Here is a 72,089-nt window from a genome sequence, read left to right as displayed (position 1 = left end):
AATTTACTACCTACAGACTCACTAAAAAGACCAATTAGGACTCTTATGCACCAAGACTTCCACAATCAGATAGGAAAATGGGAAAACAAAGGACTTTATAGAGTTGCGGACTTCTTACATAACGGTAAAATAGTTACATTCCAACAACTGCAAGACAAATTACAGCCAGAAAAGCTACATTGGTTTTTACACTTACAGATGGCATCAGCCGTATCAAGTGCTATAACTCGCTACCCCAGACAACATCTGACTACACTAGAACGCTACTCCAGCTCAAGTATTAGACATAAAAAAACTTATTTCTCAAATATACATCTCAATACAGATGGCCAAAAACATCTCTAAGACACCATTAATGGAAAAATGGGAATCAGACACAAATAAAATCCAATCCAAAGAGGAATGGGAAGAAACCTTCTATACTGCAGGGAGGGGTCTGATCAGTGCAGACTTTAAAGAGAATTGTATTAAGACCACCTTCAGATGGTATCTCACACCAGTAATTACATCGCACTATAGCCAGAAGGGCAACAAAAATTGCTACAGAGGATGTATTGAGACGGGGACTTACATACACATGTGGTGGGAATGCCCCCAGATACAACGGATATGGTCTAGGCTATCTGCACTACTAAGTGATGTTCTGGATGAAAATATAAACTTAACAATGCCCCAAGCATTATTAAACGAACATGTTAAACCCTTTAACAAAGCCATCAACACATTTATACATACACTATGCACAGCTACTAGGATATGTGTGGCCAGATACTGGAAGATAGGGATCCCCACATGGGAAGAAATAATAGAGAAGATCAAAGCCACATAAAAGTTGTCCGAATCAGCCTCCTTTATACAAGCAACTCATGACCAATTTCTAAAGATTTGGAATTACTGGATCTTGAAGGGGTATTAAAACATTACTGATAAAGAACTAGAACACACAAATATTATAAGACACAGACATTAATTTAAAGTTACAAGAGGACATAGGACACTGACTGTTTATGAGAAACCCTTGTATGACTAGGAGGGGGGCTTCCTCCCTGGATCTACGAAAGGAGATTGATTGAGACAGGTAAGTTACAGTTAAAGTTTATGTTTTGTTTTATTGTTTAATATTTATTGTTATTATTTACAGTTGGGGAGGTAAGAGTTTTAATTTATGCATTAGAGAGCTATAGAGGTAGGGAGATGGTCGTACTGTTACAAAAACTTTTCTGCTTCTTGGATGATGTACACCCCTCTCGCTTTTGGATGCTATAATAAAATATGCAGATGCACGGACATACAGAATACTCTGGTTGAAGCTGCGCTAAAATCCTATTTTCACAATTTTGACATCACATGAACTCAAGCCTACTAGGCAAGGAACTGAAGATTTCTCTTTGAAAGGTGGGAAAGGCAAGGGATCTTACCTGAATAAATAATATGTGATGTAAGTTGTATATGTTCTGCAATAAAAAAAATAATTTCAACTATAAAGAACATTGAAATATTTACAGTAAATACACAGTAACCCTCTCAAGGCACCAAACGCCGCAGCTGCAGGATAGACCTGCTTCACTGTCACAGTAGTGTGTCTCACTCCGTCCAAAATGAGGCTGTTCTGACCCGGAGCGCATAAACAGCGGAGGATTACTCTGCTACATATAAAACTAAGTACACAAAAGGAAATGCACTACTGGTGTGGTATCCTTTTGGGTACTTAGTAACCCTTTCTGCCCTTATAGAATGTTTTTATTAATATGAATATTTTTTATCAGATAGTGTTTAGATGAGTGTAACAGTTTATTTTAATGTATTTATGCTGTGTTTGGTTTATTTTAGCCCTAACCCTTTATGCAAAGTCTGCAGCTGCGGTAATCTGACACATGTTAAATTAGATTGTGTTTGAGTGGATGGATTTACTTTTAACTTGTAATATGTGCAAATTAAAGGGGGGGGGCGATATTGCTATATCACGTGCGTGCTAACTTTAACGCGCCACTTGTAATCTAGCCCTATAAGTGGGAACAAACAAGATATAGGGGCCAATTTACTAAAGTGCGTATGGACATGATACAATGTAGCGTATCATGTCCGCCGCACATCGATAAATGCCGACAGCATACACTGTCAGCATTTATCATTGCACAAGCATTACTTGTGAACTGCTTGTGCAATGCCGCCCCCTGCAGATTCTCGGCCAATCGGTCGCTAGCAGGGGGTGTCAATCAGCCCGATTGTATAGGTTCGTGCGGATTGCAGACCGCAGCCTCAGAGGCAGCGGACAAGTTATAGAGCGGCGGTCTTGATAATTCGGCCCCAATGCATGTAAAATGTGAAGACAAAATTAAGGAAAAGGAAGTAGACAGAGAAAAGGGAAAGATAAACACACAATAAAAGAAAACGGAGGCTAATAGATGGAGAGATCTAGAACAGTTTAAAAAAAGAAAGAAGAATGGAAAAAAATATGTCTTATCAACAAAGATAGTAAAAACAGTATGAGAGACAGAGGGAAGATGAAAAATAATAAAGGGCAGATAGAACGTGAAATCAGTACGAGAAAGTGAATGTTATTTTTATACAAACTTTTATGCGTGTAACCAGTTTAAAGGGGTTAAATACTTAATCAAAGTTGTACCCCATGCCGTCCCAGATAAGGATGTAGCTAGTGAGCCTAATAAAAGCCAGTCATTAGGTGTATCCTCATCTGTAACAGATTGAAGCTATTCCAGGAGTACAGCTCTGACTGCATGTTTATGTCTTTTGAAAGAGCTAAAGACAAAATGAAATTTTCTAATTAAATAAAGCATTTCAAAATGATGCTTAAAAATCCCTTTAAGACACAATATGGAGAGGGAATGAAACAGGAAAATAATGAGGGAAAGGAAAAAGACAAACAGCTAGCTTACGAGTTTTGCGCTAAACAGTGGGCGTTATTTCACCCTCCATAGCGCTGCCATTACGAGTTACTGAAAAGCCTCCTTGTGCGTGCGATATGGTGGAGTTAAGCTCCATACCGCACAAAATCCAAGGGCTGCTTTGACGTTCTTGTGCACGCTTTCCCCCATAGACATCAATGGGTAGAGAGTGTTAGAAAAAAAACTAACACCTGAAGTGTGGAATGAAAAATATCCGTAACGCAACCCCATTGATGTCTATGGGGTAAAAAAGTTACGTTTAAACCTAACACCCTAACATAAACCCCAAGTCTAAACACCCCTAATCCGCTGCCCCCCAAAATCACAACACCTACTAACTAAAGTTATTAATCCCTAATCTGCCGCTCCCAATATTGCTGACATCTAAATAAAGTTATTAACCCCTAATCTGCCGCTCCCAACATCGCTGACACCTAAATAAAGTTATTAACCCTAATCTGCCGCTCCCGACATCCCCGACACTAATAAAAGTTTTTAACCCCTATTCCACCGCTCCCCGACGTCGCCACCACTACAATAAAGTTATTAACCCCTATTCCGCCGCTCCCCAACATAGTTGACACTATAATAAAGTTATTAACCCCTAAACCTCTGGCCTCCCACATCTCTGCAACTAAATAAACCTATTAACCCATAAACCTCCGGCCTCCCACATCTCCACCACTAAATAAACCTATTAACCCCTAAAACGCTGGCCCTTTTAAGGGCTATTGGTAGTTTATTGTAGGCTAGGGGGTGTTTTAATTTTGGGGGGGCTTTTTTATTTTTTATAGGGCTATTAGATAAGGTGTAATTGGTTTTATTTTTGATAATTTCGTTTATTATTTTTTTTAAGCTTAGTGTTTTTTATTTTTTAGAATTTTAGATTTTGTAATTTTTTTTCGTAGTGTTAGGTTTTTTTAAATTTGTAATTTAGATATTTTAATTGGTAGTATTTTTTGTTTTATTAGAATAGTTATATTTTTATTATATGTTTTTATTTCACAGGTAAGTTTTTATTTATTTAAATATAGTTATATTGTAATTTTAATTTAAAGTAAGGGGGGTGTTAGGTTTAAGGATTAATAGTTTAATTTAGTGTTTTGCGATGTGGGGATCCGGCGGTTTAGTGGTTAATAGGTTTATTTAGTGGTGGAGATGTTGGAGGCCGGAGGTTTAGGGGTTAATAGGTTTATTTAGTTGCAGAGATGTGGGAGGCCGGAGGTTTAGGGGTTCATAACTTTATTATAGTGGCGGCGATGTCGGGGATCAGCAGAATAGGGGTTAATAACTTTTATTAGTGTCGGCGATGTTGGGAGTGGCAGATTAGGGGTTAATAAATGTATTTAATAGTCGAATGTGGGTGGGCAGCAGGTTAGGGGTTAATATATTATAAATAGTGTTTGCGATGCGGGATGGTGGCGGTTTAGAGGTTAATAGGTAGTTTGTGGGTGTTAGTATATTTTGTAACACTTTAGTTATGAGTTTTGTGAAACATTTTTGTGGCGCAAAACTCATAACTACTGCTTTCAGATGGCGGTATGGATCGTGTCGGTATAGGCGGTAACGCAAGCTTTTTAGCCTCACCGTACAACCTGTAATACCGGCACTATGAAAATCCCAAGCAAAAACGTCATTTTTTGAGTGCGGAATGGACGTTGCATTACAGGCTATAATGCTTGTGGTATAGCTATACAGACACGACTCGCAATGGCCGCATTACTGCCATTACGCTGAAATTGCCATTTTTTTCAGCGTTAAAAGCCGTAACGCAAAACTCGTAATTAGGTGAAAAGAAGGTAAAAGGGCATTAAAGATGAGGAGAAAGAGGGGAGATAAATGAGAGCAGAACAAGCTATGTAGGGAATGGGGGGACAATAATGTAAACACACATAAAGAAACTTTAATATAAAATCTCAGATGCAGATGAGTTAACCACTGGCTGCGGCCTGGCACTGAGAAGGTTAAGGTAACCCTGTCATTAGGGCAATAAGGCTCATACCGCTCATGTGCAAAAAATGATCTCTCTTTCATCTTTCCTAGAGGTCTGAGGGCAGGATATCCACAGCTTTGGAAGCCGGCCAATGTAAACTATACCAGAACCACCCATACACTGTGCTGTTACCCATATTACTGATGTGTTCCCATCAGCGCCTCTCTGCACGTTGTAATTGCTCAGTGTGCCCTACGTGCACTACCTCCTCCATTCCAATTTAAAGGGACAGTTAACACTAAAATTGTTATTGTTTAAAAAGATAGATAACGCCTTTACTACCCATTCCCCAACTTTGCACAACCAACATTGTTATATTAATATACTTTAAACATTTCTGCCTGTTTCTAAGCCATTACAGACAGCTTCTAATCTCATGCTTTTTTATTTGCTTTTCACAACAGGAGACTGCTAGTTCATGTGGGCCATATAGATAACATTGTGCTCATGCCCGTTAAGCTATTTAAGAGTCAGCACAACACAGCACTAATTGGATAAAATGCAAGTCAATAGAAAATAAAAAAATGTCATGTGATCAGGGGCTGTCAGAAGATGCACAGTGTTGGTTATGCAAAACTGGGGAATGGGTAATAAAGGGATTATCTATCTTTTAAAACAATAACAATTCTGGTGTAGACTGTCCCTTTAATTGTTCTTCTACTCACTCACTCACTCACTCACTCACTATCTATTTCTTTCATTTGCTTTGCTTTGTTTCTTCACCCTTTCTTTCTGTGCATTGCATTTTCTTTCTCCCTCTTCACTCTCTTTGTGTCCATCCCCCATACACCCCCTGTTCTGATTTTTATTACCCTTTTCACCTACCATCACACTCTGTCTTTCCTCTATTTCTTCTTCCCCCTTTAGCCTTTTTTCTATCCTGCACTCCTGCCTATACTCTGTTCCAGCTTGCTGCATTCTTTTTCCATCCTGTATTTTCTTTCTGTTTTATGCACACGGTTTCTCCACCCTGCACTTTATTTCACCACCCTGGACTCCTTCTGCTTCCTGCACTATTTATTTGCTACCTGATGGCTAGATTACGAGTTTTGCGGTATGAGTGAAAAAACATTGTTAAGGCTCTTTTTCACTACCGCTGGTATTACGAGTTTTGCAGGTTTAGGGGCACCGCACACTTTTTTGGCCGTAACACAACATAACTACCGCAGCTTTACAAAAGTCCTTTTTCAATGGGACTTCCTTTGCGCCGGTATTACGAGTCTGCCTGGGAGGCCAAAAAGTGAGCGATACACCCTATACCGTCAAGATCCATACCGTAAACTGAAAGTCAGTAGTTATGGGTTTTATGCTACAAAGCCGTAACACAAAAGTCATAACTAAAGTGCTAAAAAGTACACTAACACCCATAAACTACCTATTAACCCCTAAACCAAGGCCCTCCCGCATCGCAAACACTAAAATAAAATTATTAACCTCTAATCTGCCACTCCGGACATCGCCGCCACTATAATAAACATATTAACCCCTAAACCGCCGTACTCCCGCATCGCAAACACTAGTTAAATATTATTAACCCCTAATCTGCTGTCCCTAACATCGCTGCAACCTACATTACTGTCATTAACCCCTAATCTGCTGCCCCAAAATCGCCGCCACTATACTAAAGTTATTAACCCCTAAACCTAACCCTAAGTCTAACCCTAACACCCGCTAACTTTAATATAATTAAAATAAATCTAAATAAAACCTACTATTAATAACTAAATAATTCCTATTTAAAACTAAATACTTACCAGTAAAATAAACCCTAAGCTAGCTACAATATAACTAATAGTTACATTGTAGCTAGCTTAGGTTTTATTTTTATTTTACAGGTAAGTTTGTATTTATTTTAACTAGGTAGACTAGTTACTAAATAGTTATTAACTATTTACTAGCTACCTAGCTAAAATAAATACAAATTTACCTGTAAAATAAAACCTAACCTGAGTTACACTAACACCTAACACTACAATTAAATAAATTGTATTAATTAAATACAATTAACTAAATTATTTTGATAGCCCTATCAAAATAAAAAAATCCCCCAAAATAAAAAAACACTAGCCTAAACTAAACTGCCAATAGCACTTAAAAGGGCCTTTTGCGGGGCATTGCCCCAAAGAAATCAGCTCTTTTACCTGTAAAAAAAAAATACAAACAACCCCCCAACAGTAAAACCCACCACCCACACAACCAAACCCCCCAAATAAAAAACTATCTAAAAAACCTAAGCTCCCCATTGCCCTGAAAAGGGCATTTGGATGGGCATTGCCCTTAAAAGGACATTTAGCTCTTTTTCAGCCCAAACCCTAATCTAAAATTAAAACCCACCCAATAAACCCTTAAAAAAACCTAACACTAACCCCCGAAGACCCACTTACAGGTTTTGAAGACCAGACATCCATCCTCAACGAAGCGGCAGAAGTCTTCATCCAAGCGTCAAGAAGTCCTTAACGAAGCCGGGAGAAGTCTTCATCCAAGCCGGCACAAGTCTTCATCCAGACGGCATCTTCTATCTTCATCCATCCGGCGCGGAGCGGCTCCATCTTCAAGACATCCGGTGCGGAGCATCCTCTTCTTTCCACGGCGACTGAAGAATGAAGGTTCCTTTAAGGGACGTCATCCAATATGGCGTCCATTGAATTCCGATTGATCAAATCAGCCAATCGGAATTAAAAGTGAAAAAATCATATTGGCAGCCAATAGAATGCAAGCTCAATCCTATTGGCTGATTGGATCAGCCAATAAGATTGAAGCTCAATCCTATTGGCTGATTGCATCAGCCAATAGGATTTTTTCACCTTTAATGATGTCCTGTCTTCAAAAACTGTAAATGGATCTTCAGGGGATAGTGTTAGGTTTTTTTAAGGGTTTATTGGGAGGGTTTTATTTTTAGATTAGGGTTTGGGCTGAAAAAGAGATAAATGTCATTTTAAGGGCAATGCCCATCCAAATGCCCTTTTCAGGACAATGGGGAGCTTAGGTTTTTTAGATAGGTTTTTATTTGGGGGGTTTGGTTGTGTGGGTGGTGGGTTTTACTGTTGGGGGGTTGTTTTTATTTTTCTTTACAGGTAAAAGAGCTGATTTCTTTGGGGCAATGCCCCGCAAAAGGCCCTTTTAAGGGCTATTGGCAGTTTAGTTTAGGCTAGGTTTTTTTATTTTGGGTGGCTTTTTTATTTTGATAGGGCTATTAGATTAGGTGTAATTAGTTTAAATATTTGATCATTTCTTTTTTATTTTGTGTAATTTAGTGTTTGATATTTTTTTGTAATTTAGTTAATTGTATTTAATTAATGTAATTTATTTCATTGTAGTGTAAGGTTAGGTGTTAGTGTAACTCAGGTTAGGTTTTATTTTACAGGTACATTTGTATTTATTTTAGCTAGGTAGCTAGTAAATAGTTAATAACTATTTCTAACTATTCTACCTAGTTAAAATAAATACAAACTTGTCTGTAAAATAAAAATAAAACCTAAGATAGCTACAATGTAACTATTAGTTATATTGTAGCTAGCTTAGGGTTTATTTTATAGGTAAGTATTTAGTTTAAAATAGGAATATTAATGATAGTAATTTTATTTAGATTTATTTTCATTATATTCAAGTTAGTGGTGTTAGGGTTATTAGGGTTATTAGGCAGCAGATTAGGGGTTAATAAGTGTAGGTGGGTGGCGGCGACATTGGAGGTGGCAGATTCGGGGTTAATAAGTGTAGGTGGGTGGCGGCGACATTGGGGGCGGTAGATTAGGGGTTAATAAGTATAATGTAGGTAGCAGCGGTGTCGGGTGAGGCAGATTAGGGGTTAATAAATGTAATGTAGGTGTCGGCGATGTCGGGGGAGGCAGATTAGGGGTCAATAAGTGTAATGCAGGTGGCGGCAATGTCAGGAGCGGCAGATTAGGAGTGTTTAAACTCGGGGTTTATGTTAGGGTGTTAGGGGAAAACATACATTTTCTTTCCCCATAGGAATCAATGGGACTGCATTACGGAGCTTTACGCTCCTTTATTGCAGGTGTTTTTTTCAGCCGACTCTCCCCATTGATGTCTATGGGAAAATCGTGCATGAGCACGTAAAACCAGCTCACAGCAGCGCTGGTATTGGAGTGCGGTATGGAACTTGATTTTACTCTACGCTCACTTATTGCCTGCTAACGCCGGGTTTATGAAAACCTGTAATAGCAGCGCTATAGGGAGGTGAGCGGTGACAATAACTTGCAAGTTAGCACGGAGCAGCTCTTACCGCAAAACTCGTAATCTAGCCGTGAGTTATTTGTTCTTCTCTTATAATTGTGCTTTTATTTCTGGTTTGCAGTCTTGTACTATTTACACAAACACTCATTTTCCTGCGAAAAACTTTTTTGTGTGTACTTTTTTCCTTTATTCTTTTTCAAAAGACTCTCTTTTAAATTGCATTTGTTTCCCTTCAGATAAACTTTATTAATTCTATAGTGTTTTTTTCCAGTAACCTGTAACTTTCCTGCATTGAATCCTTTGTCTTTTTTTATCTATGATCTGTACTTTCTTCTCTTTTTGTTCATATACCAGGTTCAGTTTTAGCCTAAGTAACATGGTAGGCTTATAGACAAAAAGGGTTAAATGTGGCAGCAGAGGCCCATGGGTTGTAGCCAATAACAGCCATGCAGTTAGTGTATCTGGCAGTATTATTCCTTCCAGATTGTGAGATTAATTGAAAGAAACCAAAATCACTTCAGAAATAAAGGAAGACGAGAAGGCTCAAATGAGCCCTATAAAGAACCAAATACCCAATAAAAAAACAATGGCAGTTTTAGAAGGTAATACAGCAGCATACACTAGAGGGAGCTCTGGAATATGGAGTATTTGCTATGGTACAATTATAAAATTGATGGGGTAAATTTATGGGTCTCAAATGGTGAGACACTGGCCTGGATTCATTAAAGTTAACTATGAAAACAAACTCTAACTTTCAAGATCCATCAGATCTATAAGGACCCTGAATGGATCAAAGGAGGGAAGCTTTAGACTCATAATTTACTTTAGAATGTGCTCTCCATGAGAGAATTTCCTACAATATAATCTGAAATGAAATACAAAATCTGTCTTTGGTATTTTATGTATAAAATTGTGTTTAGGGCTATAACTATAAAACTGCTGTATAAAATGGATTTTAAGTAGGATGAAAAAGCGTTATCTACAGTATGTGCAGCTCCATGGTATTAATTAGACCCTTTTCTTCTGTCAGACTTGCTAATGCAGGACAAACTTATCAAAATGATAAAAATTGCAGACGTTGAATAGTTTTAGCAGTGTTGGGTTTCAGATTGCAATCCCATGTAACATGCTGCTTTTCATAGAGACTGAACAGTATTTAGTAATAACCGCCTCTATAAAGGTCTGTGATGTGAGCTGGCAGCCTGTGAGCCAGTGACGTATATTGTATATAGAGCTTCAGAATCTGTTGGCGCTCTACAAATACCTGATGATAATAATAATAATATTACAAAACTGAGTTTGCTCAGTAGTTCATTCAGCCTGTTTTCCCCTTCCAAACACTGTGACACAGAAAGAGGCATTATTTATGTGTCTCTATCCCAGTGAGTGTCACCGTGATGATGGGATGATTTATTAAAACATGATATAAATCCTGTAATAAATCACAAAAGACAGGTGTGGATCATATTTTATATTTTAAAATCCTCACTAGTATTAACCTCACGCACACAGGAAGAAACTCTACATAAAATGTTGGTTGTGGCAGTTTAGGGGCCAATACCAAAGGGGGTTGCATAGGAGGTTGTGACGGCTTAGGGGATAATAGCGGAGTGGGGTTTGTATTGTGACACTGGCAGTTTAGGTATTTATTACTAGGGGTTGTGTAGACTTAAAGGGACACTGAACCCAATTTTTTTTCTTTCATGATGCAGATATAGCATGCAATTTTAAGCTATTTTCTAATTTACTCCTATTATCATTTTTCCTTTGTTCTCTTGCTATCTTTATTTGAAAAATAAAGCATCTAAGCTAAGGAGCCAGCAATTTGTTTGTTCAGAACCATGGACAGCACTAGTATATTGGTGCTGTCTAATCAGCAAGGACAACCCAGTTTTTTCACAAAAAATGGGCCGGCATCTAAACTTACATTCTTGCTTTTCAAATAAACATTCCAAGAGAATGAAGAAAATTTGATAATAGGAGTACATTAGAAAGTTGCTTAAAATTGCATGCTCTATCTGAATCATGAAATAAAAATTTGGGTTCAGTGTCCCTTTAAGTGCTGCTTTATTCTGTTACCACTCTGCTATTAGTGTACACCAGTTTTTAAAAAATAATATTACAAGTTATCCTGTGAATTGACTTATAACACTCAATGTTTAATATCCAGGTAAATGCAGCTAGCAAGGTAATTTGCGCTTCTCATGATAAGTATAGGATATGTTAATATTAGCACTCACAAAACAAGCAAATGGATAATTTCCCAGCCAATATGTAATACCAAATGAAGCAGTACTGATTGATGGAGGCTGAACACCTGTTGTGCAGTGCCTGTAGCAGTATCACTAGATTTGTAATCTACGCCATATGTAAGGCTAGCTAGCGTTAACCCAAATAGTGCGAAAAAACTAACTTAAGTTTTCACGTGCGTGTGCGTGTATTCCCACCTAAGAAATCAATGGAGAAAAAAAGTGGAATGGACAGCAGACTCCAGCATTAAATAGCTGATCTGGCCAGTAGCACAGCAATACGTGTTTCACACTAACAACAAACATCATATGGTCTTAGTTCATCTGTAGAGGTTAAAGAGAGAAAGTTCTGCTAATCGACAGGAGACTGTTGCGAGTGAATATTTTGGCGTTGAGTAACAAAAAAGTAAAAGACAAGGTGCATGCAGATGTATTGTGTTTTTATGTTCTATGTCTTGGAAAACCCTACAAACTGCTGGATTTGTACACAAACCAAGATTAAGTACAATTTAGTGTAGCTTTACCAATACATTTATTTTGGACCAAATCCTGGAAGTAAATGGTTTAGAGATCGGTTTGTGTGCCAGTCAGAAGCTCCTGCCTTTGGATGCATTCACCTATTTTCTCTTCTTTTGTACATTCTTTAAAAAATCACTTGTTATAACTAATGAAATGTATTATAACTAATGAAATGTGTTATAACTAATGAAATGTGTTATAATTAATTAAATGTGTTCTAGCTAATGAAATGTGACATTTTTTGTTCCATGGACCCTTTATTGCAGAGCTGTGCACATTTATGGTCTGCATAGCTCCACTCACTCAGATAGACCTCCAAGACAAGCTCAATAAATACTAGTAGTATAATTTAGCCATACTGATTGCTTAAAGTGATATGACGGTCAAATTGAATGTTTAATGATTCAGATAGAGCATGTCATTTTTAAATTCATTTCTACTATAAAATTTTGTTTGTTCTCTTGGGTACCTTTGTTGAAAAGAATATGTATATATCCTCAGTAACAGCAATGCACTATGGGTGATAGGTGGCTACACACATTTGTCTATTGTCATTGGCTCACCATATGTGCTCAGCTAGCTCCCAGTAGTGTATTGCTGCACTGGAGATTAGTTTAACTATGTGTTTAATCCATTTGCAGAGGTTAAACATTTATATGCAAGCAATAGTGCAATAAAAAAATTGCTCTAATGTATAAGAGGATTTTCCTTTTGCAGTTAAGGGGGTAGATTTATCATAGTGCGAGAGAACATGATACGATGTAGTATATCTTGTCCGCTGCACATCGATAAATGCTGACAGCATACGCTGTCAGCATGTATCATTGCACCAGCAGTTCTTGTGAACTGCTTTGCTATGCTGCCTCCTGCAGATTCGCGGCCACTCGGTCGCTAGCAGGGGATGTCGATCGGGTTGATTTCTGTCCGCAGCCTCAGAGCAGGCGGACAGGTTATGGAGTAGCGGTCTTTAGACTGCTGCTTCATAACTTCGGTTTCTGGCGAGCCTGAAGGCTCAAGCGGAAACAGGGGCATCAAGCTCCATTCGGAGCTTGATAATTTGGCCCCATAGTCTTTAATGCAGGTTAAAGCATTAAGCTCCTCATCACGCCCCTTACTCAGTCTCAAGCACATAAATGGCATAGGAAGAGTAACTTTACACCAAGTACCAAAATAAGCAATCAAGGGTTAAATTATTAACCCATCAGTATCTGTATAGCAGGATACCCCAAAGCACCATAGTTTATATATACGTTGCACATCCTGAAATTACAGAGATATTACAACAGTATGTTTTAGCTGCTGACTGCTAAGGGCTGCTGGAATGGAAACCAATATATGTAGATATACTGAGGAGTTGTTTTTTTTTTGTGCACCATTGAAAGTTTCACAAGTAGGTAGCGTCTTATGAGGCAAATCGTTTTTTTTGCTGCAGTGTAGGCAGCAGGGTAATAGATCCAGAAATGCCCCAGTAAATCTGGATTTATTTATTTTTTTATGTTCTGAGAATTTCAGTTCCAGCACATGAAGAGCCTTATATCTTAAACCCTTGCTAAGCAAAGCCTATATTGTTTTATGTTTTTTTGTACAACTTTTTAGTTTCACAAAACAGTTAACCAGAGCTCTAAAATTGCGGTAATCATTCTAGTGTATATTGCGATTTCGCTCAAGCGATCGTGTTTACTTTTAACTTGTAATACCAGCGGGAAGCTCGACTAGCGCAAGCACCCGCAATAAAACCCTTATTGCTCAGGCGCAAATATTTGCGCTCCACTCGTAATCTGGCCCAATATTTTTAATAAGTGCAAAAACATTATACAAATCAGTGTAAGGCAAAAACCACGCCACAGTATACCATTTTTTTCCCCAGATCAAAAGGCACTTCATCAAGTTATAATTATAACTGATTTTTCGAACAAGTATTGATATTATTAAGTGTGTCTTGATAGAACTTGATATATTCTTTTGCCATAAAGTGCTATATAAATGTGCACGCTCCTAAGGTCCAATGAACCTACGTAGGATTACTCTTCAACAAAAAAATACCAAAAGAACTAAGCAAATTTGTTAATAGAAGTAAATTTAAAAAAATAAATAAAAAAAAATCAAGTTCTATCAATACCATAAAATTGAAAAATTTTCATTACAATACTATCCCTATTTAAGTTCATTATGTAAGAATATAAAAGAAAGAAAAACTGGTTGAAGGGACAGTCTAGTCAAAATTAAACTTTCATGACTCAGATAGGGCATGATATTTATTTTTATCATCAAATTTGCTTTGTTCTTTTGGTATTTTTTGTTAAAAGCTAGACCTAGGAAGGCTCATATGATAATTTCTATACCCTTGAAGGCCGCTTCTTATCTCAGTGCATTTTTATAGTTGTTTACATCTAGACAGAATTAGTTCATATGTGCCATATAGATACCATTGTGCTCACTCCCTGGAGTTATTTATGAGTCAATGCTGATTGGCTTAACTGCAAGTAGAACTGTCAGTCAGTAGAACTTGAATAAGGTGTGCAGAGGCTTAGATACAAGGTAGTTGCAGAGGTAAAAAGTATATTAATATAACAGTGTTGGTTATGCAAAACTGAGGCATGTGTAATAAAGGGATGATCTATCTTTCTAAACAATAAACAATTCTGGAGTAGACTGTCCATTTAAAACAGGTGAAAACCCTTCAGACATGTACCTCTTCAAACATACTGGAGTATACCCTTTGTGTGTTGCAGATGAGCAGACGTTGAGGACTATTACTTATCTTGTTATATATCTCTATATTTATCAACCAGAATCAATCTATCTCTGATTGTCTCCTTTTGCATTTCTCTACTTTACTATATCATCATTCTTTTTTCTTCTCACTCTCTCTCTCTGTCTCTTTCTCTCTGTCTCTCCCTAAGTCTTTCCTTATTTTCTTTCTTCACTATCATAGTCTTTTCTTGCCAGCTTTTCTCTCCCCCATCTCTTCGTATGGTAAATTCACAACTTGCCGAGATCCAAAATTTTTCTGCAGTTTGTTCTCATGATATTTTCCACAGTTCCTGCCAAGACATCCATCCCCCTACACAAACCCATTTACACACATTTATATACACAGACACACTCACAAATACACTTGCGCACATACACGTAAACACACACAGACAAATATACACAGATATCAACAGCTATTGAGTAATCTATCCCCAGTGGTCAGTTATGTATAAACGGGCATTTCCTGTATCAGTTTATACTTGCCTCTTTTTCATGTAGAAAAAAATATATTTTAATAAATGTAATTGCTGTTGCTTCATATTTATAATTGTCATTTTGTTAGCTACATTTGTAATGTTTTTCACTTCAGAGATGCAGCCATTGAAAAGCCTTGTTCCTTATCTTATTTACTATGGACAGCTAGAAAGAGAGCTTCTGATCAACCAATCGCTGAACAGCTTGTAACTGGGTCAGGGCTCGGAATTCCAAGGAGTGCACTCCAGCATTTCCAGTGGGGGAGATAAATTACAGAAAAATAAGGTATTACAAATAATGACAGTGCATTATATAGGTTTTCACTATGCATAAATTAACATTTTTGTGAAGAATTACATTTGGAGTTTAATTTCTCTTTAATGTCCATTTAAAGTATAAGGGGTCAATTTATCAAGTTCTGTACTGAGCTTGACACCAAGTGTTTCCGCTGCTCCATAACCTGTCCGCCTGCTCTGAGGCGGCAGACAGAAATCAACCCGATCGAATACGATCGGGTTGATTGACAACCCTGCTAGCAGACGATTGGTCGCAAATCTGCTGGTGCAATGATAAATGCCGACAGCGTATACATCGTATCATGTCCGCTTGCACATTAATAAATTGACCCCTGATTCTGAAGTACAAGTTTTATTCTTGTTAAATTTCATATTTGTTATTTTATGTATAACTTTACATCTAGAAATAAAAACCCTAACATTTACTTTTTGTTTTGTTTGCATTGTAAAAATCTGTTCCTTAAAGGGACATGAAAGTCATAGTTAAGCATTTATGATTCAGATGCAATATTGACTTTGTTATCTTAGTATACTTTATTCAAGAGCATACCTAGTTAGGCTTAGGAGCGTTCATGTTTCCTGGACACTATTGTAACAGCTGTGTTTGTTACAATGTTTTAAACCATGTTGTACATTGTTAAGATTTATAGGGTAGCAATGTTTGAAACCATGAATAACATTGCTTTAAATATTGTTCCAAACAGTGCTGCAATATAATTCTTAGAGGCACATGATGACCCTTGGAATTCTAGGGACCCCCCCAATGCAGCTAAAAGGCATGGTTTCGTCACCAAGGGTGCATGTGATGACATCACAAGGGGGAGGGAACAGGGAATAAAAGAGAATAAAGAACCAGGGGGCTGAGGTAAGTCTTTGGTCTATTTTATTTCCCAGACCACTCACATGGATTCTGCGCTTTCAAATTAAGGGTTGCATTCCCTTGAAAGTTGCAGGTGATTGCTGTTAATGGAAATTACCTTCAGCATCATTTAAACTGCTGTTTAATCTGAGGGGGAGGAGCGCTCTAACGTAGCCCCTAACTCTCCCTCTCTAGCACAGGGGTATGAAAATGGCTCAACAGCAAAAGGGTTAACAAGAGAACAAAGTAATTTTAATAATATAAATAAATTCATATACATATATATTTTTATTTTGCTGCCCAACTCTGCGGGAATTACCCCCTGCACTGTGCTTGGTGCTTTGCCGTGTCTGACGGTATGAGAACGAGGCTCCAATTGGAGCCTATGGAACGCGCTCTCGTGAGCACAAGGCTTCCAGGCAATGCAAGGTTGCATTCGCATTACACCTAACTTGTAATACCAGCGCACATTTACGTGTGTTTATATTAATGAGTGGAGCGCAAATATTGCGCTCACGAAAATGCAATTTTGCACTCCACTAGTAATCTAGACTTATATATATTAAAGGATTTTTGGAAGAATATATATTAAAAAAAGGGATGCATCCAAAAGCAGGAGCTTATAGCTGGCACATAAATTGCTCACTAAACAATTTACTGCAATCAAGATGTAGATCAAATGCATTGCATTGTACTTAATCTTGTTTTCAGTGTGTAGGTTTTTCCAAAAACATAGAACATATAAATACACAACAATTGGGCTGTTGCCAAAATGTCCCCTCAAATCAATCTCCTGTCGATTAGCAGAACTTTAAGTTTCTCTCTTTAACCTCTACAGATGAACTAAGACCATATGATGTTTGTTGTTGTTAGTGTGAAGCATGTATTGCTGTGCTACTGGCCAGATCAGCTGTGTAATGCTGGTGTCTGCTGTTAATAAGGTAAGACTTATGGTTTCCAATAACTCAAATGGAAGAAAAACTGGGGCACTACTCTACTTTGATGGTGTCATCAACAGAAGGAACAAATAAACTATAAGTGACAGTACCCAGAAAACTCCCAGCAAACATGTCCTAATACTTCTACAATAAAAAAAAATTAACTTATATTTAGCAGGTATTATTTTGTAACTAAATTGACCAACGGGCGAATATTTACACTGAGGGGTAGATTTATCATAGTGGGAGCAGACATGATACGATGTAGCATAGCATGTCCGCTGCACATCGATAAATGCAGACAACATACGCTGTCGGCATTTATTATTACACAAGCAGTTGTGCAGGTGGTGTCAATTTCTGTCCGCGGCCTCAGAGCAGGTGGACAAGTTATGGAGTTAGCTGCTTCATAAAGGCTCGCGCGGAAACAGGGAGTTTGATAAATCGGCCCCTGAGCATCTTCAAGTTAAAAATCACATTTTAAGAATAATTCTATGTTATGGGTAATTTCAGTCATGAGGCAGGTGCATTATATTTTAGTTGTTAAATTTGCTGTTGATGAAAAAGTTCTCTTTCCACATTCTAATCTAACAAAATACAGTGCAAGATACTACTGTTTTATTGCTCTGGTAATACTTTTTTAAGATCCATCCTTATCGGAATTCCTAGACCTAGCTTCTTTTTTTAAAAAAAGTCAACAAAAACAGAAAACTGTTCAGTGAAACAAAACTGTTTAATTCCTTTATGAAGTTGATACAATAATAAAAAGATACAGTAAAGATGAATTGTACAGTGAAAAGAGTAACAAAAGTTGTTTTTAATGAATTTTAAGCAAAGATTTGATATCTGCATAGACACCACGTAGAGGTTTCCAGTGATTTTTCAAATTATCTGTATATTATTTGGTATAGCTAAAAATGTAGTAAATGACAATTACTACAAATGCCAAAGTTTGAATAAACTTATTTTAGTACTTTCCAAGATATATATATATTTATATATAGACACATTAGATAACAATACGCATGCGTGACTAAGATACTTCCCACACCCATGCGTCATCACGCTAGGCACGTTATGTGCGTACGTGACGTCATTGCCAGGAATGGGAAGACGCGAGTGGCGGCATGGCGGCAAAAGTTTGTTTCTCTCATCTTTAAAAGGGGTATGTTTTTATTTGTGTGTCATATTGGTTTTTAAGTGTGCTGCATATTCTCTTGTTCTCATGCTGACATTTGACAAAGGCACAAATTGGTGCCGAAACGTTATGTCATTTTAATTATGCTTAAATAAAATTGTTATATTTTATCAAGACCAGTGAGTGCCTGCATTCTGTGGAAGTTTTGGATGATTTACAGCAGAGCACCGTGGCATTTATGGAGTGGTGAGATTGTGCCGAAACGTCACGCTAAATAAAGTTTTTTTGATGAAAAGACCAGTGAGTGCCTTCCTCCATCGTGTGTATGTATATATATATATATATATATATATATATATATATATATATATATATATATATTAAATGTTATACTCCACATGCAAATATGAAAAACTTTACCATGTCTATAGGCTAAGCAGCTGCACAGATTGTCAATAAATTTAGGGCCAGATTATGAGTGGAGCGCAAATTAATGCTCCAGTTTGAGCATTAATTGCACTAGAAGTAAGATTTTTTGCGCTCATAGAGTTGCGCTCGTCTTATGAGTTGAAAGTAAACTTTTTCCCCTCAAGCGGTAACCCGATGAGTGCAAATATTCCAAAAATACAATATCACGTGCGTGTTCTCGTATTTCCCCATAGAAGCCAATGGAGAAAAAAAGTGGAAAACCCCCCAACTCACGCGCACACTATTGTTCTATTTAGTCATAAATACATATTTCTACATATATCTGATGGTATTTTGGTACAATATATATCTTTACCTGTATATATAGATCAGAATATATAAGTATATATATATGTATACCAGTACACAGATTTGAGCGTAGCGCTCTGCCTTAACCTCTTCCGGTTTTCGCAGCACTATGGAGCGTGGGATGACATCACACGTCTGTAGTTATGGTAACACTTGCCACAACTCAGCGTTATCGTCCTAAACACTGTAAATGCATGTAGATAAAAAGAAGGAATGTCGTGGCTCCAGAGTATCCATAAAACGAAACTTTATTGAAGCAATCCACAATAAAAACAGATATGCACTATCAGTACATGTATAGCAGCTCCTGTAGCAGACAGGCAAATGGAGATAGCTGGGTCAGCTTGCAGCAGACATGTTTCGTGCCGTCCGGCACTTGTTCACTGCTCAAAGGTGACCCAGACATCTCACCTTACATAGGGATTCCAATTAAAGGTGTATACACTTATTTTTACAATCTCCATATAAGCCAATGCAAAATTGTCTTACTTTCTGTCAGTCAAATTTAACACCACTAATACAATTTATTATACATATTATACCTCTTAATAGTGTATATAACAATAATAATATAAAAAGGTATATTTATATAAGTAGTTGTTAAAGGGTCATTAAACACATAAATCTATGTCCCTTCTGAAATTAAGGCCATGAGGGATACTTTAGCGAGCATGAAAAGAGGTAGATAGTCTACCTAGGGATGACCTACTGAAGTACCGAGATAAACAGAAAAGTATTGGAAAGAATATACAACAGAAACCAAAATTTATAACTACATATAGTTTAGAATTTGGAGAAATATGTCGAATTATAAAATAATGTTTACCGATACTATACACAGATCCTGGTCTAAAACAAGTCATAAAAGATGGATGTGACTTTATATCTAAGAAAGGGAAATCAATAGGTAATGTTGTGTCCCCCTCAGATTGCTCTATTAGACCCAATAGTTGTTGGCTTAAAAAGAGAAAAGGTTTCTTTAAATGTAGGAGAAATATATGTAAGACCTGCAATTATGTTACAGAGGGAGACAACTGCATATCTACATATACACAAAAACCTATAAAATAAATTTTTGCATGAATTGCAATACAACACATGTCATATACTTGTTGACCTGTAGGGGGTGCTCTAAGCAATATGTGGGGAGAACAAAGAGACTCCTAAAAGACAGGTTTTTGGCCCATATTAGATCCATTGAGGATCCGGAATCCGATACCTCCATTGCTAGACCCTTCAGGGAATTCCATTATGCAGACCCTAACTTATTAAATGTACAGGCCATTAATCATGTGCCATTATGGAAAAGAGGGGGAGATAGAGAGGTAAAATTGAATACCAGAGAGATATTTTGGATATTCACTCTTAACACAAGTATCCCTCATGGCCTTAATTTCAGAAGGGACATAGATTTATGTGTTTAATGACTCTTTAACAACTACTTATATAAATATACCATTTTATATTATTATTGTTATATACACTATTGAGAGGTATAATATGTATAATAAATTGTATTAGTAGTGTTAAATCTGACTGACAGAAAGTAAGACAATTTTGCATTGGCTTATATGGAGATTGTAAAAATAAGTGTATACACCTTTAATTGGAATCCCTATGTAAGGTGAGATGTCTGGGTCACCTGTGAGCAGTGAACAAGTGCCGGACGGCACGAAACATGTCTGCTGCAAGCTGACCCAGCTATCTCCATTTGCCTGTCTGCTTCAGGAGCTGCTATACATGTACTGATAGTGCATATCTGTTTTTATTGTGGACTGCTTCAATAAAGTTTCGTTTTATGGATACTCTGGAGCCACGACATTCCTTCTTTTTATATATATATATATATATATACAGAGAGAAATGCACTCACAGGAACGAACAACTGGCTCAATAACATGTTAGCCTGTTCTATGGCGATTTACCACCTGGGTGCAGCTTTTTAGCCCAGCAATGCTTTTCACAGAGTAGAACTTTCCTGTAGTATATCAGTCTGGTCCCGTCTATTACGGACAGTCCAGCACCGAAATACCAGGCAATTCCTCTCTGAGCAAGGAACACAGCAACCCCAGACGATCACCTCGGACTTCATTGTGCTTCTCTCTGTGTGTATTTAGTCTCCCTATGGGAAAAAGGTGAAACCAGACGTGGACTCCTTGCTCAGTGTGCTTAGGGAAATATGCCTACACCTCACTGACGAGGCCCAATAAAGGCCGAAACGATCGTCTGGGGTTGCTGTCTGGGGTTACTGTGTTCCTTGTTCAGAGAGGAATTGCCTGGTATTTCGGCGCTGGACTGACCGTAATAGGCGGGATCAGACTGATATACTACAGGAAAGTTCTTCTCTGTGAAAAGCATTACTGAGCTAAAAGAAGCTGCACCCAGGTGGTAAATCACCATAGAACAGGCAAACAATGGTATTGAGCCAGTTGTTCGTTCCTGTGAGTGTGCTTCTCTCTGTGTGTAAGCATATATATATATATATTTTTTTGTATATATCTATATATACTTTCACATATGATTAAGCTCAGTGTTCTTATTTCAAATTCTTTATTGTAACATAGTCCAACATTTCGTCCCCATCTGGGCCTTTGTCAAGGTAACAATAAAGTGAAAAATACCACCCTTATATACTCCCCAGTATTCACAAGCCACTCTCAACTCCCAGGGTGCACAACTTCTCAGCCATTTAATGGAAGTTGTGCGCCCTGGGAGTTGAGAGCGACTTGTGAGTACTGGGGAGTATATAAGGGTGGTGTTTTTCACTGTATTGTTACCTTGACAAAGACCCAGATGGGGCCGAAACGTTGGACTATGTTACAATAAAGAATTTGAAATAAACTGATGCTTTTTATGTATTTGTATATGAGATTAACCCTTTGAGTGCTAATGACGGCTCTGAGCCTAGGGATGGGAGAATGTTTCGCAACATTCGAAAAATGAAACGAATTTTAACACATTAGTTCGTTCGAATCGAATTTAGAATGTTTACATAACATTCTAACATTCGATTTTCAAATGTTCGGTTTCAAATTTTACGATTACATTAGAAAATATTAATTTCGAAAAATTCTAATTTATATTTGTAATAGTATTTCTAATGCTTTCTTTAAATGTAATATTCGAATTATGCAATATTCTATATAGAAACATTCAAAATGATATATTTGTATCTATTATGTATCAATTTACTAGATTCCCTCCCTACCACATGAACTATTGAACTTTTGAATAGTATTTGTTAAATAGAATGTTAAATTCGAAATTTCGAAATGTAGACATTCAATATAATTATAAACATTCAAATTCGAAAGTGACATTCGAAAACTGTAAATAGCATTTGATTATAGAATTTCTAAGAATATTCGTTCTTATCAACATTCAGATTTATAATTCGGATTTCGGTAATAACATTTGTTCTAACATTCGAATTCGGAAATTTACACATTCGCTCATCCCTATCTTAGCCGTTGCAAATTTTCCCACTCAGGTGCTAATGACACTAGCACTCCCCCACTTTGATGGAGGTCTGAGGACCCCCATCCACTCCTACCCCGGCAATCTGGCCAGGATATTCACAGGCATCACCATGGCTTTCCTCCCCTCATGGTGATGTAACATGCAATGACGTGATAACGTCATTGAGCAACTTTATTTAGTTTTAAATAAACTAATATAACAATTGTCAGGGAAATGGGGGCATGCTTCTTAGATGCCTGTATCTCAGGCATCTAAGCAGCTACAGATCCCCAAGACCCATCATTGGAAAGGTAATCGTATAAGTATTTGAGCAGTAGAATAAAAAATAAAAAAGTAAAAAATAATTATTTATAAAAAGAAAAAAAAAAAAGGATTTGGTGGGGGTCTCTAAATACATTTTATAAAAATAAATATTGTTAGCGCAGTGATCACCTAGCTGAGAAATGTTGCATTCCCTTTTACAATACGGATCGATATTATATTTGTAATCCCATGATCACCTGGATAATGTGGATACAAATTAATAAATGGTAGAGGAATGCTATTTTAAAAAAACACACCAAATAATATTTTTATAATCAGTCTTTTAGCATGCGTGGAAGATGAGTAACACACCCTCTTTACGCAGCTCTCTCCATCTTTCAAAACTTCTGTATTTTTACTGCAGAGAAGCTTATTTTTTGCAATAAAAATTATATATTTTCTAGGGACATAATTCCTTTAAAGATATCTATTTATTTTGTAAAGAGAATTATGTCTCAGTACTGAGGAAGCAGCAGATTTTTCTATGAGCTCAGACTCTGATTCCTTCACTGATGATGCATATGGTAAATAAACTAAATATTTCTAGAAAGTACACACCAAGCCACTTCAAATGAGGGGCCACATGTATTGCTAGCAAAAAAATAGACCATGTAATAAGAAGTGGAATATGGCTCTTTGTGCAAAGCACCATATTCGATTAATTGTTGCGCACCTCAATTAAGTGCTAGAGATACATATAGCCCCTCATTTGATGCGAAAAAGGGAGTACTTTCTACAAATGTCGGCTTTGTGTACTATATTTTAATTTTCCAAGTGGCTAGAACTGTTTAATTGCAGACATGGCAATCTTGAAATCGTCCCAAAAAAAAAAAAAATAGCCTTTCGACTTTTATGAGTTATATCTGCAATCAGACAGCTGTAGAAACCTGGGAAATTAAGATACATTAAAAAAAGGTACACATTTTTGGAAAGTACACCCCTTGGCGCATCAAATAAGTGAAATATGGCTCTTTGCTTAGTATTATTATTGTTTTTAAGCAATGCAACTTATTTTATTAATTACTATGCACCCGAAATTCATGCTAGAAATACTTGTAGCCCCTCATTTAATGCACCAAGGGGTGTTCTTTCTGCAAATGTGTGCTTTGTGTACCCCATTTTAATTTCTCAGGTGGCTAGAACTGTTTAAAACAGTACAGTAAATTCTAAGATGCTCTTTTTGATAATTTATCAAATGGACATGCCTGCAATAAAACAGTGGAAAAAAAACTGTGAAATGTTCTTAATTTCTGCTTATTTCAGACAGGTTACCTACTACAAATATTTATCCACACAGGTTTTGATGATAGAGCTAAGAAAAATAAAATTACATACTGTCATTTATTCAGTCAGGAGTAAAAAAAATACACTTTTTTCACGTTTTATGTGCTAAATTTTAAACCTGATGAGACATACACATATAATAATGGTATATTTTGAATCTGCTGGGTCTGCTGAAAAAAAATCAATATATAGTTTGTATGATTTATTCACACAAACTTTACTTCTAAAAGTGTTTAGATGTGAACTGCAACAAAAAGCTCAAAACCAGCTTAGTAAACAGGTGGGAAATGGCTTAGCAGCCAAAAGGTTAAACATCACTGTATATAGATAGTTAGTTATAAACATAGAAAGACAGATTCCTCCCCCCCCCCCCCACAAACACACACACTAAGACCCAGTGCCATGATACTACATACCTTTGCAGCCATATTTTTATGCTTGGTCTGAAAATTTCTGAAGTAATATACAACAAGATATCTGAAATTTTTGGCAAAGTGACTGAAATGTGAATACTTTATTCCTGATTGTAATCAAATTTAAAAAATGTAAGAACACACACACAATCTCATACAACACACACACACCACACATTCTCTCATACAACACACACACTCTCATACAACACACACACACACACACCACACACACTCTTGTATAACAGCATGTCATTTTAAGACACTTTTAAATTCACTTCTATTTTCAAATGTGCTATTTTCTCTTAGTATCCCTCGTTAAAAAATGAATATGCACGTATCATACACTAGTGGGAGCTGCTGCCAATTGGTGCCTGCACACATTTGTCTCTTGTGATTGGCTAAATAGATATTTTCAGCTTCCTGACAGTAGTGCAATGATGTCCCTTCAGCAATCGAAAACAAGAAAATAAAGAAAATTTGATAATAGAATTAAAAAGTTGTTTAAAATTGTATGTTCTATCTGAATCATAAAATAAATTTTTGGGGTTTACTATCCCTTTAACGAAAGCACTTCTTCCCATATACTTCAACCGAGTGTGCTTTCAAACAAAAACTAACACATCTCTTTTGTGCTGACCAGACACCATATTAAACGCACATTGCTTTACCTGACAGGAGTTATTAAAGGGCCAGTAAACCTAGCAAATAATGTTATATAATTCTGCACATAGTGCAGAATTATATAACATTAGCTTTGTGCCAGGTTTCTAAAGCAAATTGTTAGATAGATATTTAGCAAAGAAAACAGAACGCCGCTCCTGGCTCTACTGAGCGGGTCTGTTTTCTTCTCCTAAGCGCATCTGGGCACGCTGTCTAATCACAGCCGGCCCGATCGTGCTATTAAAATCAATGTAGCTTGCTCCCGCTACCAGACCATATTAACCCCTAAACCTCCGGCCTCCCACATCGCCGCCACTAAATAAACCTACTAACCCCTAAACCTCCGGCCTCTCACCTCACCTCTACTAAATAAACTTATTAACCCCTAAACTGCCAGCCCCCCTCATCGCAAAACACTAAATGAAACTATTAACCCCTAAATCTAACACCCCCTATCTCCCTAACTTTAAATTAAAATTACAGTATACTTATCTTAAAATAAATAAAAACTTACCTGTGAAATAAAAAAAACTAAGTTTAAACTATAAATTAACCTAACATAAGTATTCTATTAAAAAAAACTACCAAATAATTAACTAAATTATCAAAAATAAAAACAATTACACCTAATCTAATAGCCCTATAAAAATAAACAAGCCCCCCAAAAATAAAAACACCCCCTAGCCTACAATAAACTACCAGTAGCCCTTAAAAGGGCCTTTTGTAGGGTATTTCCCTAAGTTAAACAGCTCTTTTACCTGTAAAAAAATACAACGTCCCCCCAACAGTAAAACCTACCACCCAACCAACCCCCCAAAATAAAAACCATAACTCTAAAAAAAAAAACTAAGCTACCCATTGCCCCTAAAGGGGCGTTTGTATTGACATTGCCCTTTAAAAGGGTATTCAGTTCTTATTCATTGCCCTTCAAATGGGGCATTCAGTTCTTTTAAAAAAGCCCAAAGCCCTAATCTAAAAAAAAAAAAAACAACCAAAAAATTGAAAAAAAAAACTAACACTAATCCCAGAATATCTACTCACGGTTCCTGAAGTCCGGACATCCATCTCCATCCAGGCGGCGAGAAGTCTTCATCCAGTCGGCGCTATCTTCATCCATCCCGGGGGCATCTTCTTTCTTCATCCCGGCAGCGCGGAGCGGAGCCACCCTGGAAGCCAAAGACATCCTGTTCAGTGCATCCTCTTCATACGGTCACCGCCGTACACTGAAGTTTAATGCAAAGTAGCCGTTTCAAAATGGTGTACCTTGCATTCCTATTGGCTGATTTGATCCAATAGGATGAGAGCTTCTGAAATCCTAATGGCTGTTCAAATCAACCAATAGGATTTCAGTAGCTCACATCCTATTGGATGCTTCTTAACTCCTGTTTCCGGCGAGCCAGAAGGCTTGCGCAGAATAAGCAGCATCCGCTGCTTAATAAATCGCCCCCTTAGCCTTTACACGTAGTCTTTAGTCATGCTAACCTGAAGTGCGTTAAATTCGATTGCGCTCGAGCGAACACGTTTACTTTCAACTAAAGAGCGCTACTTGTAATGTATCCCAAAATATCTACTGTATTTTTTACAGTGTGCTCTTTAATGATTTGCAAAACTATTGATTAATATTTTATTTTGAAACGCTAGGATTTACCAATGCTACAAATAAAGGGAACTTTCAGTCATGAAGTATAAGAAAACGTAATGCTAAAAGTTCCTTTATTGTCCTGCAGCTTATGCTGTGCTGAGTGCCTTAGGCCGCCCACGGCAGTGCACTTTTTGATGAATGAGGTGATGTTAGCCAATAGCATGTCAGCTAACTGGTATAATGCCGAATGGCCGCACGGCTATTGGCTAATTGGTGGAATCGTCACCTCATTGATACAATTGCGTTCTGACCTAAGGTTCAGAATTAGCTTTATGGCCTCTTTAGGGAGCATGGGACAAGCACAATTTTTACACAAAATTAAGTTATTTCACAGCAAAAAAACAAAACTATTTTTTTTTCCTACTATGCATAGGTATATACTTTATATTACAATCTCAGAAAGTTTCATGCCCTTTAATGTTGTGCATAATCATCAAAAATTCATTACAAAAGTTGTTTATCTAATGGATTAGGATAGCTTTTAATTTAAAGGGTCATGAAACCCAAAAATTTTCTTTCATGATTCGGATAGAGCATTCAATTTTAAACAACTTTCCAGTTGACTTCTATTATCTAATTTGCTTGATTCTCTTGGTATCCATTGTTTAAAAGCATATCTATATAGGTTCAGGAGCTTGGAGCTAGCTGCTGATTGGTGGCTGATCTTGTATGCCTATTTTAATTGGCTTACAAATGTGCTCAGCTAGCTCTCAGCATTACTGCTTCAATAAAAAATACCAAGACAATGAAGCAAAGTTGATAACAGAATTGAATTGGAAAGTTGTTTAAAAATGTATAATCTATCTGAACCATGAGAAAAAAAATGTTTGAGTTTTATGTCCCTTTAAGTATGTCATAATGCACTACATTACACTTGAAAAGCAATTTGAGCAGGTTGGAATATAACCAATATGTATATATGTGCAGGAGTGTGTGTTTACTGATATATGCAAATGCATCTGAGTTCCTATGTGTATTTGTGTGTACTTGTATACAGGGTTAAACAATGGAATTCTCTTGGAATAAATTCTCATTCTGTATCTCCATTTATGGCAGCTCCAGATGAGTAATACCCTAGCTGGAATGTTACTCGTAGAGGAGACGCAGGCTCAAATGTGTGCTTAAACTGAATATGTGTATATAATTCTCTACGTGTGCACTACACAGTGTATATATTATTGTGTTGGTATTTAGAACTTTGTAAGTATATATGTTTGGGTGCGTGCACAAATGTGTTTTATTTTACTGTGTAACTTTGCATAATTGACTGTTTCAGTGTGTCTGTCTATAGCTGTGTACGTGCGTGCATATTATCAACAGATATTTATATAATACATAATTCTGTGTGTGTTTATGCACCTCTGTGTACAATATATAACTTTATTTAGATCTATAATAGTGTGTTTGAGTAGAACTGTGAGTTTTATTGATATATAACTTTGGCATTTCATATAAAAAGTATGCAGACCTTCCAGCTGGGAAAAAAAAATCACAGTGTGCAATAATTTGCATGTCCAATGACATCATACAAAAGTGTTGTGAAATAAGTAGTTTAAAAATGAGCGCCCCTCTGGGTTAATTTGTATTTAAGACTTGAAATTTATTTTTATTTAGTATTGTTTTTTAATACTGATGTTTTAATTTTCTTGAGGTGACTTTTGTGAGGTTATTAGGACAAATATTTCCATACCTATCAACAATAAAAAATATGTCATTTTGTGTGTTCATTTTCATATCCAATGATGTCACATAAAGGGCTGTCTGAATATTCTCTTTACTTTATTTTACCTTGTAACATATTGGACAGGAGATTATCTAAGTACAAAGATAATTGATTTTACTAACAAAGATTGTTTTATAAATTGCTAAGAAAGTGCCATAACTATATTTAAAACTACATAAAAGACAAAATTAACTTTCAATATTCAGATAGAGCATGCCAGTTTTAATTTACTTCAGTTATCAAATGTATTTCTCTTGGTATCCTTTGTTGAAAAGCACACCTAGGTCTCAGTAGTAGCAATAGACTATAAATACAATCTCTCTCTCTTATGTTCTATTATCTATGTTGTTTTGCTCTTCTGGTATCCTTTGTTGAAAAGCATACGTATATATCCTCAGCAGCAGCTATGCATTACTGGGCACCAGTAGGTGATTGGTGGTTGCACAAATATGCCTTTTACCAGATGTGTGCAGATAGGTCCCAGTAATGCAGTGCTACTCTGAAGTTGATGTTTACCTTGGTTTATATGTAAGTATTTGTGTATGTAGGTATTGAGTACTTGTAAAGCACGACTAATCACCCATAAGGGTCTCAAGGCACTGCTCATCTTATCAACTTCTGGAAGGATGAGTGGACCATGCCGGGGATCGAACTTGCAACCCTTGGGTTGCTACAGAGCTCAGCCACAGTGCCTTAGCATGCTGACCTATCTGTCCAGTGCAGAAATAAAATGCTGCTCCACATTAAAGTATTTTCTTTTTTTTTGCACCTTTATTTCCCTGAAATGGACATAACAGTAAAAATTGCAATGCATTTCAGATTTCAATATAAGCATTTTCCAATATATTTTTATTAACAAAAATGCTTCTTGCAAGACATAACACCGCTGTATTTAATACAATGTTTTGTATCAAGAACAGGGCATTTTTATCTGAATAGAAACTGGGAACCTGTACTTGTATGTAAGTGAAATATAGATCTTTATTGTGTATTTTACTTGTAGAAATGTGACTTTATGTGTCTATCAGCCACTGCTCAGGGTATGGAAGGAATTTGTAACAAGTAAACGTGTTGCTGATATATTGTATTGAGTGATCAGTACAGGAGGAGGCTTGTACTGTTTTACTGACGTCCTTTCATAGTGTGAGATTAAGATGTGATCTGCAAAACACAAATGTGCCACATCATCTGAGAATGGAACTTGATAGTTCTGAGAGTAAAAGTGTGTGCAATATTGTGTATATATGTAAAACTGTATATTGTGTATTATTGCACAGGGCAGTTTCTGAAGAATCTAGCTCCCAGGGCCAAATTTAAAAATGTGTCCCCCTCCACAATACTAATGCATAACCTATATCCTCCTGGACCATCCGTCTCACTTCCATTTATTTTTAAAAGAGGCAGTCATAGACTACATAGACACTTACAGAAACCTACATGCAGACACAGGCATTTATAGATATGCACATGCACACACACAAAGGCATTTATAGATAGCCACGTGTACACACTCATATCACTGATATATACACAAACACACACATCAGGTCCTTATTCAGATGTGCAGTTTGACCGTACACACACACACTACACATAGATAGTATAGACACTCACTCACATAAAATACACAGTACCGATACATTTAGGGCTAGATTACAAGTGGAGCGCTTATTTACAAATGGCTGGTTATTGCTACCGAGAGCTTGCAGTAGCAATTAGCGCTCAGAAAATTAACCAAAGGTCAGACCTCTGGTTCATTTTTTTAAATGTTCCCCAACCGGCCCCCCCCCCCCCCCCCAAAAAAAATGTGTAGTGCCTTTTGAAAAATAATAAAAATGTAGTATCTTTTTTTTTTTTTTATTGCACTAGGCAGTTTTGGGGGCTAAAGTTGGTGTCTGTGGGGTGTTTGGAAAAAAACGGCACTGAAAAGTGCCTTTACATTGCGGTCTATGGGAACTGTGTGTTCCCTGTAAATATATATATATATCTGCTTATATTATATATTTATGTGTTACTATCTGTATATACACTTAGTAACACATAAATATATATGTATATAATCATATACTTATATATTTACATTTGCTGCTCCTGTGCTTCGCTAGTTCTCATGCCGTGTCTGATGGCAAGAGAGCGAGGCTTCTGTGCACTGTGAACACGAGATTTGCATGCGCTGATATTACTAAGCTGAGGGCAAATATCGCTTTCACGGAAGCGATATTTTGCGCTCAACTTGTAATCTAGCACTTAATACACTACACATGTGAGGGACAGAAACACTCACAACATAAATACATAAATGTGTGAAAGCACTATTTTATAATTTTAGAGACCTGACTTCTCTCAAGCTGCCATGTTAAAAATAAATCTACCAGTAATTAAAACAAAATAGATACCTAAATAAAGATATTTTGAAGATGAATAGGATAACCATAAAACTGTATGGACCTTTTAGAGACAATCTTTCAAACATTCACTAACCATAAAGATCACTTGTGACACCACATTAATTAAAAAAACACATGATTTGATTAAGGTCAACTACTCGCTAAAGAAAAAAAATGCATTGAAGTCTAAAAAAGGTTATTCCCAACAAATCATGAGAAATATTAAGGGAACAATCATATAATACATACAAATATGATAATATAAATTGATGTGCTTATATGTAATATCAGGAGAAACTTACATAGGGCTATATTACAAGTGGTGCGCTAACGTGAAATATTGCACCCGTTAACTTGTGTGCATATTACAAGTTAAAAGTAAACATGAACGCACAAGCCCGAACTAAATTTGCACTTGTCGGGTTAACGCAACTGAAGACCTCACGTAAAGGGTTAGGGCTAAAAATAAAGTTGCATTAAACACATGAATACTTTAAAATTAAGAGTTACATTTATATATATATATATATATATTATAAAAATGAATCATAATATTTAAAAAAGTTATAAGGGTTAAAAGGTATAGGGTATATGACAAGGTGTTTGAATGGGAAGGGCTATAATGTATATATGCATACATATACATGTGTATATATATATATATATATATATATATATAAAATTATATTTACATGCACACATGTATACACATATATACATATGTATATACTGTATATAATTTGGAGTCCTTTCCACTCAAATACCTGAAAACAAGAAAAAATATTTGTATTGGATTGTAATATTTCATAATGTTTTGCTGTGTATATACTGTAAATATTTTAGATTCTAATGTCCTTCACATAGGAGAAATTTCTCTATGTATTTTTAAATAGATATCCCCATATCTATAATTATGTATATACCTATTCAGGGTGTACCCAGCTCATTTAAAAATGCTATATTTTTACCTCAAGTATCCATGTTCTCTAATTTAGCTGCATATACCTTGCTCATTAAAAAGTATTTGTTGGATATTACTAATGTAGCTGGGTACGGTAATTTAACTGCACATACCCAACTTATTAAGTAGGTAGTAATTTGTCTGGTAGAGCCAGAGTCATTACTGTACGTTTTTTAAAGCCAGGCTGAGAGTGGCTTGAGCAGGGTGTTTACTAATGGCGGCACAGTGACAATGGTCTGGGCCTCTATGGTGCCCTGGGCAACTGCACGGTTCACCCTCCACTAAAAACCGAGTCAGGCACTGTCAGACCCAGACCACTTCTGTGTCTCTGTGGGGGAAGTCACAGTCTCCCAGCAGCATAATCTCCTCATGCACAAAGAAAGATACAGAACTGGTCAGGTGGGACAAGTGCATCTCTTCCCTAACCACCTTCCCAGTTATTGCACAATTGTGCATAAGCATTAGTTGCAAGCAGGTATGAAGGCAGACTTAGTAGCTTCAGCGGGTAGGCTAGTAGATAAATCATTTATCATGAAATTTGTTTTTATTTGTTTTGTACTATATACACCCATGGAATAGTTCAGAATTAGTTTGTTAATGAAAAAACATTTGTCCACTTTTTCCTATAGTGAACATCATTAGAGCAGCAGAGAAGTAAATGGACAGCAGATTAAACCTAAATAAAGTTAAAGCAGTAGTTAGCGTTACTGCTACAAGCAAGCAGCACAAAACAGTTTTTTAAAATTATTTTAATAAGGTCAGGATTGTCAAGAACAAATGTGTCGCTTACATACTTATTGGCTGCCACAGGAATTAATTAACTGACCAGAACATTGCTGGATCACTGATGACTAGTATAAAACTGTACATCTGAAGCCTTTCCCACCTGCAGAAAAGCCTTTCCCACCTTTAGAGAAACAGCATTCACTGCAGTATGCAAAAGGTACAGTTTTGACCTTTTTTTAACCCCTAACCATTAGACATATTGAAATTACCCCTTCAAGATCAAAAATAGTGAATAGGTAAAATCAATATAAGCTGCAACAGCACCTCACTTGCATATCTAAATATGTCACTTAAAGGCTTATTTCTAAATTTAAATTTCTTGACTTTATTTGATTATTATCGTATTAACAAGAAATAGGTCTGATTTCAATAACATACTTAGGGGTAGTTTCCAATCTTACTGTGTTTATCACCAGTTTAGCGCCTCATATGTGTTTTTTAAGATCTGAGCAAACACAACGCAAGCAATAACACTATTTCTGTATTGGAAACATTTTGGATCTGATCCAAGCAGATAGCAGAAAAATCATTAATATAATTCATGGACTGCATTGACTTCGGTGATCAGAATCCATCTGATCACGAGTTTCGCACTATATTTCGACAACCATATGAACACATAAAATTCAAGAACAGGTGTTGATAAAGTGCAAATCTGGCTCTTTAAACATATTTGCAAGTATTCCAAGATGATTTGGAATAATTATATTATGTTGAACGTGTGCAATATACACTTAGATCTATATATTAATATATGGGGCATATTTATCAAAGTGTGAGCAGACATGATACAATGTAGCGTATCATGTCCGCTGCACATCAAAAAAATGCTGACAGCATACGCATGTATCATTGCGCCAGCAGTTCACCAGAACTGTTTGTGCAATACCGCCCCCTGCAGGGGGTGTCAATCAACCCGATCGTATTTGATCAGGTTGATTTCTATCCGCCGCCTCAGAGGAGGTGGACAAGTTATGGAGCAGCGGTCTTGATAATTCGGCCCCATGGTCTCTGAGGAAGGTGCATCAGAGATCAGTGATGGGACCTATTTAGAGTAACATATTTATATTACACGGTCATCAACTTTTTATGGGTGGTGGTGTGCTTTAATATAAAAAGACCCTACATAAAAGTCTAATTGTTTTAAATCAGATTTCATTATAAATAAATATATATAAAAAAGAACAAAATAAGAATAGCCCTGCATGCTCTTATCAGTCCCATACCTGCATCAGACTCAGATCTCAGACTACTGGGCCTGCAGCCCTTCTGTTAGTTATGCCAACTGGCTCCAAGCTATTGCTTTGGTTTACCAAGTCGACGGTGGGTCGTCTACAATACAAAACTGAGGAATCACAAACTCAACTACAAGATCAAAAAAAGCAGTTAGTAATAACAGGTACTTTCTTTCATGTAATTAGCAAGAGTCCATGAGCTAGTGACGTATGGGATATACATTCCTACCAGGAGGGGCAAAGTTTCCCAAACCTCAAAATGCCTATAAATACACCCCTCACCACACCCACAAATCAGTTTTACAAACTTTGCCTCCTATGGAGGTGGTGAAGTAAGTTTGTGCTAGATTCTACGTTGATATGCGCTCCGCAGCAGGTTGGAGCCCGGTTTTCCTCTCAGCGTGCAGTGAATGTCAGAGGGATGTGAGGAGAGTATTGCCTATTTGAATGCAGTGATCTCCTTCTACGGGGTCTATTTCATAGGTTCTCTGTTATCGGTCGTAGAGATTCATCTCTTACCTCCCTTTTCAGATCGACGATATACTCTTATATATACCATTACCTCTACTGATTCTCGTTTCAGTACTGGTTTGGCTTTCTACTACATGTAGATGAGTGTCCTGGGGTAAGTAAGTCTTATTTTCTGTGACACTCTAAGCTATGGTTGGGCACTTTTATATAAAGTTCTAAATATATGTGTTCAAACATTTATTTGCCTTGATTCAGGATGTTCAACGTTCCTTATTTCAGACAGTCAGTTTCATATTTGGGATAATGCATATGAATAAATCAATTTTTTTCTTACCTTAAAATTTGACTTTTTCCCTGTGGGCTGTTAGGCTCGCGGGGGCTGAAAATGCTTCATTTTATTGCGTCATTCTTGGCGCAGACTTTTTTGGCGCAAAAAATTTTTCTTGGTTTCCGGCGTCATACGTGTCGCCGGAAGTTGCGTCATTTTTTGATGTTTTTTTGCGCCAAAAGTGTCAGCGTTCCGGATGTGGAGTCATTTTTGGCGCCAAAAGCATTTAGGCGCCAAATAATGTGGGCGTCTTTTTTGGCGCTAAAATATATGGGCGTCACTATTGTCTCCACATTATTTAAGTCTCTTTGTTTATTGCTTCTGGTTGCTAGAAGCTTGTTCTCTGGCATTTTTTCCCATTCCTGAAACTGTCATTTAAGGAATTTGATCAATTTTGCTTTATATGTTGTTTTTTCTATTACATATTGCAAGATGTCCCAGAAGATACTTCTGGAAAATCGCTGCCTAGTGCTGGATCTACCAAAGTTAAGTGTATTTGCTGTAAACTTGTGGTATCTGTTCCTCCAGCTGTTGTTTGTAATGAATGTCATGACAAACTTGTTAATGCAGATAATATTTCCTTTAGTAATGTTACATTACCTGTTGTTGTTCCATCAACATCTATTACTCAGAGTGTTCCTGTTAACATAAGAGATTTTGTTTCTAAATCCATTAAGAAGGCTATGTCTGTTATTCCTCCTTCTAGTAAACGTAAAAGGTCTTTTAAAACTTCTCATTTTTCAGATGAATTTTTAAATGAACATCATCATTCTGATTCTGATAATGATTCCTCTGGTTCAGAGGATTCTGTTTCAGAGGTTGATGCTGATAAATCTTCATATTTATTCAAAATGGAATTTATTCGTTCTTTACTTAAAGAAGTCTTAATTGCATTAGAAATAGAGGATTCTGGTCCTCTTGATACTAAATCTAAACGTTTAAATAAGGTTTTTAAATCTCCTGTAGTTATTCCAGAAGTTTTTCCTGTCCCTGATGCTATTTCTGAAGTAATCTCCAGGGAATGGAATAATTTGGGTAATTCATTTACTCCTTCTAAATGTTTAAGCAATTATATCCTGTGCCATCTGACAGATTAGAGTTTTGGGACAAATTCTCTAAGGTTGATGGGGCTATCTCTACTCTTGCTAAACCTACTACTATTCCTACGGCAGATAGTACTTCCTTTAAGGATCCTTTAGATAGGAAAATTGAATCCTTTCTAAGAAAAGCTTACTTGTTCAGGTAATCTTCTTATACCTGCTATATCTTTAGCGGATGTTGCTGCAGCTTCAACTTTTTGGTTAGAAGCTTTAGCGCAACAAGTAACAGATCATAATTCTCATAGCATTGTTAATCTTCTTCAACATGCTAATAACTTTATTTGTGATGCCATCTTTGATATCATTAGGGTTGATGTCAGGTATATGTCTCTAGCCATTTTAGCTAGAAGAGCTTTATGGCTTAAAACTTGGAATGCTGAAATGTCTTCTAAGTCAACTTTGCTTTCCCTTTCTTTCCAGGGTAATAAATTATTTGGTTCACAGTTGGATTCTATTATCTCAACTGTTACTGGACGGAAAGGAACTTTTTTACCACAGGATAAAAATCTAAAGGTAAATTTAGGTCTAATAATCGTTTTCGTTCCTTTCGTCACAATAAGGAACAAAAGCCTGATCCTTCACCCTCAGGAGCGGTATCAGTTTGGAAACCATCTCCAGTCTGGAATAAATCCAAGCCTTTTAGAAAACCAAAGCCAGCTCCAAAGTCCGCATGAAGGTGCGGCCCTCATTCCAGCCCAGCTGGTAGGTGGCAGATTACGATTTTTCAAAGAAATTTGGATCAATTCAATTCACAATCTTTGGATTCAGAACATTATTTCAGAAGGGTACAGAATTGGCTTCAAGATAAGGCCTCCTGCAAAAAGATTTTTCTTTCCCGTGTCCCAGTAAATCCAGCGAAGGCTCAAGCATTTCTGAAATGTGTTTCAGATCTAGAGTTGGCTGGAGTAATTATGCCAGTTCCAGTTCTGGAACAGGGACTGGGGTTTTATTCAAATCTCTTCATTGTACCAAAGAAGGAGAATTCCTTCAGACCAGTTCTGGATTTAAAAATATTGAATCGTTATGTAAGGATACCAACATTCAAAATGGTAACTATAAGGACTATCCTGCCTTTTGTTCAGCAAGGGCATTATATGTCCACAATAGATTTACAGGATGCATATCTGCATATTCCGATTCATCCAGATCACTTTCAGTTTCTTAGATTCTCTTTCCTAGACAAGCATTACCAGTTTGTGGCTCTGCCGTTTGGCCTAGCAACAGCTCCAAGGATTTTTACAAAGGTTCTCTGTGCCCTTCTGTCTGTAATCAGAGAACAGGGTATTGTGGTATTTCCTTATTTGGACGATATCTTGGTACTTGCTCAGTATTCACATTTAGCAGAATCTCATACGAATCGACTTGTATTGTTTCTTCAAGATCATGGTTGGAGGATCAATTTACCGAAAAGTTCATTGATTCCTCAGACAAGGGTAACCTTTTTAGGTTTCCAGATAGATTCAGTGTCCATGACTCTGTCACTAACGGACAAGAGACGTCTAAAATTGATTTCAGCTTGTCGAAACCTTCAGTCTCAATCATTCCCTTCGGTAGCCTTATGCATGGAAATTCTAGGTCTTATGACTGCTGCATCGGACGCGATCCCCTTTGCTCGTTTTCACATGCGACCTCTTCAGCTCTGTATGCTGAACCAGTGGTGCAGGGATTACACAAAGATATCTCAATTGATATCTTTAAAACCGATTGTACGACACTCTCTGACGTGGTGGACAGATCACCATCATTTAGTTCAGGGGACTTCTTTTGTTCTTCCGACCTGGACTGTGATTTCAACAGATGCAAGTCTGACAGGTTGGGGAGCTGTTTGGGGGTCTCTGACAGCACAAGGGGTTTGGGAATCTCAGGAGGTGAGATTACCAATCAATATTTTGGAACTCCGTGCAATTTTCAGAGCTCTTCAGTCATGGCCTCTTCTAAAGAAAGAATCGTTCATTTGTTTTCAGACAGACAATGTCACAACTGTGGCATATATCAATCATCAAGGAGGGACTCACAGTCCTCTGGCTATGAAAGAAGTATCTTGAATACTGGTATGGGCGGAATCCAGCTCCTGTCTAATTTCTGCGGTTCATATCCCAGGTATAGACAATTGGGAAACGGATTATCTCAGTCGCCAAACGTTACATCCGGGCGAATGGTCTCTTCACCCAGAGGTATTTCTTCAGATTGTTCAAATCTGGGGACTTCCAGAAATAGATCTGATGGCTTCTAATCTAAACAAGAAACTTCCCAGGTATCTGTCCAGATCCAGGGATCCTCAGGCGGAAGCAGTGGATGTATTGTCACTTCCTTAGAAGTATCATCCTGCCTATATCTTTCCGCCTCTAGTTCTTCTTCCAAGAGTAATCTCCAAGATTCTGAAGGAATGCTCGTTTGTTCTGCTGGTGGCTCCAGCATGGCCTCACAGGTTTTGGTATGCGGATCTTGTCCGGATGGCCTCTTGCCAACCGTGGACTCTTCCGTTAAGACCAGACCTTCTGTCACAAGGTCTTTTTTCCATCAGGATCTCAAATCCTTAAATTTGAAGGTATGGAGATTGAAAGCTTGATTCTTAGTCAAAGAGGTTTCTCTGACTCTGTGATTAATACTATGTTACAGGCTCGTAAATCTGTATCTAGGAAGATATATTATCGAGTCTGGAAGACTTACATTTCTTGGTGTCTTTCTCATCATTTTTCCTGGCATTCTTTTAGAATTCCGAGAATTTTACAGTTTCTTCAGGATGGTTTGGATAAAGGTTTGTCTGCAAGTTCCTTGAAAGGACAAATCTCTGCTCTTTCTGTTCTTTTTCACAGAAAGATTGCTAATCTTCCTGATATTCATTGATTTGTACTAGCTTTGGTTCGTATAAAACCTGTTATTAAGTCAATTTCTCCTCCTTGGAGTTTGAATTTGGTTCTGGGGGCTCTTCAAGCTCCTCCGTTTGAACCTATGCATTCACTGGACATTAAATTACTTTCTTGGAAAGTTTTGTTTCTTTTGGCCATCTCTTCTGCTAGAAGAGTTTCTGAATTATCTGTTCTTTCTTGTGAGTCTCCTTTTCTGATTTTTCATCAGGATAAGGCAGTGTTGCGAACTTCTTTTAAATTTTTACCTAAGGTTGTGAATTCTAACAACATTAGTAGAGAAATTGTGGTTCCTTCATTGTGTCCTAATCCTAAGAATTCTAAGGAGAGATCATTGCATTCTTTGGATGTAGTTAGAGCTTTGAAATATTATGTTGAAGCTACTAAGAATTTCCGAAAGACTTCTAGTCTATTTGTTATCTTTTCCGGTTCTAGGAAAGGTCAGAAGGCCTCTGCCATTTCTTTGGCATCTTGGTTGAAATCTTTAATTCATCATGCTTATGTCGAGTCGGGTAAAACTCCGCCTCAAAGGATTACAGCTCATTCTTCTAGGTCAGTTTCTACTTCCTGGGCGTTTAGGAATGAAGCTTCGGTTGATCAGATTTGCAAAGCAGCAACTTGGTCTTCTTTGCATACTTTTACTAAATTCTACCATTTTGATGTGTTTTCTTCTTCTGAAGCAGTTTTTGGTAGAAACGTACTTCAGGCAGCTGTTTCAGTTTGATTCTTCTGCTTATAATTTCAGTTTTTTTCATTATAAGATTTAAACTTTATTTTGGGTGTGGATTATTTTCAGCGGAATTGGTCTTTATTTTATCCCTCCCTCTCTAGTGACTCTTGCGTGGAGGATCCACATCTTGGGTAGTCATTTATCCCATACGTCACTAGCTCATGGACTCTTGCTAATTACATGAAAGAAAACATAATTTATGTAAGAACTTACCTGATAAATTCATTTCTTTCATATTAGCAAGAGTCCATGAGGCCCACCCTTTTTTTGTGGTGGTTATGATTTTTTTGTATAAAAAACAATTATTCCAATTCCTTATTTTTTTTATGCTTTCGCACTTTTGTCTTATCACCCCACTTCTTGGCTATGCGTTAAACTGATTTGTGGGTGTGGTGAGGGGTGTATTTATAGGCATTTTGAGGTTTGGGAAACTTTGCCCCTCCTGGTAGGAATGTATATCCCATACGTCACTAGCTCATGGACTCTTGCTAATATGAAAGAAATGAATTTATCAGGTAAATTCTTACATAAATTATGTTGTCTATAACCTGAGACAACAATTACTGTATATACAAACAAGGTGGAGTGTCTCTCAAGTACTGTGCATTGGACTTGTGCACATACAGTTAAGAGGAGGATAGCGCTGGGCCTTTTTGCCGCACTGCTTGACAACTAGTCAAAAATATGACAAGCTCAGAACCAAAAACTACCTCTGCAGCAACATTCCAAGCAATTGCTGCATTCTCCCTATTATTGTGTGTTAACACAATATGAAGCAAAAAATCTAAGATGTTTGATATCTAATTTGCATATCTTACCCAGAATCCTCTTGTGCATTGGTAACAGTATTTATGGAGGGATACTTGCCTAGATATGCTAATTTCCTATGCAACAATTTATATTGATTTATTTTTGAGACATGGAGAATTTTAATCTCAGACTTTTATCTCCACCGTAATTTTAATTAATGAATATATATATATATAAAATACATTTTTTTATCAGTCAGTAGTATTTTTTTTTTTTTTATGTAATAGTTTTTATTGGGGATAAAGAAAATACAAAAACAAACAGTTTGTTCATAAAGCATACCAAAATTACAAGTGACAAACAATGGTATTACTCATACAGTGATATGACTACAACGAGATAAAGGAAGAACAGTGCATAAACACAGCATATTCACCTGACACTGTACAGTATAGCCTACTCTTCAACTGTTCCAGAAACAAACATATGTTTACCCCTCATTTTTACCCTCCTTAACAGCCGGGGCCGCTTATGGACCCCAAAAATGAGTAACTATCTAATCTGAGGGATTTTAGGCAGCACAGGCCATCTTCGGGCCTGCACTTTCGCTTAATATATGCGGTAGTTGCTTCACTTGGACAACAGAAAATGACTTAACAAGTGGTAATCATATGGCCTGACAGTCATGTAAGGATTCTAGGTACCAGGAAACAGGCCTTAATGTGTCAAAAGCGTTGATGTCAGTTATATAGGCCCCTTCAAGGCCTCTGAGGTATGCTAGCATTATTGTAGGTAGTGCTGTAATGGTAAGCACAGTTATAGATAGATGCAAAAAGCTATATTATAACAGACACACATTATTAGCTCAGTTAATGGCACACACATAAGGTAACAGTTAAACATGAAATTATATAATAGCACCTTATGTATATGTAGCTGATAATAACAGTAACCTGGAGCGAGGGACAGTGACACTGAGTCTGCTATAGTCTCCATAATTGGCAGACCAAATGGAGCACAGTCAGGAGCCCCAAAAACACTAACAACATACCAGGGGGTAATAACTAGGAGTGAAGTACTAAGGAATATTTAATGCAATAGTTCTCTAATGCAAAGATGCACATATTAACTTTTGCGTTATCTATTATATGGAAAATGCAATTATAGTAGTATTACATGGCTGTGGACCCTTCTCATGGGGCAAAGTAGCGCACAACAAGAGAATATTAACTGACTCTGAATACATAGCTAAATTTACATTGCAGGTAATGTCCCCTTAAGGAAAAACATACAGTTAACATAATAATAAGGTGGCCCATTTATACTCTATGTATCCTCTCTGGGAGCTAAATACGAGTTTCACAAGTCCAATGCTTTTAAGAGTTTCTTCAGGTGAGTTTTCAGGCCCAAAGACCGTCATTTATATACCCAAATATCCGGAACAAACAGGAGACACTAAGACATGGCACACAACTTTACCCCACACCGGTCCGGTTGCTCATATCGGCACCAGTGTAGAAACAGGAGCAGTAGGCCCAGACCCCAATTATGTTGCGGTGCCAAACACGCATGGCCATTCTAGCTCCTACCCTCGAGCACCGGACAGCAGGCAGCAAACATTGAGTTCGTCGATCCTCATCTGGGTTGCGAAACCCCAAGATAGCTCCTGCTCCCTTCAAAGAAAGGCAACTCGACACCGGCAGTGCCATCTCAGTGCACAAGCTCTCCGATGACATCACACCACCGTTGACCCCCTCCAGAGAGCTGCCCGCATCTCCCCGGCTAGGGATCGAGGTAGGTATTAATCTCACAGGGTTACTCATCCGATCGCAGCTCAGCACTTTTGCAACATCAGGGAGGCCTGTGTCAGCTTGTGCTTCGTCACTCACTCTAGAAGACTCTGCCCTTATCTCTCTCTGGCCCCCAGACCGTTCAAATTCTGAATGGGTGCGTTCCATGCAGGACAATAGACGATCAAATCTGGCACATAGTGCATACTCATATTCAGTCACCAGATTTCCTATGGCCACAATTATGTCCACCATGTTCAAAGTTGCCGCGGTTGCAGCGATATGAAGTGGGGAAGGAGAATTTACTTTATTATTATTCTCCCTGTTACCCGGTTGCCCGGGGGGGGGTGCTAAGGTTTTTCCTCCACAAGGCCGCCTAAAACCTTAACGGTCCAGTCTGCGAGACTCCTCAAAGAGAATATTAATATTTCCCAGTCCAGCGAAATTAGCTCTTTTTCACATTAGGAAATCCTGTGCTGGATGGTGTCAGAAAACTTAGATACCCTGGCGGAAAGCATATCATGTAGATGGAGCTCCCAGATTAGCAGCCATCTTCGGCTAGAGCCTGGACACGCCCCCCAGTCAGTAGTATTTTTAACAGTTATAAAATAAAAAAGGTTGGACACCAAAAGTTGTAGAGGATGAGTATCTTCAGCAGATCATAAAGAATTTGGGGGGGGGGGGGGGGTAAGTGCTATTAAAATGATTCATCTAAAAAAAATACAAGTGGAATGCATTATTTTATAACTTTAAAAGGGCAAGTGACCTTTAATAGAGCAGATACAGTCCTATTAAAGGGACAGGAAATCCAAAATTTTTCTTTCATGAATCAGATAGAAAATACAATATTCCAATGTACTTCTATTCTCTCATTTGCTTCATTTTTTTGTTGTTGAAGAAATAGCAATGCACATGAGTGAGCCAATCACACGAGGCATCTGTGTGCAACCACCAATCAGCAGCTACTCAGCCTATTTAGATATGCTTTTTAACAAGGGATATCAAACGAAATGAAGCAAATTAGATAATAGAAGTAAATTGGAAAGTTTAAAATTGCATACTCTGGGGCCGATTTATCATTGGTCTATGCGACATAATCCGCTCAGTGGATCATGTTCGACAGACATCGATGAATGCCGACAGCATACGCAGTCGGCATTTATCATTGCACAAGCAGTTCTTGTGAAATCGGCCTCTAGCAGGGGGTGTCAATCAGCCCGATCGTATGAGATCAGGCGGATTGATGTCCACAGCCTCAGAGCAGGCGGACCAGTTAAGGAGCAGCGGCGAGCCTAAAGGCCCGTGCGGAAACAGGGGAATCAGGGGTGGAATGGCCCTTGATAAATCAGCCCCATTGTCTAAATTATGAAAGAAAAATTGGGTTTCATGTCCCTTTAAGGTTTTGGAAAGTGCTAACATTTTTGCAAATACAGGCAAAGTTTCAATTAAATGTTATATTTATTAACCCAGTACCAAGTCCAGCCCCTAATTTTAGATTTTTTTTCTTTTTGATGAAGGGGTGATAGTGATACACCTATTCAAAAGCCATAGAGCTCTCAGGGAATCTGCTAAATGCTTATGGCCATTCTTGTATTGCATGCACCAGTAGGAATGACTTTGTAGAGAAATAAACACTATCACAGAAGTGCAGGGAAACTTGGGTAGTACCAGTCAAAAACATGACTTAGCACTAAAGTAACCCTTACTGAATTGTAACTGTGCTACTGTAATAGCACAACTAATATACATGCACAGTTGTCCTTGGCAACAAAAGCTAGCAGACCTCTTAAGTGCACATTCATTGGGTTTTATGGTTTGACCATTACAGACCCTCTTGGATAGGGCATTTCATCCAAGGCCAAGTCAGTATAATTTATGGAATTTTGAGGGACCATATTCTGATGGTTAGAAAACACTATAGTCAACTACAGATCATGTCTCAAGAATGTCATATGTTGTGAGCCGGAGGGTGTCATGTCATAGTAATACAGAGGGTTATTGAGCTCAAGAGCCAAATGGACAATCAGAGAACAGTTTCTAGGAATTCAATGTGACATTTGCTATTATGTTAAGTAATTACCTTTCCTTTAATTTTTAAAGCAGGTATGTAAAAGTAGATTACTATAACTTTCCCTAGTAAAAAGGATTTACAATTTGTTGTGGGGAGGGGCTTGAATAGACAGCAGTTTTTCCATTACTTAGGGCAGTACAAAAGATAAATAAGCCACAGTATTTTTACCTCTACCAGTGGGCTAAATGTATAAATCAGTAGTGCAGAATAAACATGCAGACTATTGAACAAGTGAATATATCACCCTAATTTGCCATCTAGTAATGGCATCGTCAAAGAAACCAATTAGTTTACATCATTCCAAGTAGTAATATTTGTAAAAAGTCACACAAAATAGAGCTATAATACAAAGTTCTGGGCAGATGTTCTTTAGCATAATATATGTAAAACAAAGGCTAGATCCTACACTTGCCGCAAGCAACAGTGACAGGGTTGTTGCATAGCAACTAAATTTCCACTATTAAGTGCAGGTCTAGCACAAACTCCTCTTAGCAATCAATTAGTTAATAGCTGCAAGGCAACTCCTAACTTTTTAACTTGCTATGGGAATGGCTAAACAAATAATAGAGATGTTTGGAAATTTCTAGTCATCCACTAGTTCTAGACTAGAAAGTATTTATTTAGCTAGACAGACAGACAGACAGACAGATATATAGATAGATAGATAGATAGATAGATAGATAGATAGATAGATAGATAGATAGATAGATACTGTGTATATAAATACACACATGAATAAAAATATATTTGTGTGTTTCTTTATATATAGATAGATAGATAGATAGATAGATAGATATTAATGTGAGCAGTGCTCTGATAAGAGACTTATTGATGAGCATATTTACTTCTATAACTATAAAAGAGATTCTCTTTTTGTTATCGTACACAATGTGGCTTTCTTTTTGCTTTATCTCTACATATATTCTTTTGAATTTCTAAAGAAACTAAAGTTGAAATGTCATTTATATTCTGGGAGTTTGTGAGTGTGTATCACTACCATTTTACTATATCTGTTTCTGTGATTATAATACAATAATATTGTATTACTTGTTAATTTTTTTCTCATGTTCTGTGGTGTATTTGTATTGTGTATGTTCTCTATAGTGTAGACATCTTAATAGATTTGTGAGCGGCTGGAACTTCATATAAGGCAAGTATTATCCAGTTAATTTTATTTATATTTTCTACAATGTATCTCCTTCCCCAACAATATTATTTATATCCACTGGCATTGCAATTATATGTGGCCAATCACAATGTGCGTCCAAACTTTTTTTTATTAGAGCTGCCTTGGTTTGGTGTAAAGTCCTTACTCCAGCCACACAGCAGGGCATGGTTATACTTTACTTGTATATGAAAATTCGCAGTTGCTGGGCAGCAAGTGCGACCCTAGTGTCAATATAATATAGGTATAAATGTTATTGGTGCTGTGTCAGACAATAATATCAATCTGAGTCTGATATAGGCAATAAAAACGAGCCACTCTTAGAAAAACATATTTCTTTTGTTTTATTTTTGCTCCATTGTAGTGTCAAAGATTGGGTCTATGCCAAAAGAAGAGGCACTGCATACTTCAGTGATAAAAATCAGTATTTTTTGGGAGGCGGAGCTTGGCCGGAAAGAAGATGGCCACGTAGTGTGTTTGCTCCGTGCTGTGACGGATCAACTTTCCCCCTAAACGCTCTCTAAAAACCGGGACTCATCCCGAAAATAGGTGAGGAATATGAGGTGAACTACCGGGCACTTGCCGACATTGTCAGCGGAGATCCACCTCACCCCTAGCGGGACGCAAGTCTCATCTGCACCCAGGGCCTACAACGCGCCACAGCAGACTTACCCCACCGGGGCTAGCATGAAGGGTCCCAGCACGCTTGTCCGCAACATGCCCTCTACCTGAGGCCCCATCTGCTCGACCTCAGAACAAGTCACCTTGCGGCACAGCTGCGGCTCCGGGAACACCATGTTGTACACCACGTGGCAAGCTCCGTTCACGTCCGCATGAACAGCTAACCCCCCAGACAGCACGCATGGCATAAGCACTGAATCTGAGAGTATATTCAGCACGGTAAGACTCTCCATCTAACGGCATACCAGTTTCTTGATAGCAGGGCATAAATATTACTGGGAATGATTTAACAGGGACGATATGCTCAACTTTATTGAAGTGTTATTCACACCCTCCTAATGAGCCGTGGGGTACCCCTGCCTGTGAACCAGATAAACTGTCATCTCTTTGAGCATTTGTTATGAACACTATTTCTTGAACTCACAGGATTATATCTAGGGCTGCATGTAGCTACACATATTGTAAGCAAATTGCTTTTGTGGTTAACAAGGGGACTTCACTAGCCTGTACTGCAGAAGCAATCCCAGCTATCACATTAAGCTAAAGCCTCCTGGTTACAAGAAAATCTTTTGTTGCTCTCATTAAGCTGACGGCTACAATAGTGCTTATATACTGATTATAACTACAACACAAGCACATATTACCCACCTCCGATAAAATGGCGGCGAAGAAATCAGCTAAAACAGATAAGACCCTGAAAAGTCCTTTATCTAACCCGGTCTCAGTTACCGCATTTTTCCAACCCCAAGATAACCTGCAAGAAGCAAGCGACGAGCCTAGCATCCACCCCGCCGCTATCACCACTCCGGCCAAGATATCCCTGTCCGTTGATTATGCTGAACAATTAAAGGCTGATATTGCAAACCTGCCAAATAAAGATGACTTTGATTCCCTAAAAGTTCTCATCAAAAAAGAACTAACATCCCTGCGCAAAGAAATCAGTGAAATTGGACAAAGAGTTGAAGATGTGGAGGATACGCAAAACGTCTTATCTGGCATGATAAACAACATCAATACGGGCGCTGCCATGCAAGACTCCAAAATTGATCTGCTCCAAAAAAAGGAGTCGCCGAAATAATTTACGGATCAGGGGGATCCCTGAGACCGTACAAGCATCAGACCTACACGACTACCTACAAGGCCTATTTCAGTTTATTAAAACTGATCCACAAGCACAACCTATATAGATGGACAGGGCTCACAGAGCTCTAAGAGCTGCAAGACCCAACGCACCGCCCCGAGATGTTATAATACGATTCCTCAAGTACAGGGATAAAGAAGAATTATGGAACAAGGTCCGCCAGCTTCCTGACATACAATATCTTGACCACACTCTTCAGATTTTTATAGATCTTTGCCCCACCACGATACAAAAACAAAGGGATTTAAGATTCCTCACCAAAGCCTTACAAGATAACCATATCAAGTATAGGTGGGGCTTCCCTTTCAGCCTAATTGTCTCCAAAGATGGTCATACCCACATATACAAAAATCAGCAAGATTTGGATTCTTTCACAAGAGGATTAGGTATAACAGCGAAAGATCCACAACAGGGTTCATCAGCAGGCCAGTCCGGGCCCACGCATAAGAAGCTTCCAAACGGCAAAGAACTCTGGCACAAAGTCCCCATCAGGAGAAACAGGGACAAGACCCCATCTTCACCTGCACTGAACTCAGAGGACGACAACACCTGACCTTCACCATCCGGTGAAGTGGTGAGATAATAACTTATTGTATTACTTTATGTTCTTTTTTCCTATGTTCAGGTTTACTGATGATCACCAGAACTTTGCGGTACTTTTCCCTTACGAAGTCTTAGCCATTGAGGCTAACCCACCACATGCAAAAACTTTCTTGCCAAATGTTACCAATGTGTTCAATAATTACTGTCTTAGTCTTATGGACTTATGTAGCTTATACCCTCGCTACCCAAGGTTACCCCCACTTTACAAGTTTGCTACCCTTTGCCCGGATCTCTACTGTTCCTGGGTACCTCCCCCAATCCTTAGGTTATCCAATTTCACCATTTATAATATGATTGTGAAAATACATTCTTTTTCTTATTGTCTGTTTAGCCCTAACAGTTAATGACTAATTGCGAAAGTATAACCATCCTGTATTAAGATTCTTAGAAACGTATGCCAGTCTCGGTACATTCTAACAGATTTGTTTGTACTGTTGGGGGGGAGTTGTGGCCTGATCAACACCCCTCCCACCGTATAGAAGACTTTCTATTGTCGGTTCAAGTTTAAATGTTTTATTGTCTTTTGTATAGTTTAAATGTTGTTATATTGTTTATTTTGTTGACAATGCAGATATCACAATCACCATTAGACATTCAGAGTTGCACAACACCAACGGTCCTGATCCCTGCCACCAGAGACCTACATCTTTTCCCATGCCTAACCGATAAATACTTGAGACTCTCCCGCTATGTTGCGTTAGTAAAGAATAATAATGTTAAACCAAAATAGACCTAATCTAACTCTCCTTACGATTAACTCTAAAGGTCTCAACACCCCACATAAACGTAATGTAGCACTTAGGGATTTTAGGCATCAAGGGGGAGATATAGTTTTCCTTCAGGAGACCGATTTTATCTCTGGTAAAGAACCTAAGACCTACCAATATAAATTTGGGGAATGTTTTTACGCCTCAAATAAGGTAAAAAAAGAAAAATGGTGTGGGAATCCTATTTAAGAAATCCATCCCCTTTAAACTCCAGAAAAAAATCAGGGACCCTGAGGGCCGATATATACTAATCCTCATAGGCACATTATATAGCACCCTAACCACCCTTGTGAACGTATATGTGCCCAACTCTAATCAAGGGAGATTTTTTAAACGGCTTACTAATTTATTCCTAGATGAAAGCAGAGGCTCAATCATAATGGGGGGGGGGGCTTCAACATCACACTCAACCCAACCCTAGACACTTCCACAGGATCATCATATATCTCTCTAAATACTATCCACAGTGTTAAAACTCACCTACGAAACACAGTCTTGCAGGACGTGTGGAGAATAACCCACCCCGAGGATAGATCTTACACCTATTACTCCCCTCCCCAACAGTCCCACTCACGTATTGATTATTTTATGATGGACGTAACCAGTCTCTCAACTGTCAAAAACATAACAATTCTCCCCAGAGTTTGGTCCGACCACTTCATGATTACGTGTTCCCTGTCATGGCCTACTGCCCCACTCACCCCTTTCCAATGGAAGCTAGATGAACATGTTCTAGACGACCCAATCTACTTCACTAAGGTAGAAAAATCACTTATAGAATACTTTGCTATCAATAAGGGCTCAGTACAGGATGACAAAATTCTATGGGAAGCCCACAAGGGAGTGATTAGAGGGGAACTTCTGAGTATTAAAGCCCATCAAACTAAAACAAACAACATGATTCTTAAAAACACTTTAAGGGAAATAGAAAAACTAGAAGCTGCCCAGATAAGTGACCCCAGCAATACCACCATTAAAGAGGACCTGGACACACAAAGAAATAAAGTTAGATCTCTTTTAGCTTACGAATATAAAATACAGGCACTTAAACTGCAGCAAACCTACTATGATGGGGACAATAAATGTAGTCGCTTATTTGCACGCAAACTGAAGCGTAAAACACACAAATCCTTCATACTAGAGATAAGAGGTAGGGATCAAAGAAAACACTCCTCCACTGAACATATAGTTGAAGCTTTTAGATCCTACTACGAATCTCTGTATAACTTGACACCCCCAGAAACAACAGCAGGATGTCATCAGCCTTCAACCAAACAGCAGAACATAGATGCCTACTTAGATAAAATTCAATTCCCCCAAATTTCCAAAACCCAATTCGATTTCCTCAACTCTCCCTTCACCAAAGAAGAATTAGAAAAGGTCATTAAGGACTTGCCGAACGGTAAAGCCCCGGGCCTGGACGGCTTCACCAATTACTATTACAAAAAGCTAAAAGAGCACTTGATCCCTTAACTTTTACTTACTTTCAACTCCATTTCAGAATCTAACCCATTCCCCAAGCAAGCATTAGAGGCACATATAATGGTCATCCCTAAACCGGGAAAGAGCCCTGACAAAGTAGAGAATTATAGGCCCATATCTTTATTAAATTCTGATGTGAAGATATATGCTTAACTCCTGGCCATACGGCTAAACCAAATTCTCCCAGACATTATAGTAAACGACCAAGTGGGATTTATTCCCACTAGAGAAGCTAGGGACAACACGATCCGGACTCTCCACCTCATTGAATATGCTTCACTCAACCACCTCCCCCTGGCCATAGTGTCAACGGACGCGGAAAAAGCTTTTGACCGCGTCTGTTGGCACTTCCTCAGATCGGTGCTGATGAAATTTGGGCTCGGCAAAACAGTAATCTCTAAAATATTTGCCCTATATGTAAACCCCTGTGCCAAAATAAAACTAAACGGATCCCTCTCTCATTCATTTTCTATCTCAAATGGCACTAGACAGGGGTGTCCCCTCTCACCCCTACTTTTCGCCTGCCTAGTAGAAGCATTTGCTATTAGGGTAAGCGCACAACAGGATATCGAGGGATTACTGATAGGGACCACCACACACAAGATATTATTATATGCTGACGACATTTTATTTTTTCTTACAAACCCATCTTCCTCTATCCCTTCACTGCTCCGTTCCTTCTCAGAATTCACCTCAGTCTCTAACTTTCTAATTAACAAAAACAAATCAGATATCCTCAATGTCTCGCTCCCCCCTGAAGAAATCCCGCTGATAAAACAAATATGCCCCTTCAAATGGCAAACAAAAAAAATGAAATATTTAGGTGTCTTTCTGAAACCTTCTTTAACAGACACTTTCGAGTTTAACTTTAAAACACTGCAAAAGACCCTGATAGCTGACATGTCCTCATGGCGTTCCCGAAACATATCTTGGTTCGGGAGAATAAATGCCTTTAAAATGAACATCTTACCAAAGATTTTGTACCTCCTACAAACTCTCCCTATCCCCCTCCCCCCCCTCTTTTCTCAACACTCTACAGAAACAAATCTTAGACTACATTTGGAATAAAAAAACTGCGAGGATCAACAAACACATTATGAGTCTACCTATAAAACAGGGAGGGTTGGGAGTCCCTAATTTACTTAAGTACAGACATTCCATTTTCCTGCAGAGGATACTGGATTGGTTCTCAAATTACGACTCTAAGGCATGGGTCCGTTTAGAACATGAGCTAACAGGTTACGCACACCTCGGCGCCCTATGCTGGGGAGCAAAAATTAATAAATTACCCTCCCCAATTTGTAACGCTATTATACAAGAAACATTTAACATTTGGAAGGGAATACTAAAAACCTATCCCCTTCTATCCAGCAGACCCTCTCCCTTAACTCCCCTAACCGACAATCAGGACTTTCTCTCAGGGCTGGGTCATATCGGCCACGTTACTAAAAAAAATCATAGAGCCCTAATGGCATATCAATTAGGCAATGAAAAGAGATGGTATACCGTTGAGGAACTAAAAAATAATGGGCTTTCCTTCCTCCAAGATTGGTTTAAACTATACCAATGCCGCTCATACATAACCAGTCATCCAGATAGGAAAAATATGATGAGAACTCCTACCCAGTTTGAATCTTTATGCTGTAAGAATAACCCAGTTACTCACGCTTTATCCCGCATGTACGCCCTCTTACAAAATCAACTCCCGGGTCAATCCCATTATTATATAGACAGATGGGAACATGAACTAGGATTGACTATTGCCCCTCCCGAGACTACCCGAATATTCTCCACCATTACTAAGACCTCCATCTCCTGTAGAATGCTCGAAATGAATATCAAATTAATATATAGATGGTATCTCACCCCAGCTAGGTGTCACAAATTATTCAGCAAAACTAGTAACGTATGCTGGAGATGTCTCTCCCAGACGGGAACGATGTCGCACATATGGTGGCAGTGCCCGCGCATCGCCCCCTTCTGGGCAGTAGTGATAAAGGAAACATCTACCATCTTCAGCCCCGAAATTTCTAGAGATCCTCTGCTATGGCTCTTTCACTTTACCCCAAAAAAATATACCTCTCCCCAAACCAAATTACTCCACATACTAATTAATAGTGCTAATGCTTTAATAGTCAAAAATTGGAAAACATCCTCAACCCCCTCCCTAGCGCAATGGATTGCTCAATGCCAAACTGTGTTAAATCTGGAAGAGTATCACTATATGAAAACTAGACGTCTAGACGTGTACCTTGAAATTAAAATTCTATGGGAATCTTATATAAGAGATAAATTCGAAGGTTCACCCAATCCCACAACCACCCCGCCAACTGCAACCCCCCTGGCTCCCCAATAGCACCAGGTTTACACCTAGATATCTCTCCTTCTATTACGTTGTTGTGCCTCTGCTTTTGTAACCATGATTGACTGATGAGTCTAATGTCAAATAACTATTGTCAACTTTTGTCTATTTACTTTTCTTTGTCATATTTTTGTTTGTTTTTGTTTTATTGATTACTGACACCTGCCACTTATCAAAGCTTTGTACAACTTTTGTTCAAAAATCAATAAAAACAGTTTTCAAAAAAAAAAATCAGTATTTTTTGATGAACAGTAAAACCCATACATATTTTGTTAGACATCTTTAACAAGTTTCTCTGTTCTAGAGTGAACTAAATATGGCTCATGGTAGGTTTGTTTTGTTTTTTGAGGAAGCAGTTACTACAAACCATTTAATTAAGGTCTCTGTCTTAAATAAATACTGTTGCACACTCTAATAACCATCCTTTTCTTTGATGACATTTTCACATCAGCAGCAGTCAATTACCTATATTTAAAACCACTCTCCTTTAGGCTGTGCTTACCAAAGCTACAATCAATGGAAAGACAAAAGTGTTCCCTTAGCTAAATGACAAGCAGCACAGAGTAAAGTTGATTTAAAGAAACAGTAAAGCCATATTTTCTTCTTTGTTGCATGTGAGGCCATTTTAAACTATATAACAGTTTTGTATGTTTGTAAAATGAATGTTACTGTGCTGAAAAAAGCTTGTGAGGCCTTTTGCTGTTTCCACCAATCAAGCAGCGGTAGTTATGTTTATCAGCCAGCAATCAGTTGATAAGAACCAGTTGCACACAGAAATGCTCTTCCTGTTGGCTTCAAAATCAAACAGCTTTAACAGTAAAAATCAAAATTAAACCTTAATGGATTGGATTAGAAAGCTTAGTCCTCTTGGTATAATTTGTTAAACAGTGATCCTAGGTGAGCTCAGGAGTGTGCACATGTCTGGCAGCAGAGTATGCAAAACTGTTTATAGCGATATTATACATAGTTGCAAACACTGCGGTCATAGACATCTAAAGAAACGTGCATGCTCCTAAACTCCTATCAGCCTACCTAGGGTTACTCTTCAACAAATGGCACCAATAGAACAAAGCACGCTGGATAACATAAGTAATTTAGAAAGTTTAAAATAGCATGTTCTGTCTAAATCACAAAATTTTACAATATTCCCACAAAAGTATATTAACATGTTTAAACTGTGCTCTTTCATATCAGTTATAGTAATTTTAATGTCCTCTCCTTATGCAGAATAGAGTTAAAGGCAAGGTAAACTTGTGTGCACTTGTTAACTATTTCTGAAATATCATTTAAAATTAGCATAACTTTCATTCATCATTTTCTATGGATCTATATCTATAGCCGCAATTCTTATTTTTAAAACTTCATACATCAACGATTCCTCGGCCGCCCGACTTTTCTATAGAAATGATTGACACTTCGCTACCACTGTGTCCTCCAATCAATGCTTTCTCCACATGGTGGTGAACACAGCATATCGTATGTCATAGGAGCGCAGAGCGCATGCGTCCGACCGTAAACCTCTACATTATTGAGTTGCGCATGCTCAGTGAAAATTACAGTGTACTTTAGCAAACAGCAGCGCAGAGAGAGATCTCGTAAATAGTAAGTATAATCAAGTTGATAGTTCACGAACAATAAGGTAAAAGACTCTGTTTGATACATTCAATACAATGTATCTTACGAAAGTTGCGCATGCGCACAAGTTTTTTTATCCCGTGAACGCGCAAAATGCCGACGTCAATAGCGGGTGGGTTGGGTCTCTACGATGAGACAAAGAAAAGAGGAAGTAGAAGGGGGAGGAGTTTTACACGAAACGGTAGGGATAAAATAATTTATTTTTCATCAAAATACGTTATGCAAAGTTAATAAAAAGTTAGCGACTGCATTTCAGTGTTAAATAGCACACTATAGGTGTTTGCAAATGTACCAAACTTTACCTTGCCTTTAAATGAGACTGCACTATGAAGCACCATCTAACTAGGCTGAGTATCACAGACATTCTCTATAAATGTACTGCATGCTGTGCTGACACCTTTAAGAATTCTGCAGGGATGTCAGGTGCATATACATGTGGCTGTAACATTATCTCACTCAGGCAGGTCAGGTATGGGCCGATAGGAGTGCTCAGAAGTATGCACCAGGTGGGGGGCTGTGTGAGTACAAGTCTGAGCACAGACAGAGCCCGTGGGGGGACCTGTGATGAATGTGTCACACATACATGCATTATCTGCGCTATAGCCCAAAGCAGAGGAGAGAGACGGAAAAGTCAGCAGGAGGGGAGGGAATACTTATTATAGGGGCTGAAGTAAGGAGGAATATGAGGGAGAGCAGTGAAAGAAGTGGATTCATATGGTGAGGATGGGAAAAAAAGGGACACAAGTATAATAGAGAAGCACAGTTAAAAAGATTTCCGAAAGAGAATTTGTGAAGGGGAAATAGGCAATATTAGATGGAGAGAGAAGGGAAGAGCTAGAATGTTTAGTTAGGGATAAAGGCCACTAAATAAAGATGAGGAAAGTACATTTTTGAAACTCTATGAATAGAGGAAGTGAGTGTGTGATTCATCCTTTTTCACATATTAAATTACTAATATGCTCACTGTTACAAAAAATGGCTGAGATATTCTATAGCCACTTGAGTGAGGGGCTGTTAATAAACTATACAGGTTTTGGTAAAGTTATATTTTATGCTGATTACGGTTTATTGGTTTGGATTTAAATGCACCTTACTTTATGATGATTATGTAAAGGTAAATCTCAATCTCATGAGAAGATTAATCTGAAAGTAAGGAAGTTCATGTATCTCTCATAAAGACTTACCTATCCTAGTGCATCTTAAGTTTCTGAATGTGTGTTTAGGCTGCTTACTAGTGACAGTCTAGTCCAGAATTTGTATTGATTCAAAATATAGATAATCCCTTTATTACCCATTCTCCAGTTTTGCATAACCAACACGGTTATATTAATACACATTTTTTACCTCTGTGATTACCTTGTATCTAAGCTTCTGTAGACTGCCCCCTTATTTCAGTTCTTTTGACAAACTTATATTTTTGCCAGTTAGTGCCCTTTTATAAGTAACTTAAGTAACTCCACAGACTTGAGCACAATGTTATCTACTGTATATGGCACACAATAACTAACACCATCTAGCTGTGAAAAACTGTCAAATGCATTTAGATAAGAGGCGTCCTTCAAGGGTATAGAAATTAGCACATGAGCCTACCTAGTTTTAGCTTTCAATTTAGAATACCGAGAGAACAAAGCAAATTTGATTATAAAAGTACATTGGAAAGTTGTTTAAAATTGCATGCCCTATCTGAATCATGAATGTTTAATTTTGACTAGACTGTCCCTATAAGAACTCTTTTGGGAGAAGGGTTCTCTGACCCATTTGTCTTAGGCCCAAATTATAATGGCACGCTAATGCTTGTATGGGACTCGATAAGCAGTATAGATGGACCTTGCTAAAATGAGAGCGCAACTTGATATTACAAGTCCATGGTAAATCAGATACCAAAAAAGGTTGAGTGAGGCCGACATCACTCTAGTGCACCCATGAATTTCAATGGATATCGCAACCACGCTAAATAGCGCTGATATTGCAAGTTGAAAGTTATGGGTTGCGCTTGAGGGAAAGCCCAAATAGTGCTAGAAGAATTAGCGCAACACTTATATATAGAAATTTTTATTAAGAAAGATAACATGTATATTGATAAAAATATTTTGAAATGGTTCGAAAGGGATATGGTATCTGGCAAGGTGCTTGACCGGTAAGGGCTTAAAAGTGTGTGTATATATATATATATATATATATATATATATATATATATATATATATATATATATATACTTTGTGTATATATATATATATATATATATATATAAATATATACATACATATAACCACATAAATACACATGTATAAACATATATACAAATGTATACATAAACACATATATATATATATATATATATATATAGTACTGTGCAAAACTCTGTAAAGTAAGAATGCTTTAAAAAATAGAGCAAAAGGCTCTAATGCACTCATATATATGTCTACATATGTAGACATATATATGTATGTGCTTATATGTGTGTATATGCCTGTAAATACATATATTCACATATAAATACATAAAATACATATGTACACACACATATATATATATATATATATATATATTATATATATATATATATATATATATATACACATATACATTTTTAGACATGTATATGTATGTATTGCTATGTTAAAGACCTTTGGCAGCTTTTTTTTCTAACACCCGAGATCTCATATATTTGAGCCCTTATAACATTTTTGTGCAATATTTTAAAAAATATATTTTTTATGAGACAGTGTTATTATTAGCGTAACTGTACTTTGTAGTCTATTTTTTATGTGTTTTGTAATACTTTTTAATTTTGCGAAACAGTTAACCAAATCTCTGAAAATTGCGGTAATGATTTGTTTGCACGCCACTTGTAATCTAACCCTTTATGCCTACAAAATTCCTGACTTTTTGCTAGTGTACCTAGAATATTTGATGCTGTTTTGAAGGCAAATGGTGCTCATAGTTTGCAAATATTAATTTGATTTAGATTTTCCTCTGTTCGCTCACTTTGCATTTTGTTGATAAAAATAAACTATTAACGTTTCTATTTTTGAAAACATTCTTACTTTATAGCATTTTATCACACCTGCCTAATACTTTAGTACAGTACTGTATATAATACTTTAGTACAGTACTGTATATAATGCTTTAGTACAGTACTGTATATAATACTTTAGTACAATACTGTATATAATACTTTAGTACAGTACTGTATATAATACTTTAGTATAATACTGTATATAATACTTTAGTACAGTACTGTATATAATACTTTAGTACAGTACTGTATATAATACTTTAGAACAATACTGTATAAAATACTTTAGTACAATACTGTATATAATACTTTAGTACAGTACTGTATATAATACTTTAGTATAATACTGTATATAATACTTTAGTACAGTACTGTATATAATACTTTAGTACAGTACTGTATATAATACTTTAGAACAATACTGTATATAATACTTTAGTACAATACTGTATACAGGGAGTGCAGAATTATTAGGCAAGTTGTATTTTTGAGGATTAATTTTATTATTGAACAACAACCATGTTCTCAATGAACCCAAAATACTCATTAATATCAAAGCTGAATAGTTTTGGAAGTAGTTTTTAGTTTGTTTTTAGTTATAGCTATTTTAGGGGGATATCTGTGTGTGCAGGTGACTATTACTGTGCATAATTATTAGGCAACTTAACAAAAAACAAATATATACCCATTTCAATTATTTATTTTTGCCAGTGAAACCAATATAACATCTCAACATTCACAAATATACGTTTCTGACTTTCAAAAACAAAACAAAAACAAATCAGTGACCAATATAGCCACCTTTCTTTGCAAGGACACTCAAAAGCCTACCATCCATGGATTCTGTCAGTGTTTTGATCTGTTCACCATCAACATTGCGTGCAGCAGCAACCACAGCCTCCCAGACACTGTTCAGAGAGGTGTACTGTTTTCCCTCCTTGTAAATCTCACATTTGATGATGGACCACAGGTTCTCAATGGGGTTGCCAGCCACACTGTGGAGTACTTGGACGCGTGTGATGGAGCATTGTCCTGCATGAAAATCATGTTTTTCTTGAAGGATGCAGACTTCTTCCTGTACCACTGCTTGAAGAAGGTGTCTTCCAGAAACTGGCAGTAGGACTGGGAGTTGAGCTTGACTCCATCCTCAACCAGAAAAGGCCCCACAAGCTCATCTTTGATGATACCAGCCCATCCATCTGGCCCATCAAGACTCACTCTCATTTCATCAGTCCATAAAACCTTAGAAAAACCAGTCTTGAGATATTTCTTGGCCCAGTCTTGACGTTTCAGCTTGTGTGTCTTGTTCAGTGGTGGTCGTCTTTCAGCCTTTCTTACCTTGGCCATGTCTCTGAGTATTGCACACCTTGTGCTTTTGGGCACTCCAGTGATGTTGCAGCTCTGAGATATGGCCAAACTGGTGGCAAGTGGCATCTTGGCAGCTGCACGCTTGACTTTTCTCACTTCATGGGCAGTTATTTTGCGCCTTGGTTTTTCCACACGCTTCTTGCGACCCTGTTGACTATTTTGAATGAAACGCTTGATTGTTCGATGATCACGCTTTAGAAGCTTTGCAATTTTAAGAGTGCTGCATCCCTCTGCAAGATATCTCACTATTTTTGACTTTTCTGAGCCTGTCAAGTCCTTCTTTTGACCCATTTTGCCAAAGGAAAGGAAGTTGCCTAATAATTATGCACACCTGATATAGGGTGTTGATGTCATTAGACCACACCCCTTCTCATTACAGAGATGCACATCACCTAATATGCTTAATTGGTAGTAGGCTTTCGAGCCTATACAGCTTGGAGTAAGACAACATGCATAAAGAGGATGATGTGGTCAAAATACTCATTTGCCTAATAATTCTGCACTCCCTGTATAATACTTTAGTACAGTACTGTATATAATACTTTAGTACAGTACTGTATATAATACTTTAGTACAGTACTGTATATAATACATTAGAACAATACTGTATATAATACTTTAGTACAGTACTGTATATAACACTTTAGTACAGTACTGTATATAATACTTTAGAACAATACTGTATATAATACTTCAGTACAGTACTGTATATAATACTTTAGTACAGTACTGTATATAATACTTTAGTACAGTACTGTATATAATACTTTAGAACAATACTGTACAGTACTGTATATAATACTTTTGAGCCCTTCCCAGTCAAACACTGTGACATATACCGTATCTATTTTAAACCATTTTTATACATTTTTGTATCAATATTAAACTTATATTTTTCAATAATTATGTCTATATATGAGTGTAATACATTATTTTATTATGTTTTATATGTGCTTTATGCAACGCTTATTCTAGCCCTAATACTTAAAGTAAAGGGACATAAAAACCCAAAATATTTCTTTCATGATTCAGATAGAGAATAGAATTTGAAACATCATTCCAATTTACTTCTATTATCTAATTTGCTTCATTCTTTAGATATCCTTTGTTGAAGAAATAGCAACAGCAACATATGGGATATAATACCCAAGATGTGGAAGTCCACGAGTAAGAAAAATAAGGAGGGATAAAAAAAAAAAAATTAATTCCAAAAACTCAAAATATAGGCACCATTATCAAACTGAGACAAATACCTAAAGAACCTTTCTACTAAAAGCTGCTTCTGATGAGGCAAAAACATAAAAATGGTAAAATATACTAAAGGTATGCAAAAAAGACTAAGGGCTAGATTTATCAAAGCTGAGGCAGACAGGGGCGCATATACGCATCCCTGTACGCCTCAGCTCGCCTGTGGTGGGGCGAAATTTGTGCTCGCGTGCAATCCCGCCCCCTGCCTGCGCATAGCCAATCACGCGTGGGAAGGAGCTGTCAATCTCATCGGTCGGACTCGACTCCGGAGATTGAATTTCGCCACCTCAGAGATGGCGAAGAGGTTAGGGAAGCGGCAGTCTGGTGACCGCTGCTTGTTAAATTACGGCGAGCAAGTTCTTGTGAGAACTTGCAACCATAGGGCTTTGATAAATCGAGCCCTAAGTAGCCGCTTTGCAAATTTGATCAACTGATTCTTGAAAACCCAAGATGTGGCAACTGATCTAGTAGAATGAGCTGTTATTTTCTGAGGTGAAGACTGGCACGTCTCCAAATAAGCTTTGTGAATCAGATGTTTAACCAAGAGGCTAAAGAAATAGCTGAGGCCTTCTGGCCTTTCTTAGAACCAGAAAAAAGAACAAATAGATTAGAAGTCTTTCTGAAATCTTTAGTTGCATCAACATAATATTTCAATGCTTTAACAACGTCCAAAGAATGCAAAGTTCTTTCAGAAGCATTTTTCGGCTTAGGACACAATTAGGGAACAATAATTTCCCTATTAATGTTGATTAACAACCTTAGGTAAAATTTGAATGAAGTCCGCAAAACAGCTTTATCTTGATGGAAAATCAGATAAGGGACTCACAAGAGAGAGCAGATAATTCAGAAATTATTCTAGCAGAAGAGATGGCAAAAAGAAACAAAACTTTGCAAGAAAGTAGTTTAATGTCCAAATAATGCATAGGTTCAAAAGGAGGAGCCTTTAAAACATTTAACACCAGATTTAGACTCCAGGGAGGAGAAATTGGTTTAATAATGAACAAAACAATGAATATCTGAAAGATGAGCAATTTTTCTGTGAAACATGCAGAAAGAGCAGAGATTTTTCCCTTCAAAGTACTGGCAGACAAACCTTTATCCAAACCATCCTGAAGAAACCGAAGAACCCAAGGAATTCTAAAAGAATGCCAGGAGTAATCATAGGAACAACACCATCAAATATAAGTTTCCCAAACTTCATGACAAAATCTTTCTTGAAACAGACTTGCGGGCCTGAATCATGGTGTGACTGAGAACAAAGCGTTCAATTTCCATGCTATTAAGTTTAGAGACCTTAGATCTGGATGGAAGAAAGGACCTTGAGACAGAAGGTCTGTCCTTAGTGGAAGAGGCCACGGCGGACAACTGGACATGCGAATTAGATCTGCATACCAAATCCTGTGAGGCCATGCAGGGTCTATCAGAATTACAAAAGACTGTTTTATCTTGATTTTGGAAATCACTCTGGAAAGTAGGACGAGGTGAGGGAATAAATAAGCAGGCTGGTAAGTCCAAGGCACTGCTAGAGCATCATAATGCAGCCAACAGCTCCGCCTGAGGATCCCTGGACCTCGCAAGGTATCTGGGAAGTTTCTTGTTCAAACAAGAGGCCATCAGATCTATTTTCGGAAGACCCCACATTTGAACAATCCAAAAAAACACATCCTGGTGAAGAGACCACTCCCCCGGATGTAGGGACTGACATCTGAGATAATCTGCCTCCCTGAAATGTGACTCACAGAGATGAGACAAGAATTAAATTCCGCCCAAGAAAGTATTTGAGATACTTCTATCGTTCCCCCTTGGTGATTGACATACGCCACTGTTGTAATATTGTCTGTCTGAAAACGAAGATAAGGCTCGTTCTTCAATATCTTTCATATATTAAACCTGTCACAGTAAAATATTTTAAACAGATCTTTACATTGAGATGTGGAACTTTATAGTGTCTTCATTAATTCAATCAAGTAAACCTCATAACTTTGCGGTTTCATGACCTACAGTATGAGAAATTTTAAAATCCTGTTATAGAAAGTTAATTTTATGTATGTGTATATATATATATATATATATATATATATATATATATATATATTTCAGTTACTTTCTTCTTATAGAAAATAATTTCCTGCACTGTTCTTCTTGATTTCAGATACAAATCTCCCAAAATCTGAAAATGTTTTTCTCAATCAATGATTGAAAACACTTCTTTAAAATGACTTTTAAAATATTACAAGTTTGAAAAATTCAGATTGTTTAACATCTATCTCAATGGTTTCTAATGATAAAATGTTCATTTTACACATGTAAATGATAGCTGCGAACATGTTTTTAGCATGGTTCCTGTTGCAAACTTGTTTTCGTCAGTGTCTTTTATTGGCCAAATCCGTTTGAGATTGGGATTACTCAAAAATCAGGTAAAAAAATCTGTCCAAACTCATTAACAGAAGCAAATATTAGAAAGACTGTGACTGATCCCTGAATATTTTCACATGTGATAAGTGACAATTGCAGTGGCGTATTTATGTTTTGTGCTTCCCTAGGCACTCAAAATTCTGCTGTCCCCCCCCCCAAGGTTTTAGGTCTTTTGTCCACTTAAAGGGACACTGAACCTATTTTTTTTATTTCATTATTTAGATAGAGCATGCAATTTTAAGCAACTTTCTAATTTACTCATATTATCAATTTTTCTTCATTATCTTGCTATCTTTATTTGAAAAAGAAGGCATCTAAACTAAGGAGCAAGCCAGTTTAGCACCCTGGACAGCACTTGTTTAATGGTGGGTGAATATATCCACCAATCAGCAAAAACAACCCAGCTTGTTAACCAAAAATGGGCCAGCATCTAAACTTACATTCTTGTTTTTTAAATAAAGATACTCAGAGAATGAAGACAATTTGATAAAAGGAGTAAATTAGAAAGTTGTAAAATTGTGTGCTCTATCTGAATCATGAAAGAAATAATTTGGGTTCAGTGTCCCTTTAATATTTTTTGAGGTCATTGTGTATAATGTTTTTGTTTTGTTTTGTTTTTTTAATAACAATTAAAAAGAAAATGGACTAGCAAAACACTTGCATACAGGTGGGTTGAATTGCATGCATCTCGTACCATTTTCTCCCAGATAGATGGTGAGAGAAAAGAAGGGGTGTGGAAAAAGGGAGGGAAAGGAAAGCAGGAAGGGAGGGGGAGAGAGAGAGAGAGAAGAGAAAAGTGGTGAGGGAAAGAAAGGAGTGAAAGAAGGGAGCAAGGGAGGGAGTTTAGAGAAAGAAAGAAGGGAGGGAAAGAAGGGGGGGGAGTCGAGGGAGGGAGTGAGTTGAGGGAGGAAGGGAGGGAGGGAGAAAGCAAAAGAAGGGAGAGAGGAAGGGAGGGAAAGAAGAATACACTTTCAAACAATCCCTGCCCTTTACATGCAACAACATACAGTGATTACCATTATTCAAGTAATTAAACTTTTTAAGTGTCCTTTTCCTATTTATTCCAAGTGTTCATGAATGCAGATAAAGCTAGCTATTAGTAGCCAACATACATTAGCGCTGAGAGTTTATGATTAGACATCACAAGCTGATCTAAGCAGTGCACAGACGCATCCAGTCTGTTAGCTACTAAGACCTGCAATAACCACTGCACTGGCAGAACCACAACAGATGATAAGGGGAGGCAGGATATCGGCACAAGGTCTTCTCCTCCAGCCTCACCTTGGAAATTTCTCACCAAGAACGCCTCCACTGCAAAAATGCCTGCGGCTCTAAATGAAGCAGCGGTTTAAAGTAGCACTACATGTAAAGAGCGACCTTAATCAACACATGGGACTTGTTCTCTGTAAAAGCCTGCTCTTTATCGCTCACTGTACTGTATGCTGGTTTTTAGAGAGAGGATAGGACAGATGTGCTGCCCATCCCAAATCTGCAGCCCTAGGCATCAGCCTTGTTGGCCTAGGCCATAATATGCCACTGGACAACTGTAACACTATCAGTATCCCTAAGAACACTGAGCCCTGTTGCTGCTAAACTATTTAACTTTAAAGTGAATGTAAAGTTTAATGAATAAGTGCCCAGTGCTTTCATTCAACTTTACATTGAAGCTTATTTTTTAAAATACTTACCTTTTCTTTATGGAAAGCAGACCAGTGATCCTCCGTCTGCATCTCCTGCTGTAGTTATCAGATCCATGATGAACTTCCTCCAATTGTTGTGTGCCCCCTTTGGATTTGTCAACACTGTGCTAACTACAGCAGGAGCTGCGGGCAGAGAATCATCGGTCTGTTTTCCATAAAGAAAAGGTAAATGTTTTAAAAAAGAAGCTTCAATGTAAAGTTTAATGAATGAAAATGCCCATGTTTCAAAGAGTATTTTTTTAGATACCGGGCACTCATTCATTAAACTTTACATTCACTTTAACCTAAAAGGTCTACTAAGTATATGGACTGTGTGATTTGCTTATGGATTTGTTTATTGGAGACAATAAAAACTAGCTGGTTTGTAGTAAAGGTCAAGCTCAGAGAATGATTTCCGTCCCTTTTCTCAATTATGCCAATGGGCCTGCAGGTATTTATTTGGCATTTCAGAATTTACACAGCCTGAAACATTGGGGAAAACCTGACAAGTCTCCTGGTGATTAAGTAATTACATATTGTACTATAGATGGTATTAAGAAGGCGGCTTTGTTTCTATCACCAACATCAGCACCTTTTACATGCCCCCAGGAGTTGATCTCAGAGTGTACTTAGCCCGCACGGTGCATATGAAACAATCAGCATTTGTCAAGGCCCCTGAACAAGGCTGGTTTTGGCTTCTTTATCTATATTATTTCAATACAGCAGAAGTACTATTTCTTTAATTAAACTGTCCAAAATGATCATTACAATAAACAAGGAAAACTGTATTTTATTTTTATAGGATTAGATAAAGATATAGATGAAAAACTGAAAGAAACAGGCTTTTCTCAGCTTATTCAAGGCTTTGTCTAATGAGAGTTTCAATAAACATACACCAAAGCAATATGTACAATTGATTCAGTATTGATTATAACATTTCAGTAAAGTTTTTTTTATACATTTAATAAATGACACTTACATAATTTTGTATAGTTAACATATAACAACACAACTTTACATTGCATTTCATTTCATAATTTATAAATATTATGCTTACACCATTTTGGGTCCCACTGTCACAGATATAAATTATGTAGAACAAAAATATGCTGGAAACTGATTGTACATTTCCTAGCCATCAAGTTTTCAATTATATGACCTGTTTGTGTGGTTTATAACCCACCTACCCAAAGCAATCGGGTTCCTTACATACAACATGGCAAGTGTAATATTGATGCCTAACTGAAAGGATGTTAAAGTGTTTCATGTATTGTCTAATAAACTATTTACTGTGGGCAAACACTTGTAGAGAACTCAATCAATTTCCAATCAATTACATTCTTCATCCATAAAAAGTACAGTAGGATTTGTATGCTGGTCATGTGTAAGGTTAGCTGGTAGTTAACTTGTTTGACCACTGGAACCTGTAATGCTGGAGATGTGCTGTGTGACACAAAGCCTGTTGCTTTTCCTACAGCCCAAATAGTAAACCCAAATCCTGTGGGAAGGTGCTAGTCAATAATAACAGAGACAAAATAGTCCCAAATAGTAGTCAGAAGATTACAATCTTACAATAGGAACAACAATACCAATACAAATAAAAAAATATTTTTCAAGGAGGGTGTATTTAAATGTGGGCGTTTTTGTATGTACTTATACACCTGCCAACACCAGGCCCATGGGGAAAAAAAATCACTAGTACTTTAACAGGAGAATCCTTTAAAATAAAGGGTAGGATGACTTGTGTGAGTAGTTACTTAGGGGCCTATCTATCAAGCTCCGTATGGAGCTTGATGCCCCGTGTTTCTGGCGAGTCTTCAGGCTCGCCAGAAGCAGCAGTTATGAAGCAGCAGTCACAGAGACCGCTGCTCCATAACCTGTCCACCTGCTCTGAGCAGGCAGACAGACATCACCGGAAATCAACCCAATCGAGTACGATCGGGTTGATTGACACCCTCTGCTGGCGGCCCATTGGCCGCGAATCTACAGTGGGCGGCATTGCACCAGCAGTTCTTGTGAACTGCTGGTGCAATGCTGAATATGGAGAGCGTATTGCTCGCCGTATTCAGCGAGGTCTGGCGGACCTGATCCGCACTGTCAGATCAGGTCCGCCAGACCTTGTTAAATATAGGCCTTAGTATATATTTTACAGTGTATTTGTGGTATATAGTATAGTGGGCGTATAAAATTTAGTATGCGTTGGGGAGAACATTATAGCAATTTTAAATATTATTCTCCAGATCACAGCGTTTCAAGGCATGCTTATAACAATTAGAACACTTTCTATCTTTCCTATTGAATTTATAGCAAAGTCTAGAGGCCCAAATATATACTATTCTAAGACAAAGAGAAATGTGTTGGATTTGGAGACTTCGCACACACTTTCCAAATGGTTTAAATTAAGCCCTTGACTTGGCAGCCTTTAATTGAACGAAGAACCTTTATTTATTTTAGTATATTATTCTGAAAGTTTATTTCTATATAATTTTATTTGTGATCTAGGCTCTGATGATCAATACATCACCAGAACCACGAAAACTTGCCTTTTTGGCCTTGCCAGTCTTGCAATCTGTGGGTCTTGTGATTTATTAAAAAAAAAGTGGGCTGACCCACTCTGTTCTAACAAGTGGCGATGTGTCTCCCATAGGTAATAATAGGATAACAGCTTCAGCAAACGTTCGCCCACATCACCACTCATCTGCAATCTCGGCGGGGGCCTATTTGAAGTGTTGTTAAGGAACACTTAAAATAATGCCTATGTAAACTTATTTTTACTTCTCATTCCCCAGATTTCACACACTGGAAACTTTGAGGGCACTGCTTTGAATATTAGAAACTCACTGCAATGTTTTCCCATTAAAATACAGGTTACTCCCATGGAGCATCCATCAAACTCCTGCAAAAACGTCTATATATTCACTATATCTGAGATCTACCTTGCTAATAAAGACAAAAAAAACAACTTCTTATCAAACATATAGGAACTGTGAGGATACTTGTATATACAATTAATTATTTATATGTATTTTATTGTGTGATGTGATAATATCTATTTTAAGTATTGTCTTGATTTAAAAAAGTTTTTATTTTTGTTTGTTTTTAAAAAAAATTGGAAGAAGTTTTCTTTATTGTGATATTAATATGTCATATTATACAGTATACAAGACTTTATAGTTTTAAATAACTGCATTATTTGAAACATGGCAAAGCTAAAGTAATGCAGTTAAGTAAAACTATAATATCATGACTACTGTCTTCTATGATATATTTATATCACAAAAAAAATCTTACTAAAAAAAAAACACACAAAAAGAAAAATACTTTTTAAAATCAAGACAATACTTAAAATACATATTATCGCATTATACAATAAAATACATATAAATAAATTATTGTATACATATCAAAATATTTCAGAGACAGATGCCATGAAACTGAACACCAAAATTACTACATATATTCAAAATAGACATTGGGGCTGATTTATCATCGATCTGTCCGACATTATCCGCTATCAGCATTTAGGCATTTATCATTGCACAAGCAGTTCCGGTAAACTGCTTGTGCAATGCCGCCCCCTGCAGATTTGCGGACAATCAGCTACTAGCAGGTGTCAATCAGCCGATCGTATAGGATCGGGCGGATTGATGTCCGCAGCCTCAGAGTAGGCGGACAAGTTATACAGCTTCTTAACTGCTGTGTCAGAGCTTGATAATTCGGCCCCATTGAGTTCAGCACGTCTTTTAAATAAACAAATAGCTATAAGTCACGCTTTTCCTTTAGAACATGTCTCAAAAGATAGAAGGTACATACCTTCTGACACACAATGTATCAATAAGTACCTAAAAATGTATATAGTTGCAAACGAGCAAAGTAAAATGTAAAAACAATTAACACAAGCAGAGCTGTATACATACATAGGGGATATCAACACCACGGCCGACTCTGAGCTCCACATAAAAGTGAAATCCTGCTCAGGCGGGTACAGATATTAGGATCTATGCTACCCTTGATCTCTATATTATTTAATCGTATCCAGGATGGCAGCGCACTGCACTGCCTAAAGTGTGACATATAACAATTTGTTTATTTAAAAGATGTGCTGAATTCCCTTTCTTTATTTTGTAATTCATTTTGGTGTTCAGTTTCATGGCATCTGTCTGTAAAATGTTTTGATACATATTCTGGTATAACGGTCTGCACCAGTAAAATCACTTCTTGAACTTCGTAGAATTGAATTCTCGTTGGACCAGTAGTTATGTGAAAGTATATATACTCTCTTGCCTCCTGTTTTTATATAACAAATCATTGTATATAGATATAAAGCGCCATTAGGCTGACCACAAATTAATCCCAGTACACTATTAACCCCTAAAGCGCCATAAACCCCAACACAACCTAACACCACTACACTATTAACCTCTAAAGCACCATAACCCCAACATAACCTAACCCCAGTACACTATTAACCCATAAAGCACCATAACCCCCAAGGCAACATAACCCCTGTACACTATTAACTCCGAATGCACCATAACCACCAACGCAACCTAACGTCACTATACTATTATTACGGAGGTTGATCATTTGTTATCCAGATCCCTTAAATAGAACAGGTTGTTGTTTTCCAGGGGCTCATGTTAGGCATATTGTTGAGCATATTAATAGATTGTTAGAGGGATCTGGGTCCTCCTTGGCGGCAGCAGCTCCTGTGGTCCTCCTTGGCAGGAGTAATGTTGAGGCTTTGGTTGCTTGGTTGCTAGGGGTTAGTAGTGTAGTTGGGTTATGTCACTTTAGGGGTTAATAGTGTAGTGGGGTTAGGTTGTGGTAGTCCTTATGTCACTTTAGGGTTTAATAGTGTAGGGCTGTGTAGCGGGTGGCTGGTGTTTTTGGGTTGGTCTTTTTGCATTAAAAGAATAATGTATTAAAGATGTTCATTAATACATGGTTTCTTTATTCTTTTAATTTATGTAGGCTGCCATTTGTTTGTTTAGTTGTGTACAGAATGCATGAATTAGGCAATGTAGAAGTTTAACATGTGTAACAGGGGCCATTAACATTACATCTCAAATGTAGGTAACAATGCTGCTTTGAAAATATTGCTCCTATAGGAACAGCATCACTACTGAAATGTATTGTAAAGCGTGTTTCTGCGAAACTGCCTTCAAATACTGATTTCAACACTTTAAATATTTCACCGTCAGATCCCTTTTAAACACAGTATATCACTAATTTGTGAATGTTGCGATCATCAAGCCCCTAATGTTAAGATTCAATGTATAGAAATTGTAAGCTAAAACATTACTTTTACATATTTTAATTTTATTATATTTACAAATGTTGCTTTAAATTAGTTAATTTCGCTGTAATAACTGTCTACCACCAAATTATCCTGCATGTAACTGATTCTGGGCTAGATTATAAGTGGCGCGCTAACTTTTTCAGCTATTTGCACACAAAGGGCACCCGTATTATGAGTTGAAAGTAAATGCAATCTCGTGCGCAATCGTGATTTATGCTTGATGGGTTAGCGCGACTGAAAACATTGTGTAAATGTTAAAAAAACGTTGCACCAAACACAACATAAATACTCTAAAATAAACTGTTACACTCATATAAACACTATCTGATAAAAAATGAGTAATATAAATATTCATAAATAATATTTATAAGGGTTAAAAGGTATATGGTGTATGGCCATGTATTTGAATGCAAAGGGCTGTAATATACAGTCATGTGAAAAATAAAGTACACCCTCTTTGAATTCTTTGGTTTTACGTATCAGGACGTAATAACAATCATCTGGTCCTTAACAGGTCTTAAAATTAGGTAAATACAACCTCAGATGAACAACACCACCACATGACATTACACCGTGTCATGATTTATTTAACAAAAATAAAGCCAAACTGGAGATGCCATGTGTGAAAAACTAAGTACACCCTTACTGCTTCCATGGGAGTTAAGAGGCTAAGTAGCAGCCAGGTGCTGCTAATAAAATGCCCTTGATAAATTGATCATCAGCAAGTGGGACCACCTCTATAAAGCGCTGACGTTTTAGCAGTTTGCTGGTCTGGAGCATTCAGGTGAGTGTAACACAATGCCAAGGAGGAAAGACATCAGCAATGATCTTAGAGAAGCAATTGTTGATCCCCATCAATCTGGGAAGGGTTATAAGGCCATTTCCAACCAATTTAAGGGCCATCATTCTACAGTGAGAAAGATTATTCACAAGTGGAAAACATACAAGACAGTTGCCAATCTTCCCGGAAGTGCACATCCCAGCAAATTCACCCCAAGCTCAGACCGTGCAATGCTCAGAGAAATCGCAAAAACAACAAGAGTTACATCTCAGACTGTACAGGCCTCAGTTAGCATGTTAAATGTTAAAGTTCATGACAGTACAAGTATGGTTTGTATGGAAGTGTTGCCAGGAGAAATATATATGCGTAACGCAATTTATATTTAATGACTTAGGTCTAATGAGGTGTCAGGCTCATGTACATAAAAACTTATGGCTAGATTACAGGTTTTGCGTTATGAGGGGTGCAGTGCTAACTTGCACGTTATTGTCACCGCTCACTTCCCTACAGAGCTGGTATTACAGGCTCATAAATACCCGGCGTTAACAGGCAAGAAGTGAGCGTAGAGCAAAATTGTGCTCCGTACTGCACTTCAATACCAGCGCTGCTGAAAACCGCGGTGAGCTGGTTTTACGTGCTCGTGCACGATTGCCCCATAGACATCAATGGGGAAAGCAGGCTGAAAAAAAGCCTAACACCTGCAAAAAAGCAGCGTAAAGCTCAGTAATACAGCCCCATTGATTCCTATGGGGAAACAAAATTTATGTTTACACCTAACACCCTAACATAAACCTGAGTTTAAACACCTCTAATCTTACACTTATTAACCCCTAATCTGCCGCCCCCGACATCGCTGACACCTACATTATACTTATTAACCCCTAATCTGCCGCTCCGGACATCGCCGCCACTATAATAAACATATTAACCCCTAAACCGCCGCACTCCCGCATCACAAACACTGGTTAAATATTATTAACCCCTAATCTGCCACCCCCAACGTCGCCGACACTATACTAAATTTATTAACCCCTAAACCTAAGTCTAGCCCTAACCCTAACACCCCCTAACAAATATAATTAAAATAAATCTAAATAAAAATTACTATCATTATCTAAATAATTCCTATTTAAAACTAAATAGTTACCTGTAAAATAAATCCTAAATTAGCTACAATATAACAAATAGTTATATGTTAACTAGGTAGAATATTTACTAAATAGTTATTAACTGTTTACTAACTACCTAGCTAAAATAAATACAAATTTACCTGTAAAATAAAACCTAACCTGAGTTACAATAACACCTAACCTTACACTACAATTAAATAAATTACCTAAATTAAATACAATTACCTAAATTACAAAAAAAACCCACTAAATTACACAAAATAAAAAAAGAAATGATCAGATATTTAAACTAATTACACCTAATCTAATAGCTCTATCAAAATAAAAAAGCCCCCCCAAAATAAAAAAAATCCTTACCCTAAACTAAACTACCAATAACCCTTAAAAGAGACTTTTTGGGGGGAATTGCCCCAAAGAAATCAGCTCTTTTACATGTAAAAAAAATACAAACACCCCCTAACAGTAAAACCCACCACCCACACAACCAACCCCCCAAATAAAATCCTAACTAAAAAAACCTAAGCTTCCCATTGCCCTGAAAAGGGCATTTGGATGGGCATTGCCCTTAAAAGGGCATTTAGCTCTTTTTCCGCCCAAACCCTAATCTAAAAATAAATCCCACCCAATAAACGATTAAAAAAACCTAACACTAACCCCCGAATATCCACTTACAGTTTTGAAGACCGGACATCCATCCTCAACGAAGCCGGGAGAAGTCTTCATCCAAGCGGCAAGAAGTCCTCAACGAAGCCGGGAGAAGCCTTCATCCAAGCCGGCAGAAGTGGTCCTCCAGATGGGCAGGAGTCTTCATCCAGACGGCATCTTCTATCTTCATCCATTCGGCGCGGAACGGGTCCATCTTCAAGACATCCGGTGCGGAGCATCCTCTTCTTACGACAACTCTTCTGGAATGAAGGTTCCTTTAAGTGACGTCATCCAAGATGGCGTCCCTTGAATTCCGATTGGCTGATAGAATTACCAAGGTTTTTGTGTATAATATTTTTAATTTTCACAAATTGATTGCTAAATTGTGTTATGAATCCAATTTCATCCCTGCTTTTCATTATATTTAAATTTTTACGTTGTTTATTTTTTAGTAGACTTGTTCGGTTTAAATTCCTTATATTGGAGCATATGTATCAAGCTCCGTATAGAGCTTGATGCCCTGTGTTTCTGGCGAGCCTGCAGGCTCGCCAGAAACAGCAGTTATGAAGCAGCGGTCACAA

Source organism: Bombina bombina, chromosome 1, assembly GCF_027579735.1.
Source record: "Bombina bombina isolate aBomBom1 chromosome 1, aBomBom1.pri, whole genome shotgun sequence".
Classification (NCBI taxonomy): domain Eukaryota; kingdom Metazoa; phylum Chordata; class Amphibia; order Anura; family Bombinatoridae; genus Bombina; species Bombina bombina.
This window is presented reverse-complemented; position numbering follows the sequence as displayed.